Genomic DNA, 72,089 nt, shown 5'->3' on the forward strand with positions numbered 1-72,089 from the left:
GACATGAATGTAAAAGTAAAATTTTACTGTCACTATCAAAGTAAAATTTTACTATCACTATCAAAGTAAAATTTTACTGTCACCGCAAGTCCAAAAGTCAATTTGTGTTGATAAAATTTTACTGTGGTTTAGTGTAACATTGCACTATATTTTAGAGTTAATTTTTACTATTAGGTTTGCCAAAGATTGACAACTCATACAGTGTGTTACCAACACAACTTGAGACATGAATGTAAAAGTAAAATTTTACTCTGAAATAAGAATAAAATGTTACACTCTGAATTTAAGAGTAAAATGTTACACCCTGAATTTAAAAGTAAATTTTACTCTATATAAAAGTAAAATTTTACTCTGAATAAGAGTAAAATGTTACACTCTGAAACTAAAAGTAAAATTTTACTTTGTATAAAAGTAAAATTTTACTCGGAAAAACTATTAAAATGTTAGACTATGCATAAAAGTAGAATTTTATTATGTATAAAAGTAAAATTTTACTCTGAAAAACAAGTAAAATATTAGACTCTGAATCTAAAAGTAAAATGTTACTCTGCACAAAAGTAAAAAAGCGGAGGCAGTGTTTGTGGCGGCTGAAGTGTTTGGCAATGACCACCTCTTGACAGTAAAATTTTACTGTCATTGTAACACCAGAGTAAAATTTTACTCTAATTCTCTCAAACAAAAAACAGAGCAATAGAACCAAAGTAAAATTTTACTCTCATTATCTGAAACAAAAAACAGAGCAATAGAACCAGGGTAAAATTTTACTCTGGTTCTGTCAAATGAAATCAGATAAAAAACAACAAAAATAAATCCAAAAAAAAAAACCAAACAAAACAAATTAATCAACATATCTAATTGAGAAGAAAAACTTCTAAAACTCGATCAACAATCACAAATCTCAATGAAACTCTCATTTAATTGAGAGTGTTGATCGTCGGCGGCGAGATCGTCTATTGTTGATCAAGTGAGAGATCTTTGGTTGCGAGATCTTTAAATTTGGAGATCGTCTTCATCGATTTCGCTCCTGATTATGTTCCTGCGAGATCTTCAGCTCAGATTTCAAATATTTCAAATGTATGATACGCATATATAGAAGGGCAATATTGTGATAAAAAAAATAGAAATCATAAAATGTCCTTATTAAGGTAGGCATTTCCTACTCAAGGTCTTTTTGAAAGAAAATTGATTGGATTATCCTTTACCCTAATAAAAAGACCCAAAAGGGGGGTTTCACCAAAAATCCCTTTTATTATTTTTTCTTACAAATATAAGATCCAAACCTAATATTTGAAAGGATACACACTTGTGTACCTCGTCCCATATCAAAAGTTTACATGAATGATCTTAGGTATATAAAACATCATTAGATGGTTCCAAATTGAGTAAAAAAATGATTCCAAAATTTTGTTAATTATTATATTAGCTTGTAAAAAAAATCTTATTGAAATTTAAAGGGTTTCAACAAAATTCAGTTATAATTTAAAAGTAATAGATGGTTGATATGATAAATTATTTAAAAATAATAGATAGTTATTTTTTATCATAAGAAAACAAAAAACTTATCAATGATCTTAATTGTTTGAAATTATTAAACGGTTATTTTCTAAATGTATGGATTATATATAGAATACGATTAATTATATTGCTTGCAATTACTCTTTTCAAATTAAAGTTTATTAAATCTTATATTTACTCAACTATATCAAATGAAAGATTAAATGGATTAGCAATTTTATCTATTGAAAATAATTTAGCTTATAAATTGGATTATGCTAACCAGGTTAGTAATTTTACAGCTAAAAATGCCAAAAGAATGATGATTAAATAATTTTTATTACAATTTCTTTACTTTTTATTTGATACTTCAGTTTAGATTATTTTGGTAATTTTTCTTATTGTAAACTTTAATATATATTTAAGGAAATTTTTATAGATATATATATTGAAAGTAATCTTTTTACGAGTATTGTTAAATATCACAAAAAAAAAAGACAAATAATTCAGCTTGTTTGGTTCTGGTTTTCAGAAAATTCTACATTTTTATTTTCCGTATTTTAATGTTTTCAATGAATTTTTTTAATAATTTAAGCAATTTTTTTTAAAAAAAATTAGACACACCTAACATAAATACACTTAAAAAGTATAATATTTGTGAAAAAAATCTTTAAAAATACACTAAATACCAAAAAATATAAAAGAATAGGAAAATTCAGTACATTTTTCATATTTTGTGTATTTATTAATTTTTAAAATATTTTTTCACAAATATTTTACTATTTAGATACATTTAAGTAAAGTGCATCTAAAAAAGTAAAAAAATTATTTAAAATTTTAAAAATATTCACAAAAAACAAAAAACACATGAAAAAAAACTCAATTTTTAAAAAACTTAATTCAGAAAATTGAAATCAAACACACTAATTATTTTTTTTTTTTTAAATATGTATGAAGGCACTGTGTTGAAAGTTCACTTTGAACCTCAAAAAAGTCATAGCCGGCATCGCTACTAAGTAACTTACTTAAACTTTTGAATCATGTTGGTAGACCCACAAGTTATTTGGGCTAGTAGGTAATGGGGGCATTATAAATGGCATTAGAGTCGACCAATGCAGACTACGAACTTGTCATGGTATTTTGATGAACTTACCCTTTTAGGTACTTTTTAGTGGACTTACCCTTTTGGGTCATCTTAGTAGACCCACAAATTACTACTTGGGCTATTTCAGATAATATTGCCACTATGTTATTGATCCATGCAGGCCACGAGCTTGTCATGGTATTTTGGTAGACTTATCTTTTTTTGTCATATCTTGGTAGACCCACAAGTTACTACTTGAGCTATTCCAGATAATATTGGTACTAAGTAACTACCTAGTCATTAAAGGACTTCAAGGCCGGCCCTATAGATGAGACTTATTTGTCTATAGGTCTTACTTCTTTTTTCACCTATCAATATCCCTGAAAAACCTTCCTTTGCTTTCTTCATTCCTATTATCAACATTCTTCTTCTTCGGTAGCAACTACCACTGGTTACCATCGACCACCTCCAGCGATCATCTCCAACACCGATGACCATTTCCGGTTATATTTTCTGGCGACATTTTTTTGAATTGTTTCAACAAAAATAATATCTATCACTACTACATTACTACTGCCACCATCTTCACCACTCAATCACTTATTTATATTCACACACACACACATACACTCACTCACTGTAACATATTTTATATATTTATTTACTCACAAAAATACAACCACATAGACATATACAACAGAATAATCTAATAAATTTATTAGAAATACATTCAGTGATAAATTTATCACTAAAAAAATCATTAATAAATTCACTAATAATTCATCAGTGATGATCATTGATTGATTTCTAAAAAAATTACAAAATAAATTTGATTAACTCACTTTTACTCAAGTTCACTCACTTACAAGAATCCACCCTTCTCTCTCTTACACACACAAAGAAAACAATAAAGACTGATAAATTTATCACTGAGAAAAAAGATGAATTCATCATAGATCAATATAAATTCAACAAAAAATTAAAGAAACATCCCGTGATAATTTTTACTAAACATACAATTGATAAATTTATCATTGCTAATCATTTATCATTGATTATGATTAGCAGTGATAAATTTATCACTGACAGAATTCTTCAAATATTGGTTTATAAGAAGATAGATTTGTAAGGGACGAAGGGCGAGATCTGAAAAATTCAAAACAAAACAAAATAATAAAAAAATTACTAAAAATCAAACCAAATCCAAAAAAAAAAAACAAAAAATAAAATATCTCTGTGATTGAAAATATTTTTCAAATTCCGGCAAAATTCTCACAGTTGTTTTTGCTGATATTTGATGATGGAGTGTAGATCGGAGATGATAGGATGTAGATTGACAATTGTGAAATATAGATCGAGAAAATAGAGTCTAGGTTGGTGACGGTAGAGAATCTATTGTGGTGGAGTGTAGATCGAAAATGGTAGAGTATAGGCTGATGACGGTGGAGATGGTTGGTGAAGGTGGTGGACGATAGCAACGGTGGTAGTGCTATCACACCCCAAGCCTCGTGACAACGCCGCACACTCATCTAAGTGAGCATGCAAGGCTAAGAGTCCAATCAAATAAACCAACAATATAAAATACACAAATTAAATCTTAAATTATCAGAATGCCAAAATCCATAAATAATAAACCATCCTTGTCATATGAAATTATCTATCAAGTCCACTACTATAATCCACTAAAAAACTAGTAACCCAAAGTAAATTAAAATCGTAGTCCTACTCTCGGCACTCCCACAAGTAAAAAACCCCACGTAGCTCTACTCCTCAAAAATCTAAAAAAATAAAATAAGGGTAAGCTGAACAACCTAGCAAATAACTAACCATCACTGCTAGCTAGATCAAGTATACAAAAAAAAAAAAAAAATAGTCGATAACCAATAAATATATTTTTTCCATAATTTAATAAATAAACAATTATTTTGTAAGATGGTTTCATAGTTAAAAATAAACAGAGTAGCAATACATTCTAGTAAAAAAGACAATGAGATAATTCGAAAAAATTTCGTTGTTCAAATCGATGGTTCAATATTTAGATGGTTCAATGATGCGATTCACAAAACTCAAGTCTTGGCGATTACGGTCACTTAGCCCGTGACAAGGCCCAAAGCCACACATAGGCCGGTGGTAAAGCCCCAAAAGAAACTAGTTTTCGTGCCAATAAATAACCTCCATTGGCTAGGGTCCAAATCATAATTAGACTAGAGTGATATTCAAAATTCAAACAATACACAACTTTTAAATAAAATATTCGATATTTTCAGAATAAACATTTGGTACAATTTTCAGAATAGTTTCACAAAATATTCAAATAATTTTCATAATAATATTCAATGTTGTTTAATACTTGACTCCTATTTTATTTTAAGAGAACATAAAGGCTATAAATAAATATTTATAATTTCAAATGATTCAATAGGAATAAAAATGAATCAACAGTGATAGAGGGTTACTCACCTCAAATGCTTAAAAATAATGTTCCAACACCAACTCCAAACACCTAGCTCCATCACTTCAATCGTACAAACCCAATGAATAAAATCTCAAATAAATTAATATTTTTACGTGTTACATACACCCACAAAAGCCCCACCATATTAGATTAATGTATTGCTTTAATATCCAAGTAACCAAACCATTCAACCCAACTTTATAGGCAAACACACCCTTACCCATGATACAAAACTCTATTGTTTCTATTACCCACCCAAAGTTACACTTACACGTTGCACCCAATTCTCAAAACCTAAGTAGGCACCTACAGATCTTCCAAATCCCCGTAATGCATTGATTGTTTAATTCCTCAAAATAAACTTAATAATCAACAGTACAAGAAGATTTTTACCTCAACCAATAGGTGTCCCAATATCACCTAGCGTGCTTGTTGGCTGTATAATTTGTAAAAGCCAATCACAATTCAACACGTGACATGAAGAGGGCAATTTAGGGAGTTAATACAAGTTGTCAACCAAAGTCTGACACGTGTCTGCACGTATTGATAATAATGGATCTGTGTAACACTGGAACAATCAAGGGATACAAGGTGATGTGGCCTAATGGTTACTCACAAAGTTCAAATTCAAAATCAGGAGGGAAGCCTAACTGCAACAGTGGCGTAGTGGGACTTACTATGAGAGAACATGTTCAGCAATCATGAGAGGGCATTTCGACAGTTAGAAGCCCACATCGACGGTTATCATAGAAAAATATAAATAGTAGAGAAGACCCTAAAATAAAGGATCCGGACTCAGATTAAAAAACCAATTTACTTATTTCGTTTTTCCTTTCAGTTTTTATAATTCTTTACATTTCTGCACTTTAATTTCTGTACTGCACTTCATTCTTAGGAGTTGTTTCAAATAGCTTGTTGCTGTAAACCTCTACGAGGCTGGGTTAGATCATTGTAAGTTTTTCATTTTACTTAATGAAATTCAGATTCTGAAATTATTCTTCACTTCTTGTTATTTACTAAATTCTCCTAAATAAGCCGCCAGTAAAAGTCCTTTTGATTGAGGTTGAGAGAACTAAAACACAATCATTTGATAATTGGTTGGCAACTAATATTTGTAAGGACTGATTGATTGATCCTTGCTGGCATGCTTAAATTTACATTATTAACCTTCAAAAGCCAAAAAAGCCAACAGTGCTGCCTCCAATTCCTATTGCAGCCTCACTTAAACCTCTCTTTTCTTTTTTTTCTCAAACCCTTTGTCATGACCCGAACCCGCCCCCATGGGTTAAGGACATAACCGGCTAGTAATCGTGAGATTACCTACGACCTCAAACCAAACCAAACGTAATTTAACAGAGTTAACGGGGGCCAAACGGAAGCAATTAAAACGTTGTCCATAGAGCTGTGCTTACATGGCACATCATAACAAACCATACACATGCATATTAATAACTCACGGCAAAATATGTACTACATAAGGTTCTGTACATACAGGATCATAAGTCTAAGTCAACCCATCACGACTATATACAATGGATGCAAAGTCTTCGCCAACATGACAGAATATAAATACATAACAAAAGGGGGAAGACAGGTCTCGTGCGTGAGACACAAGGCTAACTCTCCCAAAACCTTTGTTGTTCCACTTAGGTTTCACTGGGGCTGGGTTTAGACTTCCCTTGGCTCACCTACAAATACATGAATGAGCGTAAGTGGTAGCCCAGTGAATAATATCAAATACAAAAGTTATACAAACGGTATGTACAACAACATGCTTCAAACGGCTTTGGGCCCAATTCATATTTCTATTTAACATATATACACAATTTAGGTCAAGTGACTGCGGTTCTGAACAAACTGGCCTTTGGCCCATTTAAACTTTCATTTGTGTCAAAACGGCCTTCGGCCCATTCATTCACGTCAAAACGGCCTCCGGCCCATTCATTCACGTCAAAACGGCCTCTGGCCCATTCATTCACGTCAAAACGGCCTCTGGTCCACTCATTTGGTATAGCAAACATTGTCCACCAATCAAATTGATGAACTTATAGAACTTACATAGAAGTAAGCAATTGGACAACAACATATTTCAGATGTCTTTGTTAAGATATTACTCACAGTGATCGGTTGGTTGGTTTGCTTTGGAGCTCGACCTTACACATTCCATGAACACAAAAGGGTCACAAACAATTCAATCCATTCCAAATTCACATTTTCCTCTTTAGGCTTCATTCTTATCTCTTTAACTCAATTACAATGCTCAATGCATGCCTAAGAGTACTTGGAAGTGAAAGAGAATAGAAAATGAAACACAGAATGTTTTTTCAAAATTTCAGAAAACAGGGTCCTTGCTCGAGCGGACCCTTGAGGCCTGCAAAAGTACTAGATGCGTCAAAATTACCCTCGAGCTTGAAGTCTAGCGCTCGAGCGGAAGGCCTCACTACATGGCTCCCCGCTCGAGCGTGAAATTTCCCCGCTCGAGCGGACACCATGTCTGCAAAATGTGCTGGATGCATCAAAATTACGCTCGAGCGTGAGGTCTGGCGCTCGAGCTGAAGGTCTGTCTAAATAGTTCCCTGCTCGAGCGTGAACTTACCCGCTCGAGCGGACATCCAAGTCTGCAAAAATATTGGGAGCACGAAATTTAAGCTCAAGCAGCGGTTTCCCCACTCGAGCGGACATCAAATTTTCTGGGTTTTCCAAAACATGTTCTTGAGCTCCAATTCGACATTCAACCAACATTTCTTGTATGCAATAGCTCAAACTTCAAATACACTTGTACCAACATGGTATAAACCCCAAATTACAACCCAATGAAGCTCAATTTCACAAATAAATCACATGCATGTCCCAATCTTTCATCAAACTCATTCTAACATAACAAATTCATGCATTCAAGCTCATATTCTCATGAATTATACATGCATGTGCTATATAACCCTTACTCTCAACTTAGATGATGAAGAGGTGATCAAAACATGAGCTTCAACTACAAACTTACATGGATCATACCCTTTGTGCTCAACATGCAATATTCAAAGCAATTACACACATACATGCATACATTGACCTTCAATTCAACATTATCAACTCAATTTCATTTCAATTCTTACTCTTGATCATTAATCAACTTGAATACACCAAATTATACATTAACTCATGAATTCAAAATCAATTGCTTACCTAGAAGCCTAATCTTCTCAATCTATAGCAAATTCTTGAGTTTAATCCTCCAATCTTCACAAACTTAAGCCAAACACCCAACTCTCCTTCTTCCTCTCTCTAGCCGACCCTTTTCCCTTTTCTTAGAGTTTATAATCAGCCAATGAAGCTAAGGAGAGAAATTGACTGTATAAAGGTCCCTTATAAGTTCCCACTCAACACATTATGTTATTATAAAACAATTGGGCACTAATTCCTTAATTAAATCAATTTAATCTGATCCGAATCAATTTCCAATTAAGTTTCACCGTAGGCTCTAAAAATTACGCTAATCACAAAGGCGCAATCGATTTCAGTTTCTGTGGCCGATATGGCCTTCAATTTAATTTCCAAAGCAGATAATCAAACAGATATTCCTACGATGAACAGATAGAAATTCAAAACCACATATTTTCACATAATGGCACACAAAATCATATTAAACACATAATCATGCTCATATTAAGAACCAATTAACATATTACGGAACAAGGATATCACACCCTTGCCGTCTCCAAAACCCTTCATAGCAATTCACCAGCCTCTGTTTTGTTTGTCGTTTTTTTTTCTTTTTTTTCTTTTAGGACTTAAAGCCACAACATGTGGGCTTATTAACCTAATTTCTCAAAATTACAAAATTACCTATCTAAGTAATAGAAATTATAATGCCATCTCATAACTAATTCTTTGATATTATTAAATGACCTATATAAATTAATTTAATTGCTAATCTACCCAATAAAATAATTCCACACACAACTCGGGTTTTACAAGTGCGCGGTGGTTGCGGTGGGAGTGCATAGTGGCAGCGGTGGTTGCTATAGTAGTGGCGTATGGTGGCTGCGCGGTACATGATGGAGTAAAGTTCTTAGATTGTAGAGAGATAAAGAAGTTCTTAGATTGTAGAAATAGATGGAGAAGAAGAGAGAAATAGAGAGAGAAAAATAGAGAAATCTAAAAAATTGTAGAAAGAGACATTAAAAGCATTTAATGATTTGATGGTACATATGAAAAGCCTATAAGACTTAATGGGTAATAAGTTGATAAAGTAGGACTAGCTGGTAAAAGGCCCTAACTTGTATGGGTATCATTGAAAAACAAAAATAATAAAATACACCTATATCCATAAAAATATCTATTTCATGCCATTTTAGTTTAGAATTTCTAAAATTTATCAATTTTGTGTTTAAAATTGTAATTTTCAGCCAACTGATCCAATTTCAAACTAGCCGTATAAATCATGTGTTTAATATCACTTTAATTATCAATTTAATTCAATTTATATTCAAGTAGTAATGTATACGAAATTAACTAACAACCCCTAGACATATTGTTTGGTAAAAAGTTGGAGAATATACAACTTCCAATGTTTCAGTTGGGATACCTAGTGGGGGTTTGACAAATATTATTTTATTTTATTTTATATAGATATATTTGTCTTCAATATCATTTTTTTGGTTAAATCCATAAGTTCATATATTGCTCAAAATTTTCACTTTCTTTTTTATGATTATACAAACATCAAAAATCTCGATCACCAAAATCACTTACCAAATTTTCCTTTTTTTTTTCTTTTGGTAAAATAAAATTTTATTAAGTGAAATTAAGAATACAGAGTTCTTTGATATTTCCACCCCTCTGGCATCATTCAAAATTTGAATAGAAATACATTAGGAAAAATTGTATAAAATGTGCAATCCTTTGGGCATAAGGTTCCTTGATTTGCTGAAAGGTCAGTGAAACTATTGCCCTCCTAGTATGTATCGCCCTCAAAATAACCATAAATCATACATTCATGATACAAGAAAGAGATATCATATTCCATTCATCCGAGTATTCTTACAAAAAGTATTACATGTTGACAACAAAAGTAAATGCCCTACGGGCTTACAACTTTCCAAGTCAACACTTGGGTCCAACAAAAGAAGAGTTCTAACTCTTTATAAAAAATAAGCCCTTAGCTTGAATTTACATGTAATACCAAAAAGATAACAACAAAAAGATCTTTCAGCCTCAAAGCCTCCCAAGCTATGTCCTTGGAGGTGGCATATCACCTGAACCTGAAAATGATGTCCCATATAGGGTGAGCCAAAGCCTAGCAGAGATATACTAAACCAAATACGAGCAATAACTAAAACATTAGCATTTAATAAATGTTTAACTCATATAAACAAACGTACATCTCTTTCATAACCAATCCGTTTTCATTTCATTATCCAAACCAATTCATAGATATGGTTCTCTATTCATCCAGACAGTTTATAGTGAGACTACAACTCACATTTATTAACAATTCAATAATTCAATTTATCTACGTTATGCAAACGTAATTGAGATTTCGGGACTTTCACCCAGGACACTCCGGCCAACTTAGTTATCAATGGAGTCCATTCCTTATCTCCTCCCAAACAGGTTTGAGAGTACGTCCCCTATCTCCTCTTAAACCATGGAGTATATCCCCTATCTCCTCCCAAACAAGATACTTATGCAATGTATTTAAACAACTCATCATATACAATGATCAATCCAGACACATATTCAATGTGCTAATTCACCCGTCATATTCAATGACATAACACATTTGATTAGTTTCAGTTTTCCCTAATCAACATACAGCTGTCTATAACAATCAAGACTATCCTCTACCGATAGCCCAAAGCAGTTATTTCTAAACAGATAATAAATTTATCAAACTGATAAAATCTCAACACTTTCATAGGTGAGTGATTTATTCATCCAACTACACCATTCAATTCCATGATTTTCCAACTCAACTTCATATTTCCCTAAATTAATCACACAAATTAATTCAAACATAATTAGGGCATTTTTCCCCTTTTTCGAATATCAACCCTAAGGCTCAATTTTATCAATTTAATCAACAATAATTTCATTTTCCAAGGTTTCATATACACATGGAGTTTAACAAATTAAAACCCTTTTTTTTATAACTTTAAAACAAACCCTAACATTCCCAAAATTTCCAAACAACACCATTTATCCAAAATACCCAACATTTATGTCAAAACTCATAGAGAGGAGTAGGTTATCTCTACCTCAAAAGAAGAGACTCAAAGGAGTTGAAGGTAAAAACCCAAGATGCTTCAAACACTAACTTTTTCGGATTGGAATGAGGCCCACACCAAGCTCCACACTTCTTACAAAGAGGCTAGGGTAGAAGACCACTAGAACTAGATGGATTTGTAGAGAGAATATGTGTGTAGAGAGAGAAGCAGCCGGGGCTAGGGTTTGAGTAAAAAAGATGATGAAAAAGTGAAGAAGAAGCTGTTGCTGCGATCTGATATATTCGAACCTTGCTCGAGCGACCAGACACAAAGAAACCTCGCTCGAGCGCAGAAAGCCTCGTTCGAGTCAACAACACGAAGCTTCAGGTTTGCAACCCAGAAGTACGCTCAAGCGCAAGAATGCTCGCTCGAGCGAAGAAACCCAAAACATAGTCCTCGCTCGCTCGAGCCAAGAAACACAACCTTCAGGTCCAAACTTAGACGCAGACGTACGCTCGAGCGAAGGAACCCTGGCTCAAGCGAAGGGACTAAAACACAGACCTCACTCGAGTGACAAAGGCCTCGCTCGAGCGAAGACACCAGAAACTGGGCAGCAACCATTTGTTTCAAAACACGCCCAACTTGTTACAAATCTGCCTAACACATCCTAAAACTCAAATACAAAGAATTAAATGACAGAGATACAACATATACAACAACAGACATCCACGGAACCGAGTCCAGAATACAATAACCAATGGAAGGAAAACCGGGATCGCTATAACCTCCCCCACTTAAGGAATTTCGTCCTCGAAATTAGTTATAAGTTTCAAAATTGTGATTTCTCAATTCTCAACAATATTACAATTCAATATTCAACATCCTGACCCATTACCGGTCATCCCATCTCTTTTAAAGAGGCAAATTACAATATGATACAATATGCATTCCTTTGAATTTCAACAAGTCTCAATACCTGTAGACGTCCCCGAACGCCCCAGGAGAGGAATGAGTCCACCCCGTTCCGTTCGATATTGGGCTCACTACAGCTCAGGACTCTCAAATTGTCACGGTTCGTAATCTGAACCAAAGAGTCCAAATCCGGCAAATCGTTTTGAGAAAACAGATTTTTGAAAGAAGTGCCAAACATGGACTGCTTTGCTGGATATAGAGTCGCCACCTAAATATTTTATTTTGGGAAATTTAGGAAACCCTGACTCGTTGCCTAAGGCCACGTGTCCGTCATCACCAAAGTTGCCTCGGCTCGGGAACTTGGGTACGATTGGGGAAGTTCACTTCGTGAGCACCCCCACTCGCCCGATCAAAGATCGGCCTCTACTAACCATGATATCAAGTTTTGAAAACATTGTGTGTTCTTATTCCGGTTATTAGCCTAGATTTACTATGTGATGCGCACAGCATACAAGTATAGACTGGATCGCCTGAATTGGAACAAAACATTTCATGTTTGTTTGTTTGAAAATGGTTTGATGGTGCTACCCGCAAGTAGGCTAAGACGTGAATTTGCCACCCTCGGGTGGGCTTAGAAAACATGATTTTGCCACTATCTAGTGGGCTTAAAACACACATTTGATGAATTGTTCCAATTCAAATAACCCAACCTTCACCCACAGGCATTCAGGCAGTTATATCACATAAGCATATAGCCTCATGGTAAGCATGCTATTCATGGCAGTCACTCACACGCATGCAAGGATGCTAAAGCATAAAACTTACCGAGTACTCCAAGCCAAAACAGAAGCTAATTAGAAATCCATGCATGATCCTAATTATACGGAAATGCCTAATGTAACACATGCAAAAATGCAACTATAGCAGGCTCGGCTATTCTAAACATGGCATATGAAATGCTACAGCTAACATGTATTCAACTTGGAATTGAAAATACAATGCAGTTAGTATGATGCGCCGAGCCCGATGCGTGCAAAACAGATGAATGAATGCAAACATGCGATCATACTGTATGCTAATTGAAACATGCCCTAATCTAACCATCATAAGCTGGTAAATAAAAGGAAGAAAGACGTGGGGTTGGAAGGCATACATCACACACACACACACACTTATTACAATTGTGCCATCGCGCAGAGGGTTCGAATAAATAATATACAGTCCCAAATAATTACAGTCCAAATAATTACAAAAATCCTAATTAATTATCAAATTAACTAAGAAAACAATAAACTGGCATGCAAGTCAGGGACTGCCTTGACTCTTCTTCAGATGATGGATGATGCATGTCCGAGTCGCCTTTGCACAGAAATCCACTATGATGCCCCAATTAGCCTCTGTTTCGCAATATTTTTTTGGAAAGCGCCCCAAGCCCCGGAAGACTGCTGATTCTTGATTTGCTGCAACAGAGAGCAGGAAAGGGGCATGGCAATGTATTTTCACAAATGTATGCATGCTTCGATCCTCGTGCCACCAATCACGCATCTCGATGCATGATGGCCGAGGAGTCGAATTGTGCAACTCAATATAGAATGAATGCACATATAAACACAACAAGACCTAACTCCATCATGGATAATCCGGAGTGTCGGTGACTTGGAATTGAGACATGTTCCGTCACTCAGAGTACGAAACGTACCTCGTTTCTCGTGCTCGGGCTAACTCCTATCCCAAGCACAATGCAATATGCATGACATGCATGAATGCAACTAATATACAACCTAGCATGCACAATGCTATGAAATGGCATACACGATGCACGAGATAACATGGCACACACAATGCGCTAACATACGGCCTAGCATACACAATGCTATGAAATGAAATGGCATACACAATGCAATATGGGCTTACACCAAAACAAGTGGACCTCAGCCACACTTACATAGGAGGCCATGAGATGAAAATGAGACTCTCGAGATGCGTGCACGCGTGCACGCAAACCGAGGACCAAACCTAAGGCACAAATGCCACTCTAACAAGACATGGCAAAACATGGAATATGGCATATTAGCATGCAAATTTCAGCGCTAAAATACGATGCAAAACAGCCCCGAATCATGGAAACATGGCACCCGATGCATGAAATAAGACCCGAAATGCAAAACTAGGCATACGCAATGACCTATAGCTATACAAAACATGCATTATTTGAACATGAAATGTAAAGATAGACTCAAGAAAGTCCCAAAAAAAGCATGTTTACAGTTTTAAGGAAGGCCAAACAGCGAACACAAATGGGGCTAAGCTAGCATGCAAAAATGGCCCCGAAAGCGAGATAATGAAGCAAGTGGCAGCTTCTGGCTCCAAACAGATGAGGGCCCTTCAACAATGTTGAAGAGGGGCCCAAAATATGACCTTTTACAGTTTATGATCAAACCCAAAACAGTGCAAAAGCATGCTCAAAATACTATGCAAAACAAGGCAAAAAAGAGAGCTATAACAGAGTATAAAAAGGATGCCTCAAACAGTAAAAGACACTTAATGAAACATGAATAGGGGGTCAAAATAAGGCCATTTACAGTTTGGACTAAAGTCCAGAAACACAAACACAAGGGGCTAACAAATCATGCAAAAATGAGGCCAAAAGAGGGATATAAAGGCAAGTGGCAAATGGAAGCCACAAACAGTGATGAGCCCTTCAACAATGTTGAAGAAGGGCTCAAAATAAGCTTCTTTACAGTTCTGACTAGAGCTCAAAACAGTTTACATATAGGCCTAAAATAATATGCAAGAAAAGGGCATACAAAGGAGGTAATGAAGCAAGTGCAAAAAGGGAGCCTCAAAAAGTGCGAGGCCCTTAAACAAATATGAAATAGAGCTCAAAAAAATGATATTTTTAGTTAGGGTCGGAGCCCCAACATGCAAGCACAAATAGCTAAGATGTGAACCAAGAAAAGGGTCAAAAAGGGGAGAAGAGGACTTACCCTTGAAGACTAATCTTTGACAGACTTTTGGACCAAGAAATGCTGCCTCCTAAGCTCTGAGAAGACCCTCCAAGCTGCTGGAATGGAGTGGTGGTGTGGTGCTAGGTGATGGTGAGGAAATGGTGTAAGAATCAAAGGGTTTTTTTAAGGCTTAGAGTAGAGAGAGAGAGAGAGAGATTTAATGTGAGAGCTCCAAACCAAGATTTTCTAACCCCTAAAACACAGCTGGGGGGTCTGTTATATAGACACAAGAGGGTGGAAAAGAGGGGAAAAAATGGGGGGGAAATGAAATTTAAATTTCCCTCTAAAATTGGCCTAAAAGGGAGATAAAGGGGCAAGTGATAGTAGGAGATCTCAAACAGAAGAGAGCTCTTCAATAAAGTTGAAGAGGGGCTCAAAATAAGACACTTTGTAGTTTATGACAAGCCACAAAAATAAATACAAGTAGGCCTAAACTATCATGCAAGAAAAGGCCTAAAAGAGGGGTAAAGAAGCAAGTGGCAGTAGGAGATCTCAAATAGCAAAAGGTCCTTAATCAAACATGAAAAGGACCTCAAAATATGACTATCTCAAGTTTGGGTCGGAGGCCAAAAATGCATAATGAAGGTTCGGAAGCCAAAACACACAGTTTGGGGCCCCGAAAGTGGGCTGCTATGCACCGGAAGTGGTGTCCGACCACGAAGTTGGTCTCTCGGACCGCAGTGTCCCTCAAAAGGGAGTAAATAAGATGCATGCCAAAAACTGGAGCAAACGGAGGTGGTTAAGCGGTCCCAAACCGAGGCACGCGGCCAACGGCTCCGAAAAACCGGAAACCGGACTCCAAGCGGGCAACCACGAAACGTAGCCTACGGCCACTGAGAGATGATCTACGAGACCTCTCCCTCCTTTCGGGAAGAGAAAACAGAGAAAACGGAGCCTGGTTCGCAAACTGAGGCAAAGCACAAAATAGTCTGGAAGTCCGGAGGCAAGGCTCGCAGCCGAGACTCTGAAACTTCTGAACGAGCACAATATGCAATATCACCGAGCGCTCAACTGGTGACGTCTGAGTCTCAAGGTCGGTCAAAAATGGGGTGTCTACAATACCATATTCCACAATTCCATAACATATTCAATGTTAATGACATACTTGCATTTCTACAACACATTCAACATATACAATGTTAAGTTAAACTTCCATTTCCGAAGTGAATTTAACAATTACCATACTTCCATAAACCAAAAAACATATAAAATGTTCTTAGAGTTTATCAACAAAAAAAGTTTCCAATACATGGTTAAACATTAACAAACAAGTTTGGATATTTCTCACGGACATCCAACTCTTGTTCCCAAGTGGCTTCCTCCACCCAGTGATGTTTCCGCAGTACTTTTACCAAGGGTATCGTCTTGTCTCGCAAGACTTGTTCCCGCCTATCCAAGACCCTTACCGGTCTCTCCTCATACGAGGCATCCTCGTCAACCTCTAAGTCGGTCTAATCCAATATATGCGATGGATCCGGCTCGTACTTCCGAAGCATGCTAACATGAAACACGTCATGCATTCCGGACAACTGCGGCGGCAAAGCTAAATGGTAAGCAACCTCGCCAATCCTCTCAAGGATTTCGAAAGGGCCAATAAACCGAAGGGACAACTTCCCACTCTTCCCAAATCTCATCAAAGGCCTAGGTGATATTTTCAAAAAGATGTGATCACCCGCCTCAAATGCCAAAGGCTTCTTTCTACGGTTGGCATAACTCTTGTGGCGACTCTGGGCGGTAATAAGCTTCTGACAGATAAGCTCAACTTTCTTCGTCGTCTCCCGAGCCAATTCCGGGCACAACAATGGTGCATCACCCACCTCGGCCCAACACACAGGAGACCTACACGGTCGGCCATACAAGGCCTCAAACGGTGCCATACCAATACTCGATTAGAAACTGTTGTTGTAGGTAAACTCCACTAAGGGTAAGTGCCTCTCCCACAACCCACTAAAGTCAAGGACACTGCCTCGAAGCATATCCTCAAGGATCTGAATAGTACACTCGGACTGCCCGTCAGTCTGAGGATGATAAGCCGTACTAAAGGTCAGTCTAGTGCCCAAGGCACTCTGCAAACTCTACCACAACCTAACAGTAAAACGCGAATCTCTATCTAAGATGATCGACACTGGGACCCCGTGTAACCTCACTATGTCCCGAATATACAAGTTGGCAAGATGATCTACCGAATCTCTCACGCGCATAGGGATAAAGTACGCCGACTTAGTCAACTGGTCTACGACCACCCAAATAGCATCACTACCCCATTGAGTCCTCGGAAGACCTACAACGAAGTCCATCGTGGCATGCTCCCACTTCCACTCGGCAATAGGCAAGGGTTGCAACAAACCCGCTGGCCTTTGATGCTCGGTCTTCACTTGTTAACAAGTAAGGCATTTAGACACAAAAACTGCCACATCTTTCTTCATACCCCGCCACCAAAACTGACAACCAAAATCACGGTACATTTTAGTGCCTCCCGGATGCACCGCAAGGCGTAAATGGTGAAACTTTCGGAGTACCTCCTCTCGGCAAGACTGCGGCACAAACAGACAGTCTCGGTACCTCACACTCAAGTCAGGATACACGGTCAAACCTTTCTCAACCTGCCCACTGGAGATTTTCTCCCGGAGGGATTCAACCTCAAGGTTACTCCTCTGTGCCTCTAACACTCGATTCACAAGTATAGGCTGCGCAACTAGAGAAAGCAAGGCCGCAGACTCAACAGATTCACCCAGAAGCAAATCAAACTCGCCAAGTGCATCCAACATTTCCCACTCCTGGATAGCTATGCAAGCAACCTCACTAATGGATTTCCTACTAAGGGCATCGGCCACAACATTGGCCTTTCCCAGATGGTAATGCAACTCGAAGTCGTAATCCTCAATAAACTCCATCCACCTTCTCTGCTTCAAGTTCAAGTCTTTCTGTGTAAACAGATATTTCAGACTCTTATGATCCGAGAACATCTCGAACCTCTCACCATACAGGTAATGCCTCCAAATCTTCAAGGAAAAAATCACAGCTGCTAACTCTAGGTCATGTGTAAGGTAATTCCTCTCGTGTGTTTTCAACTGCCGCGAGCCATAGACTACCACTTTCCCCTCTTGCATCAACACACAACCCAAACCTTCTCGTGAGGCATCACAATATACTGCATAACCCAAACCCCTCTCCGGAATAATCAAAACTGGAGCGGTGGTGAGTCTAACCTTAAGTTCTTGGAACAATTTTTCACTAGTCTTACTCCATACAAATTTGACCTCTTTCCGCGTCAATCTAGTCAATGGTGAAGCTAGCCTGGAGAAATCTTTCACAAACCGGCGATAATACCCAACTAATCCCAGAAAACTGCGGATCTCAAAAATACTCTTAGGCTGTGGTCAATCTTGCATTGCCTTTATCTTGGATGTATCAACAGACACCCCTTTCCCGAAGACTACATGGCCTAAGAACTTAACCTCTCTTAGCCAGAACTCACACTTCCCAAACTTAGCATATAGCTTATGGGCTCTAAGTAACTCAAGCACCACTCTCAAGTGTTCCTCGTGCTCCTCCTCAGAAGGTGAATAAATCAGAATGTCGTCCACGAAAACGACCACAAAACGATCTAAGAATTCCTGGAAGATCCGGTTCATCAAGTCCATAAACACTGTCGGTGCATTGGTGAGCCCAAAAGGCATCACCAGAAACTTATAATGGCCATACCGCGTACGAAATGCCGTCTTCGGGATATCTTCTTCCCTGACCCTCAACTGATAGTAACCCGATCTCAAGTCTATCTTGGAGAAACAACGGGACCTTTTCAACTGGTCAAACAGATCATCTATACGAGGCATAGGGTACTTGTTCTTAACCGTAGCCCGATTCAACTTTCGGTAATCGATACAAAGTCTCAAAGCCCCATCTTTCTTTTTAGCAAAGAGGGCTAGAGCTCCCCACGACGAAGTAGTAGGGCGAATAAATCCCTTATCTAGCAACTCTTGGAGTTGAATCTTCAACTCACTCAACTCGGCTGGGGCAAAACGATACGGTGCCATAGATATCGGTGCCGTGCCAGGCACTAAATCAATAGAGAACTCAATCTCTCGATGAGGTAGTAAACTAACAAAATCCTCGAGAAAGACGTCCGAGTACTCACGAACCACTCTTGGCAACTCAGCCTGGGTCTCATCACACTCACTACTCATATAGCTAGCGAGAAAGCAACTAAGCTCACTCTGCCCTCGCGGATCATATATCGGTGGCAAAACACTACCAACCCGATCTCCCAAGAAATGAAAACAATCCTCGCTCAAGGTACATACAGTAACCCGCTGGCAGTAACAGTCTATAACAGCCCGGTATGACGATAACCAGTCCATACCCAAAATCACATCAAAACCTGACATGACCATAACTACAAAAGGAAATGGAAGCCGCGGTCAGCGACCTCAATATCACAACCTCTACACCCTTGCTTCAAAATTAATTCACCCCCAATGGGTGACATAACACAAATAGGAGAAGCCAACTGCGCCAACTCCAACCCCGAAACAAATGCAAATGCAGTAGATATAAATGAATGGGATGCACCCGTATCAATTAACACATTAGCAATCGAGTTGCAAAACAAAAAGGTACCTCTCACAACAGATGGAGCCGGTACAAGATCCTGCGCGGTAACAGCATACACACGCCCTGAAGGTCTTTGATCCACCTGCTCACCTGTTGGAGCATAAGATTGCTGCACCGACTGAGTCGAAGAGGCTTCCTGATTGGCCCTCGAGGCCTGAACTGACTGAGCTGGCTGATGGCTCTAAGTCTACCTCGAGCCAGATGCACCAAATGTGCCACCCAACTGCGAGCAAAACCTCTTCAGGTGCCCTGCCTGACCACACTGGTAACAAGAGAGCGGCTGGCCTCTGCCCTGACTCTGGCTCTAAGGACGAGCCGAATACGAAGCTGCTCTCTGTCCTCCTTCCCTCTGCGAGCAAGCTGGAGACTTGTGGCCCAACTGACCACACTTGTAACAAGTGAAGTCTCCCTGTCTGCCTCTCCTAGAACCTGAGCCTGGTACTGGAAAGGTAGATCTAGAATATGCTCCCTGGGACTGCTGAGGGTCAAAGCCCTTCTGCCTCTTATCGTCCTCCTGACCTTCTTGACTCCTCTTGGAGCCCCTCATCCTCTCATTTTCCTCATACATAATAATCTCAATATGAGCCGCAACATCCACAAGGCGCCCATACTCCCGAGTCATGGACCAGCAACCTTAAGCTTGAGTTCGGTCCTTAATTTCTTTTCGAACTCAAGATAACGGCATTCCTTAGACGCCACTAGCTCATGAGCATATCTCGATAAGCTAGTAAATGCAGCCTCAAACTCGGCCACTGATGTATTCAGCTGCTTAAGCCGAAAGAACTGGTCCCTTAACTTCTCTCTGACAGTGGGAGACAAAAACTTCTCCTGAAAGGCATCAACGAAAGCCTCCCAAGTCTCCCCGATACGACCCCGCACGAACTTCCACCACTGACCCGCGTTTCCCTTCAACTGGAAAGACGCCAAGGTCACCTTCAAGGCCCTGTCTTCGATGCCAAGCATCTCAAACGTCTTCGTCATTTGCTCAAGCCACTCATCAGCCTTCAGTGGCTCCTTTGGATCACCCACAAACTCGTCCAGATTCGACCGGAAGAACTCCCTCTTCAAAAAGGACGACCCTACCTCAGTTACATGGGCCTGGACTTGATTCTCAGTCCTGAGAATGTCCATAGATTCCCTCAATGCTCCTACCATCTCATGGGCTAAGGTGCCCATGGCCTGCTGACCTACTGGCTCGACCATGTTGGCTTGACCAACCCCCTCCTGCTGCGCCGGAATTTCATTCGGTATAGGCATCTCCTACCTCCTAGGCCTACCACGCCTACCTCCATATTCTCGTCCTGACATCCTAATAAAGGTAATGAAGAACATTAGCACATTCACAAATATGCCGAAGCTATTTCACTCGTGTCCTAATGCATTGGACAACAGTAATTCATTCCACGTAAGCACATAATCATATAAGCACTTACGAATTTCATTTCCGGATAATGACAGCCCCGTGGCGTTGCTAGGGTTCCGGTTAGAAATAGTATTGATCAAGTGCTTTTCCAACAGGACTCCCAGAAACCCAAAGATCCAATCAACATCCTAGAAACCAAATCCCATACCCATATAGTCACTTAAGCATGTTATCAAATAAACACATAACATCATACATGAGTCTCTAATAAGCGAGACAAACCCATTGTGGTACTAACCACTTCCTACGTACCCAAAGTATTCAAACCCGGTACGCTCTGATACCAAGTTGTAACACCCTCAAAATAACCCATAATTCATATATTCATGATACAAGAAAGAGATATCATATTCCATTTATCAGAGTATTCTTACAAAAAGTATTACATGTTGACAACAAAAGTAAATGCCCTACGGGCTTACAACTTTCCAAGTCAACACTTGGGTCCAACAAAAGAAGAGTTCTAACTCTTTATACAAAATAAGCCATTGGCTTGAATTTATATGTAATACCAAAAAGATAACAACAAAAAGATCTTTCAGCCTCAAAGCCTCCCAAGCTACGTCCTTGGAGGTGGCATATCACCTGAACCTGAAAATGATGTCCCATATAAGGTGAGCCAAAGCCCAACAGAGATATACTAAACCAAATATGAGCAATAACTAAAACATTAGTATTTAATAAATGTTTAACTCATATAAACAAACGTACATCTCTTTCATAACCAATCCGTTTTCGTTTCATTATCCAAACCAATTCATAGATATGGTTCTCTATTCATCCAGACAGTTTATAATGAGACTACAACTCACATTTATTAACAATTCAATAATTCAATTTATCTAAGTTATGCAAACACAATTGAGATTTCGGGACTTTCACCCAGGACACTCCGGCCAACTTAGTTATCAATGGAGTCCATTCCCTATCTCCTCCCAAACAGGTTTGAGAGTACATCCCCTATCTCTTCTCAAACCATGGAGTACATCTCCTATCTCCTCTCAAACAAGATATATATGCAATGTATTTAAACAACTCATCATATACAATGATCAATCCAGATACATATTCAATGTGCTAATTCACCCGTCATATTCAATGACATAACACATTTGATTATTTTTAGTTTTCTCTAATCAACATACAGCTGTCTATAACAATCAAGACTATCTTCCACCGATAGCCGAAAACAGTTATTTCTAAACAGATAATAAATTTATCAAACAGATAAAATCTCAACACTTTCATAGGTGAGTGATTTATTCATCAAACTACACCATTCAATTCCATGATTTTCCAACTCAATTTCATATTCCCCAAACTAATCACTCAAATTAATTCAAACATAATTAGGGAATTTTTCCCCTTTTTCGAATATCAACCCTAAGGCTCAATTTCATCAATTTAATCAACAATAATTCCATTTTCCAAGGTTTCATATACACATGGAGTTTAACAAATGAAGGCCCATTTTTTATAACTTTAAAACAAACCCTAACATTCCCAAAATTTTCAAACAACACCATCTATCCAAAATACCCAACATTTATGTCAAAACTCATAGAGAGGAGTAGGTTATCCCTACCTCAAAAGAAGAGACTCAAAGGAGTTGAAGGTGAAAACCTAAGATGCTCCAAACACCAACTTTTTTGAATTGGAATGAGGCCCACACCAAGCTCCACACTTCTTACAAAGAGGCTAGGGTAGAAGGCCACTAGAACTAGATGGATTTGTAGAGAGAAGATGTGTGTAGAGAGAGAAACAGCCGGGGCTAGGGTTTGAGTAAAGAAGATGATGAAAAAGTGAAGAAGAAGCTGTTGCTACGATCTGATATATTCAAACCTCGCTCGAGCGAAGGAGTGGTCACTCGAGCGACCAGACACAAAGAAACCTTGCTCGAGCGCAGAAAGCCTCGCTCGAGCCAATAACACGAAGTTTCAGGTTTGCAACCCAGAAGCACGCTCGAGCGAAGAAACCCAAAACATAGCCCTCGCTCGCTTGAGCGAAGGAAAGCTCGCCCGAGCCAAGAAACACAACATTCAGGTCCAAACTTAGACGTAGACGCACGCTCGAGCGAAGGAACCCTAGCTCGAGCGAAGGGACTAGAACACAAAACTCGCTCGAGCAACAAAAGCCTCGCTCGAGCGAAGACACCAGAAACTGGGCAGCAACCATTTGTTTCAAAACACGCCCAACCTGTTACAAACCTGCCCAATACATCCTAAAACTCAAATACAAAGAATTAAAGGACGGAGATGCAACATATACAACAACAGACATTCACGGAACCGAGTTCGGAATACAATAACCAATGGAGGGAAAACCGGGATCGCTATACAGTAGATATGATTAACGGTTAGAAAGTTAAATGAAGTAGAAACTAGGTACAGTTCTATGGAAAATTTGTATTTGGCCTTGTATTTTGCAACAATCAAGTTGAGACATTACATATTGCTTTTAGAAGTTAATGTGATTGCTTAGACAGATGTGATAAAGTATATGTTGTCAATGCTAGTTTTGAGAGGAAGACAGGGGAAATGGATACTTGCCTTGATTGAATATTGTTTCAAGTATGTTCCTAAAAAAGCTATAAAGGGCCAAGCATTGGCAGACTTCTTGGCTGAATATTCTTGTAACCTTGTTGAAGTAGATTTGCATGCGGTATTTTCAGTCGAAATGAGACTATATAAATTAATGTTTGATGGCTCAAAGACTGAGGAATGTTTTGGTGCTGAGGTGGTGTTAGTGTTACCTCAAGAGCAAGTGTTTCAGTTTTCCTATCACTTAGATGAGTCTCATGTACAATCAAATAATCAAGTAAAGTGTGAAGCCTCGATTATTGGTTTAGAGTTGGCAAGAAGTCTTAAAATCCCATACCTAAAGGTGTTTGGAGATTCACAATTAGTGAAAAGGCAGGTTATAGGCTAGTACAACCTAGCTAGTGCAAGAGGTACATGCAATCAATAATGAGATTATCGAGTCGATGATTTTATTTTATTTTTTCTAAAATGAATTGTTTAACCAATAGGGCATTTGTTTCTTGTACGGGGAAGATTTAATTCTCCTCGTATAATCCTGTTGACCAAGTCCACGCTCCTCTGTACGACGTCGCTTTATCACCTAAAAACACAAACGTGAGCTAGCCGGCGGGTGTGTGCCGGAAACCTCTCCGATGCCTAAGTCAGTAAGCTTGACAAATGGACAAAGCTCTATGTTCTCAGAAAGCAAAATTGTGTTGTGTTCTGTTACCTCCTCCAAGGTGATGTTTGTGAGCTTTTATAGGTTTCGAGTCGCCCAATCCTAGTAGGACTTTTATTTCTCCATGCAGAGTCCTCCTAGGATTCACACTCCTAAAGGATAATGCTTATCCTTTTACACCCCTCCCACTGCTTAAACCAAGTGGGATGGTTTTCATCATGGCCGAACTTCCATACAACTGAAATAAACCTGGATATACCGAGCCACAGATTAAGCCGGACTATCATTGGTTCGATTCTCCCTTCATTCTTCCTTACCTCGGTTTTCTCCTGTTCAACCCATAGTACGTTCAAACCGAACCCACGATTCTGGACCGGTATAACTCCAAACTGTTTCCGGACCGAAGTACTCTATAACTCGTAAGCCGAAGTAACTTCTTCTTCTTTCGACCGGAGTAACTTTGTCCCTATTGGGCCGAAGTAATATTACAGTCTCTTTTACACAGTCCTTCGTACTTTGGGCCACAAAATCCATTTCATAGCTCGGCCCAATTTTCACCAAAAATTACCCTCTCAATTGCCCCTTAATTCCATCTGCACAGCATGATTGGGATTACCAGTCTACTAGCTGAGCTGGAGTTTTTTAAGCTTTTCCAGCCGAGCTAAAAAACTCCTAAGCCTTTCAGGCCGAGCTAATTTTTACTCCGGGCTCTGTTTTGTCCGGTCAAAACGTCTCTTCAATCACGACTGTAACGCTTCCCTTTCCCATGCCACGTGGCGGGCTCTGATAGGCTGGGGGCAGCTGTCACGCCGCCCTCGTACTACGAAATTTTTGAATAGTCCCGCCCTTTCTCTCTCGTCCTTTTTCACAAAACATTCCCTCTATTTCCTGAGTTCATTCACCTTTTCTGTTCATCTTCTTCTCTTTGTGCCTTTGCTTCTCCAACCCCTGAGATCCCTGAGCTTGGTGTTCTTTGCTGGTGCTGTTTCTTCTCTCTTCAGTTTTCTTCTTCCTCTGGTAAGTCCCTAAAAACTTATTTTTGCTTTTCTTCTTACTGCTTTCTACGTTTTTACGAAACATGTTTGCACATTTTAGTTTTTGCTTCTGTACTCTCATGAGAAAATCAATAGAACCCATGCGTGTATGGACTATGTTGTAGAAAATTAGTCTCTGATCCAAAATCTTGCCCCAACCGAACTAGGATACTGTTTTTGTGCTACCGCGGTAGATCACCTTAGACAATTAACCGAACTAGAACTAGAAAGATGACAACAGCTTTGAAAAATGAATTTCCGATTCAACTTAGCCGAAATAAGATCACCGAACGAAGTCTGAACTCAATAAACTAGGAACCTCAGTCATTAACCGTGCTAAGCCTTTGGGGCTAAGCCAGCTTTCTCAGTTTCTAAATCAAACTCCGAAAGCTGCCCTTAGAGGCTCAACCGAAGTAACAAAACACATAGTTCAACCGATTTAGGCCTTGGGGCTAAGCCAGCTCTCTTAGTTTTTTAGACCGAACTAAGAAAGCCGCCCCTAGATGGTGAACCGGTCTAATAAGCAACCTGCTCAACCCGAGCTTACCAAACCTTTTGCCAAACCGAGATATCACCTGCCCATAAAGCCGAAATAGGGCGTTTTTACCTTGTTTTTAATTTGTAGCACGGTCCAATGATCAGTGCTTAACCCCTTTGTTTTCTACTTTGCAGACTTAGGTTACACAGGCACTCCTGCGTGCGCTCAACCGAGCTACTGAGCACGATTTTTGCACTGATATAATTTATTCATAAATTATACACTGGATGGGTAAGTATAGATATTTGGTAGAGACCCCTGGTGGTATGGCCGAATTCCGAAGGGATTATGGTATTCCAGACGATGTACACCTTACCCTGGCCAAAAAGGACATCATACCATGGGGCGAAACAGGCTTTGTACCTTTTACCCTGCTTTCTATAATAGAGACCGGACTAAGGTTCCCAGTCCAGCCTTTAATTTGTGAATTCCTTAGGCAAACCAGACTATGCCCAACCCAGCTATCCACCAATACATACCGGATAATAATGGGTATAGCCGAGCTAAACCGCCAAGCAGGCCTGAACCTTGGTTTAGCCGAAATCTTCCACCAGTACTCCATAGGATCCAAGGACATGGCTGGGTTTATTACCTTAGGATACGCCGACGTAGAGAAAAGATAATAAAAGATACACCGGACAAAGACGTTAATGATGATGACTTCTTCTGGGTATCAGGCAATTTTGAAGATCAGCAAGCCCCAATCCCAGGCCGAAGTATAAACTGGAAGAAAGAAGAACCTGGTAGAGTTACTTCGGTTTCATACATGTTTTTCTGTAACTTCGGTTTCAGATTTCACAACCGGTCTGACAGTTTGAATCTTTTTTGCAGACTCAGCTCATCTTGCTTCCCATTATAGTTATCCAAATCTGAACACACTTCGAGCCGCACTACGGATTAAAGAAAGAAGTTGGTCAAAGCTTCTAAACTTCGAGCCGACCTATAGATATAGCGGTCGTCAAAAAGCCCGAGTGACCGATTTCCTTCTTGAAGAAGCACCTGAACCGGACCCAACCTTGCCCGAAATACGACTTGTCCCACTAACCGCTGAAGAAGAAATGGCAAAGAAAAGCAGAGTTAGGGCCCTTCTGACTGCCACAACCAGGGCCGAAGTAGAACCATCCGTACAAACGCAGCCTGCCGTTGTGGCCCTCCCTTCTCAGCAGCCCTCTTCATCTCGCCCTTCTAAACGCGCCCGATCTGCATCGACCGAACAACAACTTGTTGATGAGGTTGAATCCATCCCCCAAAGTCCTCAACTTACTCTTCAACCGGAGCAAACTGACCGAGCAGAATCTACAAAATGGGCTCCGAAGCTAACCTTCAACGATCGAGACATCAAAGCTTCTGATTCGGTTGTTGCTGAAAAGGATCATCAATTGGCCTTTAATCTGGCCAAATGTGTGTGCCTCCCCAAGGACATGGAGCACCACCTAAAGCAATTAAACACCGAAATAAAGTCAATCCGGTCTACATCGAAGTCCATGATTTTGGTAAGTAGCTCTGTCCGCTTTTTCTGTCTGATTTTTCCAAACTTTTACTTCGGCTCAAGAGATGTCTTTGTTTCGTCAGGCCTTACAAAAAAATAACATTACGTACAAGAAGGTCCAAGAGCTTAGAAAAACCACAAGGCAGGCAATGGTGGAAGCCGAGGCAAAGGTGGCCGAGCTAGAAGAAGCTGAAAAGAAAATGGCCGAGATGCAAGCAGAGAACGGCCGACTTGCCGATCTGGTTAATTCGGCTGAAGCAGAGAAGCAGAAAGCCGCCATCGCTATGAAAGACAAGTATCTGCGGGAGTTGGTGAAGCTTGAGAAGAGAAAAGACACCGAAATAACTCAACTAAAAAAGAGCGCGGAGGAAGCCGAAAAGGAGGGGTACAAGCAGGGTTACAAGAAGGCAGAAGACGCCTATGTCAAACAGTGCGACGCTGCCAAGGAGCTGTTCTTCAAGTGCGGCTGGAGGGCGGCTGTTGAGAAGCTCGGTCATGATCAACAGACCGAGGTCTTCAACCCTCCAGCTTACTTTATACCGAAGTCCCTTGCGGAGTATGCGGATGCCTTGCAACAAGAGTTTCTGGAAGACTCAGATTCTGATGACTCCTCTGCTTCTGAAGACATTCCGGTTGTTAGTGCAGACCCATCACTTCGGTTGGAGCCCATGGTAGAGGACCCACCTATTGATCAGCCAAGTGACACCGTGGTTTCAATAGGTGGGTCCTCTACCATCCTGGCAACCGAGAGCGAACTTCCTCTTGAAACCGGTCTCCAAGTTGATGGTGATGCGGCTTTTGACGCCGAAATTGAAGAACTTTTTTCCTGATTTTTTCTCCTTTTTTGTTACCTTTTCTTTGTAACCGGGCTATGTTCCTCTTGTACTTGCTTTTCAATGAATGAAAATTTTGTTGGACTCTTATTCCGGTTCTGATATGTATGCCTGTACTTCGTAATGCCTTCTAATACTCCAACTTCTATTTCGGTTTTTACTTGTTAAACTATGCTTACCAGCCAACCACTCCTTAGCCGACATAATTACTGCGGCTGAGGAGCACACAGATTTTTGGTTAATCTAGCCAACCACTTCTTCAGTCATACCCTTACTTCGGCTGAAGAGTAATAAGAGCTGGTTTTATTCTAGCCAACCATTCTTCAGCCGTAACCTTACTTCGGCTGAAGGGCAACAAGTGTTGGTTTATTCCAGCCAACCACTCTTCAGCCATACCCTTACTTCGGCTGGAGAGTAAAAAGAGTTGGTTTATTCCAGCCAACCATTCTTCAGCCATTCCCTTACTTCGGCTGAAGAGTAACAAGTGTTGGTTTATTCCAGCCAACCATTCTTCAGCCGTACCCTTACTTCGGCTGAAGGGTAACAAGTGTTGGTTTATTCCAGCCAACCACTCTGCAGCCATACCCTTACTTCGGCTGGAGAGTGAAAAGAGTTGGTTTATTCCAGCCAACCATTCTTCAGCGATTCCCTTACCTCGGCTGAAGAGTAACAAGTGTTGGTTTATTCCAACCAACCACTCTTCAGCCATACCCTTACTTCGGTTGAAGAGTAACAAGTGTTGGTTTATTCCAGCCAACCTCTAAGTTAGTTTTTCCAGCTAACTTAGAACAATGTTTGGTTATTCCGACCAAAAAGTCCTGCAGCCTGGATCCTTATCCTGGGCTTAGGAAGGGTGTTGGTTTAATTCAGCCAACCTCTAAGTTAGTTTTTCCAGCTAACTTAGAATAATGTTTGGTTATTCCGACCAAAACGTCCTGCAGCCTGGATCCTTATCCTGAGCTTAGGAAGGGTGTTGGTTTAATCCAGCCAACCTCTAAGTTAGTTTTTCCAGCTAACTCAGAATAGAATGCCTGCGATATACCTAATCTTTACTAAAGCTAACTTTTACAAAGGACAACTTGTGCTAAAAAGAATTGCTTGTTTTATTGAAGAAAGAAAGAAAAAATTACATATGTTTGAAAAAGAAAAGTTAAAAGTAAAATAACTTAAGATTGGCCGTATTCCATGGCCTAGGGATTGCCTTGCCATCCTTGTCTTCTAGGTGGTATGCCCCTTTGCCTGCTAACCCAACCACCTTGTAAGGACCTTCCCAGTTTGGCCCTAACTTTCCATCTCCTCGGATCAAAGTGTTTCCCATTACTTTGCGCAGTACCCAATCGCCGATCTTGAATTGTCTTGGATGCACCTTTTTGTTGTATTTTCTGATTAACTCTCGTTGGTATGCGGCGATGTGAACCAGTGCTCTTTCCCTTCTTTCTTCTGCGAGTTCGAGTTCTAAAGTTATGGCTTCTCTATTTAAGTCTGGATCAAAATTTTCGCTTCGAATTGTGGGGAGGCCAACTTCTAGTGGGATTACTGCTTCCATTCCGTAAGCTAAGGAGAATGGTGTTTCTCCTGTTGATCGCCGAGGTGTGGTGCGGTATGCCCATAAAACATGAGGAAGTTCGTCTGCCCACTTGCCTTTTGCCTTCTCTAGTCTTTTCTTTAGTCCATCCAAGACGACTTTATTTGATGCTTCTGCTTGGCCATTCGCTTGAGGATATGCTGGTGTAGAATTGTAGAACTCTATCTTGTACTCTTCACAAAAGCTTCTGAAGATTCTGCCGTCGAATTGAGTGCCATTGTCTGAGATTAGGGCCTTTGGTATGCCAAATCGAGTGATGATGTTTTTCCAGACGAACTTCTTTACATCTTTTTCCTTGATTGATGCCAATGCTTCTGCTTCAACCCACTTTGTGAAGTAGTCTGTTGCCGCGAGAAAGAACTTTCTGCCGCCGGGTGCTGTTGGGAGTGGTCCTACGATGTCCAAACCCCACATTGCGAAAGGCCATGGGCTAGTCAATGGTAGGAGTTCTCTGGCTGGTTGATGTATTTGATGTGCGAATTTCTGGCATTTTTCACATTTCTTCACATATTTCTCTGAATCTGCCTGCATGTATGGCCACCAATAACCTTGCGAAATGGCCCTGTAAGCTAGCGACCTTCCCCCTTGATGGCTTCCGCATACTCCTTCGTGTATTTCAAACAAGAATGCTTCTACTTTGCTGGGATGAACGCACTTTAGGTAAGGCCCTGAGAATGACTTCTTGTATAATGCCAAAGATGGAGATAGCCAAAATTGCTGCGACTTTGCCCTTATTCTGTTGGCCTCTTTTTTCTCTTCTGGTAGGATGCCGTCTTTTAGGAACAGGATGATGGGATCCATCCAAGAGGGGCCGAGTTCTGCGCAACATACCTCTTCTGCTTTGGGGTCTTCTATGCTTGGTCTTGGTAAGTAGTCGATGAGCAATGGATGAGGGGTAGATGCATCTGCCATCGAGGCAAAGCCTGCTAGTTCGTCTGCTCTGCTGTTTTCCTCCCTGCCAATTTGTTCTATCCTTACTACATCGAACTTTTTGATCTCTGTTCTGACCAGCTCTTGGTATTTGGCCATTCTGTCATCCTTTGCTTCGTAATCGCCAGAAATTTGGTTTACCACCAGTTGTGAGTCGCTGTAAACCATTAGTTCGGTGGCCTTCATGTAGTGTGCTGACTTGAGTCCTGCGAGAAGCGCCTCATACTCCGCTTCATTGTTGGATGCTGGGAAGCCAAGGTTGATTGCTTGCTCTATAACCAGGCCGTCTGGGGAGATGAGGACTATGCCAAGTCCTGCACCATGCCGGTTGGATGCTCCATCCACAAAGAGCTTCCACATCTCTCCAACGAATAACTTCCAGCAAGTGTAGGGGTCAGATGATGTCGTGGGGTCAAGGATGGTGTTTTCTTCAAGGTCCATGTTTGCTGTCTGCCCTTCGTCCTCTGATTGAACTGTTGGTGAGCCTTTGTTTGTCTCTTCCTTGTTGTCCTTAGTATGGTCTGCCTTGGTGCTTGATTGACTACCCTCTACTAGGGGTTGCGCTATTCCGGCATCAACTTTCGTCCCTAGTTCGGTTGTGTCAGTTAGGTCGACTGGGCAGATATGATGACTTCCAGGAGTAAACTCTGCGACGAAGTCTGCCAAAGATTGGGCTTTTATTACGGTCTTGGGTTGGAACTTGATGTCGAATTGTCCCAACTCTACTGCCCACTTTAAGATTCGCCCAGAAAAGTTCGCCCTTTCAAACAAAACTTTTAGTGGAAAAGCTGTGAGGACGACTATGGTGTGGGCATGAAAGTAGTGTGCCAATTTTCTGGATGCCATCATTAATGCTAACGCTAGTTTCTCTAAGGGTAAGTACCTTGTTTCGGCTCCCAATAATGTCTTGCTGACATAAAAGATGGGCAAGTGTTGTATTCCTTCTGCACGAACCAACACTGCGCTAACTGCGTGCTGAGAGACTGCCAGGTACAAAAAGAGTTCTTCACCAGGTACTGGAGTAACAAGTAGTGGTGGGGAAGACATGTACTCCTTCAAGCTTTCCAGAGCTTGGTCGCATTCTTCATCCCACTCAAACTTGGCTTTTAAAGCTTGGAAGAATGGTCGTAGTCTGTCTGATGACCTGCTTATGAACCGGTTGAGCGCAGCTGGCATACCAGTGAGATGCTGCACTTCTTTGACTGAGTTTGGTCTTTCCAACTCCTGGATTGCTTTAATCTGAGAAGGGTCTGCTTCTATACCCCGGTTGGTCACAAGGAAGCCCAAGAATTTGCCAGATCCAACTCCGAATGCGCATTTGGACGCATTGAGGCGCAACTTGTGTTTCTTCAAGATCTGGAACATCTCGCCTAGGTCTTTAAGATGGTCATTCTCATCCTTGCTTTTGACCACCATGTCGTCGATGTAAGCCTCCATTGTTCTGCCTAACAATGGTTCGAACATCTTGGTGACCATCCGTTGGAATGTCGCCCCTGCGTTCTTTAGGCCAAAGGGCATGACCTTGTAGCAATATAATCCCCTTGGTGTTGTGAAGGATGTGACCTCCTGGTTTGGTTCATGCATGGCGATCTGGTGGTAGCCTCTGTATGCATCCAGAAAGCTGAGTCGGTTATGCCCTGCCGTTAGGTCCACCAGTTGATCTATCCTTGGTAGAGGAAAGCTATCTTTTGGGCAGGCCTTGTTGACCGTTTTGTAGTCGACGCAGACACGCCATTTACCATTCTTTTTTGGCACTACGACTATGTTGGAGATCCATCTTGGGTAGTGCACTTCTCTAATTACTCCTGCCTCCAGTAGGTTGCCTACTTCTTCTGCCACTATTTCGGCGTAGTGGAGTGCCGATTTGCGTGTGCGTTGTATGACTGGTCTGGCGGATGGGTGGATATTGAGTTGGTGGCTGATGAAGTTTGGATCAATGCCTGGCATGTCGTAGGGCGTCCAGGCAAACACTTCGATGTTAGAGGTCAAGAATTCCAAGACCTCTAATCTCTCAGCGCTGGACAACGATGAGCCAAGCAAGAAGAACTTATCCGGGTTCTTCTCATCTATTTTTACCTCCACCAAGTCCTCCACCGCTTTCTGATCAGCCTCTTTATCGACGTCCGCGAATAGTTCATTACTTTCTGGTTCTTCCACCGAACGAACATATCCTTTTGCAGCGCGGCTGCCATTCACCGTGGCGAAACATTGCTTTGACATGATCTGATCTCCATAGACTTCTTCAATTATACCGGTGTCGTTGGGGAACCTCATTACTTGGTGGTAAGATGACGCCACCGATCGCATGGCATGCAGCCATGTTTTGCCCAGGATGATGTTGTAAGTGGAGGGGACCTTCAATACCCAGAACTCCACTTGTTTTGTTACGCTTCCTGCTCTGACTGGAAGGATTATTTTGCCGACGGGCCACTATGGCATGGAGTTAAATCCAATTAGGGGAGAAACTGCAGGCGCCAAGTCTTTGTCTTGTAGCTTCAACTGTTTGAATGTTTCGTAGTACATGATCTCACATGAACTACCCTGGTCAATCAGAATCCGCTTGACGTCAAAATCTTTGACTCGGAGAGTAACAACCAGAGCATCATTGTGAGGACAGTATATTCGATCCAGGTCTTTATCCGAAAAAGACATGACGTTTGTTGCCTCTGTCTTCCCTTTCTTCGTGGCTGGTTGGGCACCTAGCACTTCTCTAAAGTGCTCAGCCTTTTTAATTGATCCTCTGAGCTCGTATACGCGCTCAGGTTCAAAAACTCCATGTATGACATTGATAATACCTTGAGGTGGTGCGTCGATTGGCATTCTGTTGGGATGGTTATTATGATCTTGGGGGGCCGGTTGCGTCCCTCCTTCAATATATTTGTCCAAGTGGCCTGCTGCCACCAACTCTTCCAAGTGTTGTCTTAACGGTGTGCAATTCTCAGTTCGGTGCCCCTTTTCTTTGTGGAAGGTGCACCGTGATCTGTCGTCGTAGTCTTTCTGAGCTTCCCCTAGCTTTGCTGGCCACTTGACAAAAGGCTCATCTCTTATTTCGCTCAGAATCCGATATATTGGTTTTTTGAACACCGTTGTTATGGCAGTGCGGATTCTCAACCATCTTTTGTCTGGGTCTTCTCCGTTATTTCGTCTGCCACGCCCGTTTTTATTCTGCCGATCTACTGCATTGACCTTTGCTGGGGTCTTCTTTTCTGGTACCGTGGTTGCACTAGATTTTGCTTTGGCACGTGCGTCATCCTCTTCTACCCTGATGTGCTGATGCACTCTTTCCATCAGGGCCTCCATGGTGAGAGGTGGCGTCATGGTGATCGAATCCCTTAGTCTGTTCCCTACTGGAAGGCCTCTTTTATACTGCGCAATGGCAAGATTGGTGGGGCAGTCCCCAATCTGATTGAATGTTTCCCAGTAGCGACTGTTGTAGGATCTAAGGGTCTCTTTATCCCCCATGTCGATGGAGAGTAACTGGTCTATCTCCACCGGCGTCTTAGTGTTTGTTCGAAACCTTGTTATAAATGCTTCAGCCAGTTGAGCCCAGGAGGCTATGCTGCCCTCTGGGAGCTTTTCAAACCAAGTCAAGCCTAGGTCGCCAAGACTTGATGGGAAGAGTATGCACATTAAGGCCTCGTTTCGTCTGTATACAGCCATGACTTGGCGGAAGTGGCTCAAGTGTGAGTACGGGTTCGTCTTCCCTTCATATGTGGTGAATTTCGGCTGAAGGAAGCCTGATGGTAGGGGTGCGTTCTCGATTGCTGGAACAAACGGCGAAGTCTGTAGTCTTGCTAAGGCTTTGTCCGTTGGTTCATAGGCAGGGCGCGGTATTGGCATTCCAACCTTGACGCTTCCATGTGTCTGAGGAGCCAACCGCTGTAAGGCAGAAACTCGGTGTGGATCCCTTGCCCTGGCATCCTCCTTGCATCGTGCTTTTTCTTCAAGCACGGTTCGTAAGTCGGATAACCTGGGCAGCTCTGTCTGTCTAGATCTAGTTTGGTGTGCATGTAAAGGCCAATACGTGCTTCCTTCAGTGTATGATCTCTCAAATCTCGTCCTCTCAGACCTAGAGTGACGAGTTCTAGAAGACAAGGATTGAGTGTCGCCTGTCCTGAGGCTTCTGCTCTCTCCTTGTGAGGGTGTAGTGTTCCTGCTACGATTTTCTGAGTGGCGAGGGGGTGTCTTGTTTTTGCGCCCCTCTCCTGTCGCCACTTTTTTTTTCTTCATCTGGCGTTTCAAGGCCTCCATGTCCGCCGCCATCTTTCTTATTAATTCGTCTTGCTCTTTTACGCGGTCTTCCAGAGCTTGAGGGTCAATCCTTCGTCTTTGCCGGTCGGGACTCTAAGAGTGACGAGGACTGTTATTCCGCCTTCCCCTGCCACCCCTCCTGGAGTTATGTTGTTGGGGCTCCAAATCTGCCATAGGAGGGACAGAGGGTAATCCTTCTCGCCTTGCGCCCCCATCTGGAGTTAGCCCGTCGACGGCGGACTGCGGTAGTTCTTCAATGTGTGCCATTGATTGAGAAAATGAGAAGCTTAGTCAAGAGGTTTTTTGTTCTTGTCTGTTCTTCCCACAGACGGCGCCAATTGTACGGGGAAGATTTAATTCTCCTCGTATAATCCTGTTGACCAAGTCCACGCTCCTCCGTACGACGTCGCTTTATCACCTGAAAACACAAACGTGAGCTAGCCGGCGGGTGTGTGCCGGAAACCTCTCCGATGCCTAAGTCAGTAAGCTTGACAAATGGACAAAGCTCTATGTTCTCAGAAAGCAAAATTGTGTTGTGTTCTGTTACCTCCTCCAAGGTGATGTTTGTGAGCTTTTATAGGTTTCGAGTCGCCCAATCCTAGTAGGACTTTTATTTCTCCATGCAGAGTCTTCCTAGGATTCACATTCCTAAAGGATAATGCTTATCCTTTTACACCCCCCCACTGCTTAAACCAAGTGGGATGGTTTTCATCATGGCCGAACTTCCATACAACTGAAATAAAACTGGATATGCCGAGCCACAGATTAAGCCGGACTATCATTGGTTCGGTTCTCCCTTCATTCTTCCTTACCTCGGTTTTCTCCTGTTCAACCCATAGTACGTTCAAACCGAACCCACGATTCTGGACCGGTATAACTCCAAACTGTTTCCGGACCGAAGTACTTTATAACTCGTAAGCCGAAGTAACTTCTTCTTCTTTCGACCGGAGTAACTTTGTCCCTATTGGGCCGAAGTAATATTACAGTCTCTTTTACACAGTCCTTCGTACTTTGGGCCACAAAATCCATTTCATAGCTCGGCTTAATTTTCACCAAAAATTACCCTCTCATTTCTATTCAACATTTATCAGGTGTTTGTCAAGAGTCAATTTAAGCTCGTCACGATAAGACTTGCTTCTATTAAATTAAGGAGATTTGTGGAGCTATCACAATTCAAATTTGAGTGATTTAAATAATTTATTTTATATGATAAAATTAATTAACTTGATAATTGTTATAACACAATTTTATTAAATATATATATATTTTTTAAAAATCTATAATTTATTTTTTCATATGTTATGTACATAAAAATATTACAAAATTGAACAACTAAAATCTTGCGAGTCAGAGTAGTAAAAAGACTTCTTTTAGGTTTTTGTGAGGAAAAGAGTAGTAAAAAACTTGATAGATGATCCATCTGGACTGAAGTAGACTGCACTTCTTTACTAATATAAAGTGTCACTATAGATACGTAGTAATACGACACTTACAACTGGCATTTGGAGTGTTCTCCATCATTACTCTTTAATTGTTTACTTTACTCTCTCCTTAATTGTTTACTCTCTCCACTATGGAAAATAATCGGTTGGTTCAGGCTCACTGTGGTTTTATTTTTGATTAATCATAAATTACTATATTTTTAATAATTAAATAAAAATTATAAATTTCAATTCCTCTATTTTAAAACGAAAATAAATTCTTTTGGCGTTTATATTTTCAATAAATAAACTTTTAAATCAAAATGCCAATAAATTAATGTTATGTTTGGTTGGGGGATTTGGAGAGGGATTTGGAAAGGGAAAGGGAAAAAGTGTGTGAAACTAGGTGAAATGTAGGTGTATTTTATTTACATTTCACCTAATTTTTCCCTTTCTTTTTCTAAATCCCTCCTCAAATCCCTTAACCAAACACAGCGTAAATTGTAATCAGGATTGCAAGCGATTATGAAGGTGGAGTGATCTGTTTGGTTTATGCCTTTGTCAATAAACATAGGAATGAGACATATATTTTGATATGGACGCGCTGGTAATAAGGTAAAATAGTTTAAAAATCATTATAAAAAAAAAATTATTCTTTTTATTTGTTTAAATATTTTTTAATTAAAATAATTAATTTAAAAAAAAAACTAAATTCCAAATGTTTTCTCCTCTCAAGTGTCGGCCTATTTTGGTAACTAGTTAAAAATTAAATTTTTGACCTATTAATTTTTTTTAGATCATATTATCTCTTTATTTTTTTTGTATAATATGTTTTTTCAAAAAATAAAAAATAAAAAAAAAATCTAAAAAACTAACTTTTAACATATTTCTCAATATGCCAAAGTTAGTAAAATTGCAAGCCGAAACGTAGGTATGCTTGAGAAGTTAGGTTTAGGTTAAAGTAATCAATAAAAATAAAATAATTCAAAATAATTAATAAGATAAAATATCACATGCAAATCATAATCATTTTATTTTTTCTTTCACGATTATTAAATTAACTACAATAAAAAAAAATTACTAACCTAAACACAAATTTTAAAACTAAACTAAAATAACTAAAAAACTAATTAAAATAGTCTATTTGTGGCCTATTTTGATAATTAGATTAAAAATCAATTTATTAATTTAAAATTTTTTAAATTACATTATCTCTATAATTTTTTATATATTTAAAAAAAAAAAACTGACTTCTAATATAAAATAGTTAGGAGGAGTTGCATTGCTTCATTACATGGCAGCGAGGGAGAGGAGAGGAGCGGAGAGGAGAGAGAAGGAGGGGGCAACTGTCGCACAGCTAGCAGGCACAGCGCTGATGGTGGACTGTTGTCTGTTTATTACTTTATTTAATAGTAAAGCCCCTCTTTCTCCTTTTATTTTCCTTTTACCCCCCAAACTACTTTATTTAATAGTAAAGCCCCTCTTTCTCCTTTTATTTTCCTTTTAGCCCCCCACCACAAAAGTAGCCCGTTTTGCGAGTTTGGCGGTGTGTGATTGAGTGAGGGATACATTAACATACATACAGACACAGTGGGAGACACTCTGGCCTGTTGTATGCGAGAAGAAGATTCTCTCTTCTCCCAAAGGATTCTAGTTCTAAAAGCTTAAGGAATCCCTCAACAAATCTATGGCTGGTTCTTTCTGATCCTTTCTTCAATATCAAACGAATATAGGTAACAATCATTATTCTTTTTTATTTTTTGCCTTATAGGTATCTAAAGATTTTGATTTCTTCCTTGGATTAGACTCTTTCAAAATTGTTTTGACTCTCTCTATATTTGAGTCTGTGTTACTTCTACTAGTTGCTCCTGTTTTCAATTTTACTTCATCATCATCATCATCATCATCATCATCATCATCATCATCATCAATATATATATATATATATATCTAATGCTTTCATTAGATTTCGATCTCGTGACTCTGAGGTTTTCAATTTGATCCCTGAGTTTTAAATGTCTGTTTCAGGTAAGTAATTGCAGAAATCTGCAGTTTTGAGAGAGAGAGAGAGAGAGAGAGAGAGAGAGAGAGAGCAAGATGAGTGGAGCAGTTCTGGTGGCTGTTGCTGCAGCAATGGGTAACTTACTACAAGGATGGGATAATGCTACTATTGCTGGTAATTTATTCTTTCGTTTATTTTTACTCTTTTTTATTGTATTGTTATATTTTGGATCACAACTAATAAATTTTGTGCTTTTGAATCCCCAGGCGTTTTATTTCTTTACAGTAGGAATTCAAAATTCGTTTTTATCTTCGATATTTTCAGAAACAAAAACAATAAAAAAACACCCATTCATCAACTTATCTTTTTTATTTTACGGTTTTCTGTAGGATTTTGGAGTTTCCTCAATACTTTTTTTTCCTTCTTTTTCATTCTTTTGATTTTCTTGTGTGATTGTACTCAGGTTGTGCCCCCTCTCTACTTTATCTATTACAATCTTCTTTGTTGCTTATCAGAAAAAATAATAAAGTGTTTCCAAAAGAAGTGTTTCAGCAAATCAATTTGTCAAACAAAATTTTCATTTTCCCAATTTTTGAGAATAGAATATGAAAACAAAAATGATACCAAACACACCCTGAATTTTACCAGTACTATAGAAATTCACACCTATAAATATCTATCACCTATTTCCAACAAGTCCAGAAACTTTAATGTCTCAAATCATAAATAAATTGTTTTAACAAAAAAGCCACTCAAGTAGATGAAGTTTTAGAATTGATAAGATGAGATTTTTTTATTGTAGCCTTGGACTCAATCTACTCCTCCTTTTAAACCCTTATTCAGTGAGGACTAAACTAGGCATGCTTTCCTTGGATCTCATAGAAGATTGTTCATGTCAACACAACTTAGCTGAAAATAATTTTCTATGCGACTATCACCCCACATTTCTTGGGTAGAAGATGAATCTTGCACTACAATTGATGTTCTTTTAGAAATTTTGATCATATAAAAGATTTAAAATAAACAACATAGTCAATTTGACGCATCAATTTGCACGTAGTAAAAAACAAAAAATTGACTTCAAATTACAATTCCATCTAGTTTAGGTCCTAATTTGAATAAATTACATCAATTTTCAAAATGATTTATACTAAATACATACACAAACAAATGATTTTCTTGCATGGACTTTGTAGAGTAGAGTAGAGTAGACCCAATGGAGGATTGGGATGTTTTGGGATGTTTAGAATTGGACTAAGTGGGCAGTGTGTTCAAACTCCTTTTCCAGTGGTGACAACTATTTTAAGGTTTTCATCAAACGAACAATTATATGTAGTAAATAAAAATTTAATTCCACTCATACCTGTGTGGAGTTGCCCCTGCTTCTATAGGAATCAAATTTGCTCCACAGAAGTGCAGGTTTTTTGGTGGAATTCCTCCTCATTATCTGTTTACTTTTTGTAGGGTTTTGATTACTTAATCATTTGTTGCATAACCTTCTCTTTCAATTCCCCAAAACATTATCTTCTTTTACAACAGGGGCTGTTTTATACATAAAGAAGGAATTCAACTTGGAAAGCAACCCAACTGTAGAGGGGCTTATTGTGGCCATGTCACTCATTGGTGCCACTTTAATTACTACATGCTCCGGTGGAATGGCAGATTGGCTTGGCAGGCGGCCCATGCTTATAATGTCATCTGTCCTCTATTTTGTTAGCGGTCTTGTAATGTTGTGGTCCCCGAATGTTTACATTCTACTGGTGGCAAGGCTTCTAGATGGGTTTGGAATTGGTTTGGCAGTTACGCTCATTCCAATCTATATATCGGAGACAGCACCGCCCGAGATAAGGGGTTTATTGAATACTTTGCCTCAGTTTACTGGTTCAGGTGGAATGTTTTTGTCATATTGCATGGTTTTTGGAATGTCATTGATGGATTCCCCGAGCTGGAGGTTGATGCTTGGGGTTCTCTCTATTCCCTCCCTCATTTATTTTGTATTAACAATATTTTACCTGCCTGAGTCTCCAAGGTGGCTTGTGAGCAAAGGACGCATGCTTGAGGCGAAGCAGGTATTGCAGAGATTGCGTGGCAGGGAAGATGTCTCTGGTCAGTCTTCTGTTCCTTACTGAATGCTTCATTTTGTTTTTTTTTTTTTTTTTGCATGGGCCTGCAAGTAAATGGTCCAATTATTATATGTTGCATTGTAAAACTCCAGTTAATACGACTCTGACGAATCGAACTCTGCCAAATTAGTTTCTACATTATTTATTGAAAAGATTCTCTGCATGAACTTTAATGTTGCTTTTATTTTACCTTTTTATTTGTTTAAACCTTGCGCATAAATACATGAACTTTATTCCTTTTTTGGTTTTTTCTTGTATTGATATTGTTAAATTAAGTTTATAAGTTAAGCATTGGAAACTCATTGCTTAATTAAATTTTTCTTGATAGGTTTGTTATGCAAAGCTGGAGACGTGTAGTTGCAGACTCTGCCTTGTTTGTTGACACTTTGTTAAATTATTGTTGGGACTCCAGCGTACACATTGCAGAGATGTGTTGATGGCATTATTGAGCATATTTTTGTAATTAAATGAAATGAATACTAAAATGTATTGTAAGGTTGTAACCCATGCAACTCCCATACTTACATAGAAAAGAAGAGGAATGAAACTAAAAGAATGAAGAAAATGAAAACCTATGCTCCAATTTTACCTAAAAAGTCAACCAAAGATTCAAAATGAAAGAATTGGTTGCATGAGAACTAGAAGTACAGGAAGCTCAAACAGCATCTTTAACTCAAACACCGGCCCTTGCGACCTCAACTTCCTTGCCACCAAACCATACATCAAGTGGTTTGCCATTTCCTCTGCTGCTTTAAACAACACCGAATAGGCACATGCATGCCCAATTATTGTTGGAAATTATGTTAACATCTTTTTGACAAGCCTAACTTTTTTTAGTAACTTATCTAGCTTACTGAGCAAAATTACTAAGCATATAGCCCACGACAGAATAGGATGGAGAAAAATAATTCATATAACCAACCCCACTTGATTGGGAGACCGGGCTTGGTTTGGTATGATTTGGTATCTAGCTTACAATTGATTTAACTTTACACAATCTTAAGATATGTTTCTCTCACGAGTATAGCAAAGTCAGAAAACTGTTGATTGCCATACTTTTTTTTGCTATTTTGATCTTTTCTTTTTTATAATTATTATTTTTGCATCATCTGGATAATTTTGAATTCCCTTTTATCTACAGGAGAGATGGCTTTGCTAGTTGAAGGTCTTGGAGTTGGGGGTGAAACATCTATAGAAGAATACATAATGTGCCCAGACAATGAAATCACTGATGACCAGGAACCAACTGCTGAAAGAGATAAAATCAGGTTGTATGGGCCTCAAGAAGGTCTCTCCTGGGTTGCTCGACCTGTCACTGGGCAGAGTAGTCTTGGTTTTGCATCACGCCAGGGAAGCATTGCAAACCAGAATGTACCCCTTATGGATCCTCTTGTCACCCTCTTTGGCAGTGTCCATGAAAAGCTTCCTGAGACAGGAAGCATGCGAAGCATGCTTTTTCCACACTTTGGTAGCATGTTCAGCATGGCAGGGCAGCAACCTAAAAATGAAGAGTGGGATGAAGAGAGCCTTGCCGGAGAGGGGGAGGATTATACGTCCGATGCTGGTGCTGCTGATTCTGACAACAATTTGAACAGTCCACTAATTTCGCGCCAGACAACAAGCTTGGAGAAAGACATTGTCCCTCCAGCTGCCCATGGAAGCATTTTAAGCATGAGGCACGATAGTCTCACGCAAGGAAATACTGGGGAACCTCTCAGTAGCATGGGCATTGGTGGGGGTTGGCAGCTGGCATGGCAATGGACTGAGAGAGAAGGTCAAGATGGAAAGAAGGAAGGTGGATTTAAAAGAATTTATTTGCATGAGGAGGGTGTCTCTGCATCTCGGCGTGGATCTATAGTTTCTCTTCCTGGTGGTGATGTCCCTGCAGAAGGCGAGTTCATCCAGGCTGCTGCTTTGGTGAGTCAACCAGCTCTTTATTCTAAGGAGCTTGTGAATCAGCATGCAGTTGGACCAGCTATGTTACACCCATCTGAAACTGCTGTGAAAGGGCCAAGTTGGAATGATCTTTTTGAACCAGGAGTCAAGCATGCTTTGGTTGTTGGGGTGGGGATTCAAATACTTCAGCAGGTAACCAATAGAATCTGTTGAAATTTTTTGTGGCATTTTTTCGCTTTGGAAAGTTAAATTCTAAGCAATAGCAATTGGTGTCCTTTCTGTTTGTAGCATGCAACAAGTAATGCATTTACCATTTTCCTTTCTTTATATCGTACCATGAGTTGGCTCCTTTCTCGTTTCCTGTTATAAACAGGATTCCAGTTTCCATGACTGTTAGACAAGATAAAGCCAAAAGGGTTTGGTGCATTGTATTTTCTTACCCTTATATAGATAAACTTGACCCATTGAATTGGGACACTAGGCTTCTTTGCGTAATTAAGAAGATATGTCCAATTTTACTGAGTGGAAAATGTTTCCTATATAGGACACACAGGTGACAGATCCTGCTCGTTTGACAAATACTTCATTTGGGATCATATTACGATTATTAGCATTTTAGGGTTGAAGAGTAATGAACGAAACACGATGAGGATTTTAGGGATATCTTTAGGGTTGAATTCTCCAAACTTGATTAGTATTACTGGGAATGGTTTCGGCAATAAATTTTTTACCTTTTCTAATCCTAATTTTTTTTTTAAAATATTGCGTGATAAAATTTTTTAAAGATAAGATTATGTTATTAAAGATATTAGAAGATATGAAAAATACTAGAATATATGAAAATTTCATGATTTATGTTTATCATGATTTTTTGTTTCTTTAATTTATTTCAATCCCTTAACTAAAGAAATTTGATTGTTGCTCTCACTCTATATGTATGATGTATCATGTAAATAAGAGTATGAAGTTGAGTGAATGAAAGATGTAGCCCATAGGGCTTTGTGTGTGTGTGGATGTAGGTCATTATTGGCTGAACCACGTTAAACCTTTGTGTCCTTTCTTTTATCTTTAATGTCTCTATTATCTCAACCTTATTGCCTTGTTACAAAATTCACCTAAAAAACTATCATGGCAATTCTAGGTCTTTTGTTAGAAGTGTTCCAAATTTACAATAATCCATTTGGTTTTCGCCCAATGTTCACTTTGATGTCAACGTCAACTTGGATTGTAATAGATATTTGCAAAGTTTCTGCAAATTAAGGAGAAGCTTGCATTAGATATCTCTTTTTCAGTGACCAGGTTGAGTTGGAAAAATGTTTTTTACCTGTCCATTTATTTAAAGTCTTCCTTTTAAAAATGAAAATTTTGAAAGCAATGTTTTCCATTTTCTCTTGCCTTATTCAATTACCATCTCATGTATATCTAATGTGAAAATGTCTTCCAAATCAAGGAGCTTGCACTTTCAATCAAAAAATTGCTTTTGCAATACTAGTTCAGTGGCACACATAATAATCTGTTATTGTTGTTGTTGATGATGATGATGCTATGTTGTTGTTAAGTTATGGTTATTGTTATTGTGTGATATAACAATAAATTCAAACTGATAGATGTGATGCACACACCAAAGTAATTTTTCATCGTCACACAGCTCTTCCTATGGTGCAGTATACCTTATCAATGGGTTGCTTAATTTCACTTTCAATTTTTTATTTTTATTTTTCTATGTATAACTAATTTGCTCTATATGGTGTGTCTTCTTCTTTATGCAGTTCTCTGGTATAAACGGAGTTCTTTACTACACTCCTCAAATTCTGGAGCAGGCAGGTGTTGGAGTTCTTCTGTCAAATTTGGGCATCAGTTCAGCTTCTTCTTCACTGCTTATTAGTACCATCACGACCTTGTTGATGCTTCCTTGTATAGCTGTTGCTATGAGGCTAATGGATATATCTGGGAGAAGGTAGCTTTCTTTCTCTTATCCTTTTATTCTCTTGGCATAATTGCAGTTCTTGTATGAAATTGGAAGATCACTAAATTCTGTTGATTTAGGAAATGTCTGTGGTGCAAAAAGGGAATATTTGACTTCCTTTTAGAGACCGTAAAGTCAGTAGCCTACCTTTCTCCATGCCGTTGTTACTCAGGGTGGCTCTAGGAGTGACAATAGTTTCTTTTTGGGGTGAATGTTTTGTGTTTGTTTAGTTATTGAACATGAGACAATTGAAAACATTTATGGTTGAGTTGGTCTAGGGGTGAGGTTGATCATTGACCCCACTAGGTTAGGTGGTATGGATGACCCCGTCCGCTAGCCATTACGTTGTCATCCCTACTTACTTGATGTCCTTTTATATGTCCTATAGACCTCTTCTCTCCAACCCAAAGGTGAGTAAACCAAACTAAGCCTTTTGTCCCTATTGAGGTTTGCTACAAGAATCCTTTCTCCATTCAGCTCTATCAAGGGCTATATGTTCAGTTAAATTAAATAAATTATACTACCTCTATCCCAAATTGTTTGTCCAACACAAAAAGCGAGAACTTAAGAAATACTATATTTTTGTGCCAAGATTTTTTTTTTTTTACATAAATTAAATGTACTCAATGAGATCTTTCAATTGGTGAAAATTTTTGAAAATTTTAGTATGAGAATACATTATTTTTATGTTCTCGTTTTTGCGTACTGGACAAACAATATGGGATGGAGGGAGTATATTTTTTCACTAACGTATTAAATGTCAACTTAGGTCTTCCCTACCCTTAACATCTCTATATATGGTGATCATATATATCACCCTTCCTTATTGTTGCATCTATAAGTCTTTATTGTACATGACTAAACGATCTGAACTTGTTTTCTTTCAACTAATCTTCAATAGGTGCTACTCCCACCATTTCATAAAAAAATTCATTTCTATTTCTTTCTTAGTCTTACCACAAATCCATTTAAGCATTCTCATCTTAAGGTTTATAATGCATGCAATGGGTGTGGAGAGAAATTAAGTGGGCGTATTTAGGATCTCCCTTTAGATATTTGATGGACAAGAGATGAATGTTATGTACTATTCCTTGTTGGCCCTGTAGGATAGAGGAGGGTAGGTTTTCATGGGCATTAGCTGACCCTACTTTTTTAGCGTAAGAAGGGTAGAAGAAAATACCTTGAACTCAGTGTTGCGATGCTATCGAAAGTAATCCTTACTATGCTTCTAAGAAAAAGCTTGACCAACTTTCAACAAAAGTGTGTTTGTACCCAAAATCGATGTAGGTGGTTAGTATAGACAACTTAGTGGTGTGATACAGGTTGTGGATAGCCGATGAGTGAGCTGCCTGAGGGATGCCTTTTGGGATTATGGTAGGATTGGAGATGGCCGAAGACCACCGTAGCTGAGAGAGGAGAAAGCCAAGCCAGCTTAGGAAAGAGATCGTGGCAGTGGATAGCTCTGTATGCCTGAGGAGCAAGGTGGTGATCTGCATGAATGAAGCCATTCTATATGGGGTGCGAGCTCTACTGAGACAGCTGGCTCAACCCTCTTGACTAGGCAAAATGGAGGGAGCTTCAGGAAATTTTGCAACGATAGCATGACCTTGGGGGATGTATCGTGTGTTGACAGTTGGTAAATATGATATGTCCCTTTTCTTTGTGTTAATGGCTTAGAGGTAGGTATGATACAATTGTCGACGAATTACATGTCGTGATCAAGTTCCCTCTCTCGAAGATTGGTCCAAGCGCACCTTGCTATTGAGGGGGAGCTCAGCGAGTGCTTGGACGAAGCCTTGAACTCTAACTTCTAATCCACAAGTCCTTTGGTGGTCGCATTCAAGGTACATAGGCCCTACTCCCAATGTAGGTAGTGCGAGCAGCATACTTTAGTCTTGGAAGTCGAGGCATGCTCAGTGGGGTGACCAGTGAGCAGGGTAAACCATGCGAGCTCGAGGTCTTGGGTGAGCGAGGTCATTAGCGGCACATGAGCTGCTTGAGGCACTGGGTGAAGCGAGGTTGTTAGTAATTACACTCATGGCATGAGGTGTTTGTTGATGCATGAGCGGTCTACGTGTTATCCACAGAAGTCACCCAAGGGATGTCGTGGCAATACCACGTTGTGGGGCTGGACCTATGTAACTACATTATGGTCTCTTCATGTGAGCTCTCATGAACCATTAGCCGGTTTAACACTCACTTGTGGGGTTTAAGTGATTGTTGGCATTTGTCAAGCCGGGAGACGTTTTGGAAAAAAAGTTACGATGGCAAAGATTGGACGTTGCGCTTCTGTGGTCTAGTGGTCGTCTCATTTTTCCAAGTGATGCTTCATATTTCAAAGATGCCCTAGACATATTTAAGGGGGCCTTATTTCATTTTTCTTCTTCATTGGTTGGAGAGCTTTGAGATCATGTGCCTCTGCCCTTGAGATTCTTTTCCTCCTTCGGTTTTCTCTTCCCTTGTTGATTTCTTTGTTTAGAATCCCAAACTCTTGTAGAAATGTTGAGGGTGTGAGGGGCATTGAATGTGGTTATTCGCTCGGGTTTGTTGAGTCAACCCATAGCACTGAGGCCAGAGAGTACATGGAGGGCCAAAGGCATCTCGGGGTCTGGCACCACCGAAACTGCCTGGTGAGGACTAGTGGTACATAGCCTTTTTTTGGAGGAAGACTGGTTCTAGACCACGGTCTTCGACGAGGAGGTTGGCTCGTTGGTACCAGTACCAATTTTACTGTCAGCTGAGATGGCCATAGAGGATGTAGAATTTATTATTCTATACTCTGTGCTGCAGTTTCGCAGTGAGGGAATTTTCCTTTCTCGTTCATTGATTACAAAAATACACCTCCCTGAGCGATGAGATGGATACATTACACAAACCACATAGTTATGGTAGATGTATCTTGGCACACCCTGCCAACACACATACATAAAATTTTCCTTTCAGGTACTTTTTTTTGGGTATAATATTGGCAATGTACTAGTCATGTGCATTCCTTCATGTTGCATCATGTATTGGTCAAGTCTCCAAATTGTTATGTACTAAAAGGTGGTAGTTTTTGTAGAAAACTAGTAATACATTTCAACATGTGACTGCCACATTTAGGGATGGATGTGACCATGTTTCATATTATTATTATTATTTTTATTTGGCAAAATTGGTTGTGACTGAGTCCCATTTTCAAGAAAAAAAATTTCCCCCCTTTTATTTTGAAGTCCTCCCACTTAATATTAGTTCTCCCACAAAAATGTATCCTCTCTCTTTTTTTTTTTATTTTTTTTCAGGGTTGATATTGTGCACCCGTCCATCTCCACCCCTCCATAAAAAATGCAAAACAATAAAGAAGAAAAAAACCTTCAGTAGCACAAAAACCAAAGGAAAGTAGGGCAGATTGTAGGACTCTCTAATTACAATGAACAACTGGAAAACACCCTGCTAAGTCAACTTTTCTAATTCTGTATGATTGTATTTTTCTTGCGATAAGAGGGGGGAAAACTACATAAAGGAAAATTTGAGCCTACATTGCAGTCCTCAAATTATTCTAAGAATTTAGCCAGACTAACATGTAAAATCTTATCTTCCAACTCTTTGAAGTGTTTAGCTAACCTTAAAAAAATGCTTAGAGCTGAAGCAGGTCCTCCTTTTTGTGGTTGTGTTGACCAGACTTCAACAATGGAAGGCAATAATTGGCCTTTTATATTCATGTAAAATAGACATATATATATCATGTGCATGCCATTTTAGGTTGGGTTGGTTAACTTCATGGTACTTTGTTCTCGACATTCTTTACCTAGTAAAAGATAATGACTTGAGCATTTTGTGGTTCAAAACCTTTGGGTATCAACTGTTAATTGGTTTGTTAACCCATTCTTGCATTGCAGGACCTTGCTGCTTAGCACAATCCCTTTGTTGATAGGAACCCTGGTCATTCTTGTCATCGGAGGTCTTGTTAACCTTGGAGATGTTGCAAATGCGGCCATCTCAACTGTTAGTGTGGTGGTCTACTTCTGTTGCTTCGTGATGGGATTTGGGCCAATCCCAAACATTCTTTGTGCAGAGATATTCCCCACAAGGGTTCGTGGCCTCTGCATTGCCATATGTGCCCTCACATTTTGGATTGGAGACATCATTGTTACATACACACTCCCAGTGATGCTCAACTCCGTTGGCCTTACTGGTGTTTTTGGTATGTATGCTGTTGTGTGCACCATATCATGGTTTTTCGTTTTCCTCAAGGTTCCCGAAACCAAGGGCATGCCCCTTGAAGTGATTACGGAGTTCTTTTCTGTTGGTGCCAAGCAGGCAGCGGCTTCTAAAATCAATTGATGACAGTGTCTGTGATTTAAAAAAGATAAAAGTTTTGATTTGTGTTTTAAATGCTGGATTTGGTTTCCTTTTTCTTTATATATAAATTTTTGTGAGTAGTTTGATAGTTTTGATATCTTTGGGAAAATTTTCTTGTATGTGTTCTTTTCCACCTATCATGCTTCACCGACTTTTTTCGTCTATTTTTCTTTTTCCTCGGTTCCCCTGAAAACTTAATAAGAAACACGTAGAGCATCTATAAGAAACATGAGCTAAAAGAAAAGCATGTTCGTAAGGGAACACACAGCTCTAATCAATGTTGCTGGGAAATCACATAATAAATCCATTTAAATAATAATAATAACTCTTCTAAGCATTTTTTTTTTTGAAACAATTCTATACCTTTACATTGATGGAGAATCTTGTGTATTTTTTGTGGGAAGGGTTGGAGGGATACATTCGGAATACATGTCACGGTTTTGATAGTCAATTAGAGCATCTGCATGCAGCTGGTGGTGAAACCAATCTGTCATAATTTAAAAATGTTGTTCTAATCGTGTAAATGTCATTTTTTTTATTTTCTTTATAAAATGTCAAATATAATGGGTGCTACTAGCAAAGATGTTGTGCCTTGCATAGTATCCACAAGTGCTCTTGATGTATAAAGTTAAAGATTTAAAAATAAAAATAAAAATTAAAGAACCCAAGATGCCTTTTATTAAATTTAATGTAATTTTATTCAAATTAATATACTTTTTAATATTTTTATATATTTTAAAGCATTTTTTACATATTTTTAACATTAAACAATGCTTAAAACACACTTGTTAGCATTTACTAAGAAGAAATTAGGATGTTAATAGCAACCCAATGTAAATAACAATCCCATCATCATGAATGTGAAGGAAAGAACCAGTCTCGTTAAATTTTGGCATCTTGCAAAAGTTGGTGGCAAATTCTGTACGAAATTTAATTGTTACAATTTGACATGAGTTATGCTAGAGATTTAAATAATTTACTAAATTTTTTATCAAACTTTTTGCATGGGTGTAAAATCCACACATACGTGGGTCACGTGAGAAGTTTGATAAAAAATTTAGTAGATTATTTGGAGCAAGGATCCTCTAGAGTTTTTTTTCCCTAAAGTTTCCTAGAGTGGTGTGTTGTATGGTTGAGATTTAATGACAAGTCACATCAATTTTTTAGCATTAAATCTCACCCATACAACACACCACTTTAGGAAACTTTAGGAAAAAAAAACTCTAGAGAATCCTTGGTAGATTATTTGGGTCTATAGCATTTTCCATTTGACATATAAAAAAAATAAAAAATAAAAACACAATTGAAGGTGAGCTTAGAAGAGTTGTAAATCAAATTCAGTCAGTAAAACAGTCATTTGTGATGTAAATGCAAATGCAACCATTTGGGGATGTAAATCACAAGAAACAACACAAGGGCATGATCGATCACATATGGCTGGCTGGGTGGCTGGCTCATTTTTATTTTTATTCCCCTTCCCTCCCCTTACAAATCAATGAGATGGACAACCCAACCACCATTGATACAGTACAGCAATCACTGCCAATGTTTTTTGGTTCAAAACACACACACACAGAGCACCCACCATGCACTGAATGGGGGTCCTTTCCTTTGTTGTTTGTTATTCATGATGATCAAAATCATCTAGGAATGCTAGTTACAAGTCTAGCACCCACCCTGTCAAGCCTGTTCACCATTGCTGATGCCTTCAAGTTCCCTTCCTTGATAAACGCTTCAATCATCCTATCCCCAATCTCCCTCCCCCTCTCCTCATCATCAATCACCGCCACTGCTGTAGGCCCTGCTCCACTGATGGTGCATCCAAAAGCCCCAGCCTCCATGGCCGCCTTCTTCACCGCTTCCATCCCTGGAATCAATGGTGCCCTCCTCGGCTCCACAATCTTATCCGACGACAATGCCCTCCCCAATCCCTTCAAATCTCCCTGCAACACCGACGCCACCAGTGCCCCAGCCTGACTGCAATTCCACACATGATGCGACATCGTAATCTCTGTTGGCAATGCTGCTCTCATCTTCTTTGTTGGAGCTTCGAATTCCGGAGTCACCAACACAAAGAACAAGTCTTTTTCGTTCGGGAAATTCAATCGAATCAATTCCAGTGGATCGTAACTCCGAATCAACACGAACCCTCCCATGATCGCCGGCGCCACATTATCGGCATGGTAGCCGGAAACTTTCGATTCCGATTCGAGTCCGGCGAGGACTAGATCAGACACCGATAACGGACCGCCGAACATCTCGTTCACCGCAACTGCGGCTGCGGCGGCACTGGCGGCGCTGGATCCGAGGCCGCTGCCCAAAGGCAAACCTTTGTGGAGGGAGAGGGAGAGGCCGACCGATCGGATGCTGAGCATCTTCATGACGGCGATGGCGGCGATTCCAGCGCAGTTCCAGAGAGGGTTTTTGCTGAGTTTGGTGGAGGAATTGCCATTGATGTCGGAGATGGAGATCTCGCCAGCGTGGACCTGAGGGTCGAGTCGGAGGGTGACGAAGTCGCCGATTCCGTCGACGGCGCATCCCAGGAAGTCGAAGCCAGGGCCGAGGTTAGCCACCGTTGCGGGTGCGAAGGACTTGACGGAGGTGAAGAGGGGTTGGGGTTCTGTAACGAGGGTTTTGGAAGGGAGTGAGAGGTTGCATCTCAATCTCAAGGTTTGGGATACAGAGAAGAAACAAGTGTTGGGTTTGGAGGGATTGGTCGGAGGGGATGTGGAGATGGAGATGAGCTTCGAAGCAGCAGATTCATAGCAGCAAATCGCCATTATTACAGACTCACAGTACACGCACACGAACGCGCACGCGGTCGGAGACAGAGAGAGAGTGTGTGTGGATTCGGTGACTAGAATTTTAAATTTAACTTTAGGGTTTCTTAGACTACGTAAGAGGCGAAATCTTTAGGGGCAAGGATCATCTACAGTTTTTTTTTTAAAAAAATTTTTTTGTATGGTTGAGATTTAATGACAAGTCACATCAATTTTTTAGCATTAAATCTCATCCATACAACACACCACTTTAAGAAACTTTAGAAAAAAAAACTCTAGAAGATCCTTAGTGAATCTTTAGACTCGTAATTTTGAAACTTTGAATTGATTGAATTTTTTAGTTGAGCTAGTAAGATTAAGGGGTTATTTGGGATGATCTAAATAAGTAAGTGTATTTTTTATCTTTTTACGAAAAATGTGCAATGATTTAAATAAGTGTGTTTTTTATCTTTTTATAAAAAAATATATAAAAAAGTAAAGAGATGATACGATGAAAAAAAAATAAAAAAATAAATTATTTTTGAATGGCAAAACTTGGCCTAACGCTCAACCACATAAAATATTTTATTCACCAAGTGATGTAGTGTTTGATTCTGTTAATACATATATATGATTCATTCCGATCATTGTATATCATAACTTTTGGACCTTGATTATGAGTTTCATTGTTTGTTCTAACATGACTTTTTTAGAAATTTTTGAACATGCTTGTTTGGTGCTAGAGCACCTGATTTTCTACAAGGCCTCTCATTGTTTTATGTTTGAGCACTTGCTTTACTGTGAGACTTGCTCACTTAGTGCTAATAACATAGAAATTGAGAGGGTAATTTTTGGGAAAAATTGGGCCGAGCTGCGAGTTGGGCTTTGAGGCCCAAAACGCGAAGGACTAAGTAAAAAGGCTGCAATGTTACTCCAGCCCAGGAGAAGTGTAGTTACTCCGGCTCAAGAAGGGATAGTTGCTTTGGCCCAAGAAAGAGTAAAGCTACTCCGGTCCGGAGACAACTTGGAGTTAGGCCGGTCTAAGAGTTAGTCCGGTCGCAGTATGTTCTGGGTAGGCCGGTTTCAAAATTAGTCCGGTGGCAGTTTGAAGTAAGTCCGACCTTGCATTTAGTTCGGTCGTGACATACTATGGTTAGGTCGGTCAGAACTTGCTACTTGGAAGTTTGATCTAAACACACCAAGGTTGAACAGGGGCAGCCGAGGTAAGAAGTTAAAGGAGAAGACCGAGCTAAGGACAGTTCGGCCCTTTGTGGCTCGGCATAGCCAATTTTACTTCGGTCACATGGAAGTTCGGCCATGGAGAAAACCATCCCACTTGGTTTAAGCAGTGGGGGAGGGTGTAAAAGGATAAGCATTATCCTTTGGAGTATGAATCCTAGGAGGACTTTGCATGGAGAAATACAAGTCCTATTAGGATTGTGCCACGGGAAACTTATAAAAGCCCACAAACATCACCTTGGAGGAGGTAATTTGAACATAATTCTTTCTGAGAGCATAAAACTTTGTCTATTTGTCAAGCTTACTGACTTAGGCATCGGAGAGGTTTCCGGCACGCACCCGCCGGCTAGCTCACGTTTGTGTTTTCAGGTAACAAAGCGACGTCGTACGGAGGAGCGTGGACTGAGTCAACAGGATTATACGAGGAGAATTATTTCCTCCCCGTACAATTGGCGCCGTCTGTGGGAATAACAGACAAGAACAAAAACCTCTTGACTAAGCTTCTCCTTTTTGACAAATCAATGGCACACATTGAAGACCTACCGCAGTCCGCCGTCGACGGGCTAACTCCAGACGGGGGCGCGAGGCGTGAAGGATTACCCTCTGTCCCTCCTATGGCAGATCTGGAGCCCCAACAACATAACTCCAGGAGGAGTGGCAGGGGAAGGCGGAATAACAGCCCTCGTCACTCTCAAAGTCCTGACAGGCAAATGAGGAGGATTGATCCTCAAGCCCTGGAAGATCGCGTGAAGGAACAAGATGAACTAATTCCGAAGATGGCGGCGGACATGGAAGCATTAAAACGCCAGATGAAGACTAAAGATGTGGCGACAGGAGAGGGGCACAAGCACAAGACGCCCCCTCGCCACTCAGAGAATCGTAGTAGGAATACTACACCCTCCCAAGGAGAGAGCAGAAGCCTCAGGACAGGCGACACTCATTCCTTATCCTCCAGGACTCGTCACTCCAGGTCTGAGAGGACGAGATCCGAAAGATCATATACTGAAGGAAGCACGTATTGGCATTCACATTCACACCAAACCAGATCCAGACAAACAGAGCTGCCCAGGTCATCCGACTTACGAACCGTGCTAGAAGAAAAAGCACGATGCAAGGAGGATGCCAGGGCAAGAGATCCACACCGAGTTTCGGCCTTACAACGGTTGGCTCCTCGGACGCATGGAAGCGTCAAGGTTGGAATGCCAATTCCGCGACCGGCCTACGAACCAACGGACAAGGCATTGGCAAGACTACAGACTTCGCCGTTTGTCCCAGCGATCGAAAACGCGCCCCTACCATCAGGCTTCCTTCAGCCGAAATTCAATACATATGAAGGGAAGACGGACCCGTATTCACACCTGAGCCACTTTCGCCAAGTCATGGCTGTGTATAGGCGAAACAAGGCTTTAATGTGCATACTCTTCCCATCAAGCCTTGGCGACCTCGGCTTGACTTGGTTCGAGAAGCTCCCAGAGGGCAGCATAGCCTCCTGGGCCCAATTGGCAGAAGCATTCGTAACAAGGTTTCGAACAAACACTAAAACGCCGGTGGAAATAGACCAGTTACTCTCCATCGACATGGGTGAAAAAGAGACCCTCAGATCTTACAACAGTAGCTACTGGGAGACATTCAACCAGATTGGAGACTGCCCCACCAATCCAGCCATTGCGCAATATAAAAAAGGCCTACCAGTAGGGAACAGACTAAGGGATTCGATTACCATGACGCCACCTCTCACTATGGAGGCCCTGATGGAAAGAGTGCATCAGCACATCAGGGTAGAAGAGGATGGCGCACGTGCAAAAGCAAAATCCAGTGCAACCGCACTACCAGAAAAGAAGACCTCAGCAAAGGTCAATACAGTAGATCGGCAGAATAAAAACGGGCGTGGCAGACGAGATAACGGAGAAGACCCAGACAAAAGATGGTTGAGAATCCGCACTGCCATAACAACGGTGTTCAAAAAACCAATATACCGGATTCTGAGCGAAATAAAAGATGAGCCTTTTGTCAAGTGGCCAGCCAAACTAGGGGAAGCTCAGAAAAACTACGACGACAGATCACGGTGCACCTTCCACAAAGAAAAGGGGCACCGAACTGAGAATTGCACGCCACTGAGACAACACTTGGAAGAATTGGTGGCAGCAGGCCACTTGGACAAATACATTGAAGGAGGAGCGCAATCGGCCCCCCAAGATCATAATGACCATCCCAACAGAATGCCAATCGATGCACCACCTCAAGGCATTATCAATGTAATTCATGGAGTTTTTGAACCTGAGCACGTATGCGAGCTCAGAGGTTCAATCAAGAAGGCTGAGCACTTTAGGGAAGTATTAAGTGCCCAACCTGCCATCAAGAAGGGGAGGACAGAGGCAACAAACGTCATGTCCTTTTCGGATAAGGACTTGGAACGAATTTACTGCCCCCATAATGATGCCCTGGTTGTCACTCTCCGAGTCAAGGATTTTGACGTCAAGCGGATTCTGACTGACCAGGGTAGTTCATGTGAGATCATGTATTACGACAAATTCAAGCAACTAAAGCTGCTAGACAAAGACTTGGCGCCTGCAGTTTCTCCCCTGATTGGATTCAACTCCATGCCAGAGTGGCCTGTCGGCAAAATAATCCTTCCAGTCAGAGCAGGGAGTGTAACAAAACAAGTGGAGTTCTGGGTATTGAAGGTCCCCTCCACAAACAACATCATCTTGGGCAGAACATGGCTGCATGCCATGCGTTCGGTAGCGTCGTCATACCATCAGGTAATGAGGTTCCCTAACGACACCGGTATAATTGAAGAAGTCTATGGCGATCAGATCATGTTAAAGCAATGCTTCGCCACAGCGAATGGAAGCCGAGCTGCCAAAGAATACGTTCACTCGGTGGAAGAACCAGAGAGTAATGAACTATTCGCGGACGTCGGCAAAGAGGCTGATCAGAAAGCGGTGGAGGACTTGGTGGAGGTAAAAATAGATGAGAAAAACCCGGATAAGTTCTTCTTGCTTGGCTCATCGTTGTCCAGCACTGAGAGATTAGAGGTCTTGGAATTCTTGACCTCTAATATCGAAGTGTTTGCCTGGACACCTTACGACATGCCAGGCATTGATCCAAACTTCATCAGTCACCAACTCAATGTCCACCCATCCGCCAGACCTGTCATTCAACGCACACGCAGATCGGCACTCCACCACGCCGAAATAGTGGCAGAAGAAGTAGGCAACCTGCTGGAGGCAGGAGCAATAAGGGAAGTGCACTACCCAAGATGGATCTCCAACACAGTCGTAGTGCCAAAAAAGAATGGTAAATGGCGTGTCTGCGTCGACTACAAAACCGTCAACAAGGCGTGCCCAAAAGATAGCTTTCCTCTACCAAGGATAGATCAACTGGTGGACCTAACGGCAGGGCATAACCGACTTAGCTTTCTGGATGCATACAGAGGCTACCACCAGATCGCCATGCATGAACCAGACCAGGAGGTCACATCCTTCACAACACCAAGGGGGTTATATTGCTACAAGGTAATGCCCTTTGGCCTAAAGAACGCAGGGGCGACATTCCAAAGGATGGTCACCAAGATGTTCGAACCATTGTTAGGCAGAACAATGGAGGCTTACATCGACGACATGGTGGTCAAAAGCAAGGATGAGAATGACCATCTTAAAGACCTAGACGAGATGTTCCAGATCCTGAAGAAACACAAGTTGCGCCTCAATGCGTCCAAATGCGCGTTCGGAGTTGGGTCTGGCAAATTCTTGGGCTTCCTGGTGACCAACCGAGGTATAGAAGCAGACCCCTCTCAGATCAAAGCAATCCAGGAGTTGGAGAGACCAAACTCAGTCAAAGAAGTGCAGCATCTCACTGGTATGGCAGCTGCGCTCAACCGGTTCATAAGCAGGTCATCAGACAGACTACGACCATTCTTCCAAGCTTTAAAGGCCAAGTTTGAGTGGGATGAAGAATGCGACCGAGCTCTGGAAAGCTTGAAGGAGTACATGTCTTCCCCACCACTACTTGTTACACCAGTACCTAGTGAAGAACTCTTTTTGTACCTGGCAGTTTCTCAGCACGCAGTTAGCGCAGTGTTGGTTCGTGCAGAAGGAATACAACACTTGCCCATCTTTTATGTCAGTAAGACATTGTTGGGAGCCGAAACAAGGTACTTGCCCTTGGAGAAACTAGCATTAGCATTAATGATGGCATCCAGAAAATTGGCACACTACTTTCACGCCCACACCATAGTCGTCCTCACAGCCTTTCCACTAAAAGCTCTATTTGAAAGGGCGAACTTTAGTGGGCGAATCTTAAAGTGGGCAGTGGAGTTGGGACAATTCGACATTAAGTTCCAACCCAAGACCGCAATAAAAGCCCAATCTTTGGCAGACTTCGTCGCAGAGTTTACTCCTGGAAGTCATCATATCTGCCCAGTCGACCTAACTGACACAACCGAACTAGGGACGGAAGTTGACGCTGGAATAGCGCAACCCCTAGTGGAAGGTAGTCAATCAAGCACCAAGGCAGACCATACTAAGGACAACAAGGAAGAGACAAACAAAGGCTCACCAGCAGTTCAAACAGAGGACAAAGGACAGACAGCCAACATGAACCTTGAAGAAAACACCATTCTTGACCTCACGACATCATCTGATCCTTCCACTTGCTGGAAACTATTCGTCGGAGAGATGTGGAAGCTCTTTGTGGATGGAGCATCCAACCGACATGGTGCAGGGCTTGGCATAGTCCTCATCTCTCCAGACGGCCTGGTTATAGAGCAAGCAATCAACCTTGGCTTCCCAGCCTCCAACAATGAAGCGGAGTATGAGGCGCTTCTCGCAGGACTCAAGTCAGCACACTTCATGAAAGCAACCGAACTAATGGTATACAGTGACTCTCTGCTGGTGGTAAACCAAATTTCTGGCGAATACGAAGCAAAGGACGACAGAATAGCCAAGTACCAAGAGTTAAGTCAGAACAGAGATCAAGAAGTTTGATGCGGTAAGGATAGAACAAATTGGCAGGGAGGAAAACAGCCGAGCGGATGAGCTAGCAGGCCTTGCCTCAATGGCAGATACGTCAATCCCTCATCCATTACTCATCGACTTCTTACCAAGACCAAGCATAGAAGACCCCGAAGCAGAAGAAGTATGTTGCACAGAATTAGGCCCTTCTTGGATGGATCCCATCATCCTATTCCTAAAAGACGGCATCCTACCAGAAGAGAAAAAAGAAGCCAACAGAATAAGGGCAAAGTCGCAGCGATTTTGGCTATCTCCATCTTTGGCATTATACAAGAAGTCGTTCTCTGAGCCTTACCTCAAGTGCGTTCATCCCAGCAAAGTAGAAGCATTCCTGTTCGAAATACACGAAGGGGTGTGTGGAAGTCATCAAGGGGGAAGGTCGCTCACTTACAGGGCTATTTCGCAAGGATATTGGTGGCCATATATGCAAGCAGACTCAGAGAAATATGTGAAGAAGTGTGAAAAATGCCAGAAATTCGCACACCAAATACATCAACCAGCAAGAGAACTCCTACCCTTAACTAGCCCATGGCCTTTCGCAATGTGGGGCTTGGACATAATAGGACCACTTCCAACAGCGCCCGGGGGCAGAAAGTTCTTTCTCGCAGCAACAGACTACTTCACAAAGTGGATGGAAGCAGAAGCATTGGCATCAATCAAAGAAAAAGATGTGAAGAAGTTTGTTTGGCAGAACATTATCACTCGGTTTGGCATTCCAAAAGCCCTAATTTCAGACAATGGCACTCAGTTCGACGGCAGAATTTTTAGAAGCTTTTGTGAAGAGTACAAGATAGAGTTCTACAATTCTACACCGGCATATCCTCAAGCAAATGAGCAAGCTGAAGCATCAAATAAAGTCGTCTTGGATGGACTAAAGAAAAGGCTAGAGAAAGCAAAAGGCAAATGGGCAGATGAACTTCCTCACGTTTTATGGGCTTACCGCACCACGCCCCGGCGATCAACTGGAGAAACACCATTCTCCTTAGCCTATGGAATGGAAGCAGTAATCCCACTAGAAATTGGCCTCCCCACAATTCGAAGCGAAAATTTTGATCCAAACTTAAATGGAGAAGCCATAGCCTTAGAACTCGACCTTGCAGAAGAAAGAAGAGAAAGAGCACTAGTCCACATCGCCTCATACCAACGAGAGTTAATCAGAAAATACAGCAAAAAGGTTCATCCAAGACAATTCAAGATTGGGGATTGGGTACTACGCAAAGTAATGGGAAACACCTTGATCCCAGGAGACGGCAAGTTAGGCCCAAATTGGGAAGGTCCTTATAAGGTGGTTGGGTTAGCAGGCAAAGGGGCATACCACCTAGAAGACAAGGATGGCAAGGCAATCCCTAGGCCATGGAATACGGCCAATCTCAAGTTCTTTTACTTTTAGCTTTTCTCTTTCCAACATATGTAATTTTTTCTTCCTTCAATAAAACAAACAATTCTTTTTCAGCACAAGTTATTCTTTGTAAAGAGTTAGCCTTGGTTTAGATTAGGTTTAATACAGGCATTTTATTCTAAGTTAGCTGGAAAAACTAACTTAGAGGTTGGCTGGAATAAACCAACACTTGTTACTCTTCAGCCGAAGTAAGGGTATGGCTGAAGAGTGGTTGGCTGGAATAAACCAACTCTTGTTACTCTTCAGCCGAAGTAAGGGTATGGCTGAAGAGTGGTTGGCTGGAATAAACCAACACTTGTTACTCTTCAGCCGAAGTAAGGGTATGGCTGAAGAGTGGTTGGCTGGAATAAACCAACTCTTGTTACTCTTCAGCCGAAGTAAGTGCATGGCTGAAGAGTGGTTGGCTGGAATAAACCAACACTTGTTACTCTTCAGCCGAAGTAAGGGTATGGCTGAAGAGTGGTTGGCTGGAATAAACCAACTCTTGTTACTCTTCAGCCGAAGTAAGTGCATGGCTGAAGAGTGGTTGGCTGGAATAAACCAACACTTTGTACTCCTCAGCCGAAGTAAGCATATCGGCTAAGGAGTGGTTGGCTGGCAAGTATAGTTTAACCATCCAAAACCGAAATAACAGTTGGAGTAATAGAAGACATTATAAAGCACAGGCATACATATCACAACCGGAATAAGAGTTGAAGCAAATTTTTCATTCACTAAAAAGTCATTACAGAAGGGCACAGCCCGGTTACAAAGACAAGGTAACAAAAAAAAATAGAGAAAAAAGTACAAAGTCAAGAAAAAAGATCTTCGATCTCGGCGTCGAAGGCAGCATCGGCGTCAACCTGAAGACCGGTTTCGGGCGCAAGGACGTTTTCAGAAAGAAGAATGGTTTCGGCCGGAGCCACGGTTTCACTAGGTTGATCAATAGTTAGATCTTCCACCATAGGTTCCGACCGAACTACCTGATCTGCATTCACAACCGAAGTATCCTCATGGGCAGAGTCTTTATCAGAGTCTTCATCGTCTGAGCCCTCAAGGAACTGCTGTTGCATGGCTTTGGCATATTCCATCAGGGAGTTCGGTATAAAGTAGGCTGGAGGGTTGAAAACCTCGGTCTAAGGATCATGACCGAGCTTTTCAACGGCTCCCCTCCAGCCGCACTTAAAGAACAGCTCCTTGGCAGCATTGCATTGTTGGGCATAAGCATCCTCTGCCCTCTTGAAGCCTTGTTTGTCAGCTTCCTTTACCTTCTCCTTTATTTCGGCATCTTTCTTTCTTTCGAGCTTCACCAGCTCGCTCAGGTATTTGTCCTTAAGAGCTATGGCAGTCTTCTGCCTTTCTGCCTCAGCCGAACTAACTAGTCCGGTCAGCCTGCTGTTCTCAGCTTGAAGCTCGGCCATTTGCTTCTTGATTTCTTCTACTTCGGCCGACTTCACTTCGGCTTCTGCAACAGCATCCCTTGCAGTTTTTCTGAGTTCCAGCACCTTCTTGTGAGTATTGTAGTTTTTTTGAATTGCCTGGCAAAAAAACGAGGACTTCCCATGAGCCGAGATAAAAGTTAACAAAATTAGACAGAAAAATGGACAGAGCGGCATACCAGGATCATGGACTTCGTTGCAGACCGAATGGACTTTAATTCGGTGTTTAGCTGCCTTCTGTGGTGCTCCATATCCTTAGGGAGGCACACTCCCTTAGCCAGATTAAAGGCCAACTCGTGATCTTTTTCGGCAACAACCGAATCAGCATCCTCGACATCTTGGTTTTTAAAAGTCAATTTTGGTACCCAAGTGGTGGTAGTTCGGTCGGTAGGTTCCGGTTGGGGGCTCGGTGGCAAGATTGGTGGAGTAACAGTCTCATCTTCATCAACCAAACTTGGTTCGGACTCGCTGGTTCGGGCGCGCTTGGTTCGGCGCGATGAAGACGGTTGTTGAGAGGGGAGGGCTACAACGGCAGGCTGCATTTGGTTTGGTGACGGTACTTCGACCCTGCTTGTTTCGGTCAGAAGCGCCCTTACTCTGCTCTTCTTGGCCATTTCCTCTTCGGCAGTTAAAGGAATTAATCTTATTTGCGGCAAGTTTGGATCCGGCTCTGGGGCTTCCTCAAGAAGAAAGTCAGTTACTCTTGCTTTTCGGCGACCGCTGTACCGGTAGGTCGGCTCAAAGTTCAGAAGCTTAGCCCAACTTCTTTCTTTAATCCGTAGCGCGGCTCGCAAAATTGCAAGGTTTGGATAACTATATAAGGAATGAAGATGGGCGAAATCTGCGAAAAAAAAAAGAAGTGTTAGTTCGGTCAATAGACTAAAAAACCGAGATAACATTCAAGAAAGTAGACCGAAGTTAAATTACCAGGCTCTCCCTTCTTCCAGTTTATAGGTCGGCCAGGAATTTGGGCTTGAAAATCCTCAAAATTCCCAGAGACCCAGAAGAAGTCATCATCATTAAGGTCTTTGTTCGGTGTGTGCTTAACTGTCTTCTCTCGGCGACGGCGGATCCTAAGGTAATAGACCCACCCAGCATCTTTCGAGCCGATGGAATATTGATGGAATATTTCGGCAAGGCCAAGGTTTAAACCGGTTTGGTGGTTTAGTGCGGCTATTCCCATAATAATACGGTATGTATTGGTGGACAGTTGGGTGGGGCATAACCTAGTCTGCCTAAGGAACTCACAGATCAATGGTTGGACAGGAAACCGTAGTCCGGTTTCTATTATGGATTGAAGTGTAAAAGGGACGAAACCTTCATTTTCCCACGGAATAACATCTTTTTTGGCCAACGTCAGATGGACGTCATCTGGAATTTGGTAGTCCTTCCTAAATTCGGCCATGCCACCTGGGGTCTCAACTAGATACCTATACTTACCCATCTGATGTATAATTTACTTATACGTTATATCGGTGCAAAAATCGTGCTCAGTAGCTCGGTTGAGCGCACACAGGAGTGCCTGGGTAACCTAAGTCTGCAAAGTAAAAAAAAAACAGAGGGGGGTTAAAGCACTGATCAACGGACCGTGCTACAATTTAAAAGCAAGGTATAAAAGCCCTACTTCGACCTCAAAAAACTGGTTCTATCTCGGTTCATCAAAAGGTTGGGTAGCTCGGTTTGAGCAGTTTGCTCGGTAGACCGGTTTAACGTCTAGGGGCAGCTTTCTGAGTTCGGTCTAAAAAACTAAGAAAGCTGGTTTAGCCCCAAGGTCTAAATCGGTTGTAGTATGAATAGAGTTACTTCGGTTAAGCCTCTAGGGGCGGCTTTCTGAGATCGGTTTAGGAACCAAGAAAGCCGGCTTAGCCCCAAAAGCTTAGTTCAGTTGACAACCGAGGTTACTAGTTTGCTATATTCAAAACTCGGTGATCTTACTTCGGCTAAAGTGAGTCAGGCTCTGGTAACCCTTTGAAACTTTCAAGCTCTAGTTCAGCTATTGACTACAGAGATCTACGTATTTGGGGCAAACAGGATCCTAGTTCGGTTGCTATGTGATTTTGGATCTAAGACTGGTTTTTCTACATAACAGTTCATACACGTACAAGTTCTACGGTTTTTTTTCATGAAAATACAGAAGCAAACCAGAAATGGACAAAATGTTTGCAAAAAACACACGAAACAAGATATACAGATGCATAAAACAAATGTGAAAGCAAAAATACATGAAGGGAAAGTGGATTTGCTTACCAGGTTAAAGAAGAAGGGACTGAAGTTGAAAATCTGTTGCAGTAAAAAGAAGAACACGAACAGCAAGAGAGCGGAGAGAGAAGATGAAGAAATGGCAAAAGTGAAAAGACCTAGCCTCAGGGATGGTTTTTGCCCAAAATTTGGGCGGGACTGTTCAAAATTCGCGAAGTACGAAAGACGGCGTGACAGCCGTCCTCAACCTATCAGAATCTACCACGTGTCATTGGAAGGGGAAGCGTTACAGTCGTTGTGATTGAAGAGACGTTTTGACCGGACATAGTGAAGTCCGAAGTAAAATTAGCTCGGTTGGAGAGCCCGAGGGTTTTTTGCTCGGCTGGAGAGGCTAAAGGGTTTTTAACTCGGCTAGAAAGGCTTAATAAACTCTAGCTCGGCCAGTAGATTGGTAATCCCAATCATGTTGCGCAGATGGAATTAAGGGGCAATTGAGAGGGTAATTTTTGGGAAAAATTGGGCCGAGCTGCGAGTTGGGCTTTGAGGCCCAAAACGCGAAGGACTAAGTAAAAAGGCTGCAATGTTACTCCAGCCCAGGAGAAGTGTAGTTACTCCGGCTCAAGAAGGGATAGTTGCTTTGGCCCAAGGAAGAGTAAAGCTACTCCGGTCCGGAGGCAACTTGGAGTTAGGCCGGTCTAAGAGTTAGTCCGGTCGCAGTATGTTCTGGGTAGGCCGGTTTCAGAATTAGTCCGGTGGCAGTTTGAAGTAAGTCCGACCTTGCATTTAGTCCGGTCGTGACATACTATGGTTAGGTCGGTCAGAACTTGCTACTTGGAAGTTTGATCTAAACACACCAAGGTTGAACAGGGGCAGCCGAGGTAAGAAGTTAGAGGAGAAGACCGAGCTAAGGACAGTTCGGCCCTTTGTGGCTCGGCATAGCCAATTTTACTTCGGTCACATGGAAGTTCGGCCATGGAGAAAACCATCCCACTTGGTTTAAGCAGTGGGGGAGGGTGTAAAAGGATAAGCATTATCCTTTGGAGTATGAATCCTAGGAGGACTTTGCATGGAGAAATACAAGTCCTATTAGGATTGTGCCACGGGAAACTTATAAAAGCCCACAAACATCACCTTGGAGGAGGTAATTTGAACATAATTCTTTCTGAGAGCATAAAACTTTGTCTATTTGTCAAGCTTACTGACTTAGGCATCGGAGAGGTTTCCGGCACGCACCCGCTGGCTAGCTCACGTTTGTGTTTTCAGGTAACAAAGCGACGTCGTACGGAGGAGCGTGGACTGGGTCAACAGGATTATACGAGGAGAATTATTTCCTCCCCGTACAGAAATACATATTGATAATTAGAAATACCAAAGTGCGAATGATTTTGTTATCTAAGATTAGATTATTAATACGTATGTAGACGTTTAAGATGGTGAAATTCATAAAATTAAAATACATTGGCTCAAGTGTATATGTGCTTTTGACATATTATGTAATCAACTAATTTTAATGAGTTTGTTGAGATAATGTTATTATAACATTTACAAAATGTTGAGTAATTAAGAAACTAACATATTACTTAAATGAGTGTACTAAGATAAGGATGTGAAAAATGAATACATTTTTTAGAATGGTACAGGTAGGAGTAGCATTAATTAAATACAAGTTGAGCAATATTATTTGGGGATCTAATACATATTCATTCATAATTTGGTAATCTAACTATACATATTCTACCCTGGAAGTTGTCATAGTAGTTGTGTAGCCGGCCCTAGGATGCGGCGTGATCTGAGATTCCACCTGATGGAGCAATGATGAATACTCTTTAGTATAATCCAACTTTCCTACTAACATCTAACATTCTACCTTGTGAAAAAAAAAATATATATATATATATATACATATTCATCTAATTGTTTGTTAATTACCTTATGGTTTACCATATACTTCATATATATTATTACACTAAATACAATGCCAGCAACTTCTTGTGAAGTGTCTTTGGAATAAAATTTGAGAGAAACAAGTATAGGTCTTGCTACGACACTTGTTAATGAAGCCAGGTGGTATCTGCTCCATAATCCCTCTCACGCTCCTCTGAATTGCCGATTTCTCCTCTCTCTGAATTGCCAATTTCTGTTCTTTCTGATCCATTTACTGATTCAAGTTCCCTCCCACTAGCACTATTAGATGACACATCTGTCCGTTTTCTCTTCAACTTGCTTTTTGATGCCGATTCCTTCTCATCCACAAATGATAAGAATCTCTGGACTTTTGCAGAACGAGAACTGCCACTTCTAGAACTAGAAGAAGGTTCATCGTCTGATTCTGGGAAGTATCGGCTGAATTTGTGCAGCATCGAGCAGAAATATACTAGCAGAGAAATAGAGCATGCGATCCCACATATGACAAACAGTCCCCAGAAGCTTTGTAAATTACGCTGATTGTTTGATTCAAGCTGAGAGGTCTGCGAACCACAAACTTTCTTGTTCAGCCACTTGTCGTGGATTTTTTGAAGTTCACCGGTCTCTGACAGTGTGAGAATCGCATTTGACATGTCGATGGCTAAGGGAGAGTCTCTTGGAAATGCCTAACAAGAATTTGAAACAATTAGGAACATGATCAATTATGATCAAATTAATACAAGTTGTCCTCTCCACAAAATAAGAGAAATTCTACTCGATCAATTTCCCATTACATGATAAAAGGATTCTTTTTGGAAGATGACGTGCGTGTTTAGGAACATGTACTTTGATTACTGAGAAAAAAATTAATATCAATCAACTCCTGGTAGTCTGTTACTGATCGGGTTCTAGTGCAATGAAGTTTGCCACTTGAAACTTATGATTACTAAGCGATATTTATATGCTGATTAAAAAAAAAAAAAAAAAACAAGTGATATTTATACCAATTAATAAATAGAAAAGACTTGAAATTGTTTGCCAAGTATTGAGAGATACTTACGAATCCCCATCCACTTTTAGTGAACTCTTGACCAACAATGGAGAACTTGCAATAGGTGGAGAGGAAGATATCTATATATGGCCGTTCATCAACCACAGCAGCAACAGTTCTGTTCTGCAGGGCCATAGCATACTCTTCTGGCGATCTAAGCGCAACAAGCCTAGATTTGGCGATGTTGAGTTCGTCACTTAAATAGTTTTGAGCAAAAGACCCTACCTGGAATCCTATCCGGTCAGTGCTAGTTATCAAGCTTTCAATTCCTTGGATGGATGTGGATAGCTGTTGCACTGTGAGTATTGATGTCAAGCTTGCAGTATAACTCGAGATAATAATCAAAACCACAAATAGCCAGATGATTAAAACCATGCGACCAAGCGTGCTCATTGTGTTTTCTCCTGAAAATTTGAAGCACTATATCAGTCAGTAACCATTTCACTAAATTCCTTGAAAGGATACAGTCTAAATCTCCAAGGTTGCTACTTACGGTGGGAAAAAAACATAGTTGAGAAGCTAAACCTGCATGATAAGAAAACAAAGGAAGAAGAGGAGTTAAGAATGATATATGAGTTCTCCTAAACATGCTTATAATCCACAATATAGTGTTGTTATTCACCTAATGATTCTGATCGTGTCAATAAAATAATGTTATAGGCTTATGGCCTTCTAGTAGTAAGCAGAGTTTCGGTCATTATCTGATTTAATTTAGATGATCTATAGACATTTATACCAAAATAACATAATTATTTATAGATCAAATATGTTAAGAGATCAAATGAGGTAGGTACCAAAGTACTCACCACAAAATTGTGACTAGCTGTTTCTTAGGTGGCCCCCGGAATTCATCGTTTATCCTATGTTCAAGAATCCACACCACAGCTCCTACTATAAGGAAGAAGGATGCCGTGACTACCCACATTAATGGAGTGAATGGCTTCAAGAATGCCCAAGCACTCGATTTCCACTTCCTGATTGGTGCCACTATGATGAGCCCCGATTTTATGTAAGGCTGAGTAAAGTCCGCGCTCCTTGTCCGGTTTGTGACAATTGCAACATCACCAACAACAGCGTCAAAGGCCTACAATTGAAAAAAAAGTTAAAAGAGTAGAGTCAGCAGAAATGAAATACAAAAAAACTTTATATTCATAAAGGAAACATTAGTAATTTTTCTACTCACATTCGATGTGATCATATTCACAAGCTCATTATAGTTTGGGTTCTTGTGACCATCTCCAAATGGAATGAACTTATAAGGTACCCCATATGGAAGCAACTTTATAGCAGCAAGGAAAATATCTATGCAATATCCTTGGACTGTATCAGTACCTTTGCCTAGTGAAACAATATCTTGATAACTAACACGGTTTGGAACGCCAATTCTCAACTGCCTCCCATTGTTTGGAAACACCCAACCACGAGGTTGAGTTGTTGCATCTCCAGGCCATACCACACTATAAAGCTGTTGGTTGGAACTTGAGCGGTTAGGTGATTTGGTGTAAAGCACCTCCGGTGACACGACAGATAGCCCAGAATAGTTAGACCAGTATCCTATCTGCCGGAACCCAGTTCCAATAACATTAATGACATCATAGGAGGGATGCATTTTAGACCTGTCTGGATTAAAACCAATAGGACCGGTTAGACCTGTCATGTTGGTCTGCAATATGTTGTTAAGTAACTGCTTCCCTCCATCAAAAATGCTCAATGCACTAAGATTCAGGGCCCCTCCCCCTATTAGACCACTTAAATTGGAATCATTGGAGAATGAAATGGTGCCACCATGATCCAAAAACGCTCTAACTGCTTTAGCAATCATCCAAACAGTATCATAAGCGTATAGACCATAGGCATTCAAGTCAACAGAGCCGTTACTCAACTGATTCCACCGAGATGAGAAATTCCTTTTCCTTTCTGAATCGGGGGTATGGAGACGAAATGTGAGAACTCCTTGGATGGATTTGGCAATCTTTGGAGAAACTGGCGACTTAGAATCCAAAACACTAGATAACCAAGTAGTAGCAATCCAAACATACCCGCTATCCATCATTCCAAGAGACTGAGCCACATCAAAAACCAAAAGGCCTGTTATCGTGTAAGTGTGTAGAACAATTACTCGAGATTCCATCAGTCTAACCTTGACTAATTCATTCTTAACATCGTCTCGAGTTGCTAAGGGATCAGGGGGAAGTGTTGCTTTATAAGAAATTTTACAGCGTCTGTCTGCGAGTTGATCACCCAGTGCACTTATGCCATTTCGGCTTTGATCATCGTCAGAGAAAATGACAGTGACCTCTTTGTAACGAAAATAACTAACCATATCTGCAATGGCAGTCATCAAATATAGATCGTTGGGTGCTGTTTGGATGAAGTAGGGATACTGGAGAGGCGAGAGGGTTGGGTCCAATGCGGTGAATGACAAGAGGGGGACTTGGAGTTCATTTGCCAGATGTGAGAGTACGGGAGCCATCACGGATGATTGTGGACCAATAATAGCTACTGTGTCAGTCGCCATGTACTGTAATGCTGTGAACAATGTAGGAATTGGAAAATCACAAGAACAAGATAAGCCAGCCAACCATGACAAATTGACAATAAACATTGAAACATATAAAAGAGGAGAAGATTAAAGATCCCAAAAGTTGAATTAAGAAGGGTTTAAAAAGAAAAAAAATTACCCCCAATAATGCCGAGAAATCCACTGAAGTTTGAATCATGCATCGAAATAGCCAGTTTCTTTCCGCCAAGAATACTGGAATCAGAATTAATATCTTCAACAGCAGCATTCATGGCAATCCTTGCAACTTTTCCATTGATGGTTTTAAATGTGAATATTGCTCCAATATTCACAACATCAGGAGGTTTTGAAACTGCCTCAGAGAATGTTCTTACGTTGAAGAGAATAGGCATATGCAGCATCAACAGCAGCAGCAGCAGCCAGGCCAAACTCATGATGATGACAAAAATAAATGAACCTAACCACAAAGGGCTATCAAAATGAAGAGAATAACTAACTTGAAACTCAAAATCACAAATAGAAATTTGGGTTGGCTGCTGGAACACTCAATCAATGGGCCAATACCTGCCAGACCAGGGAAAAAAAAACAAAGGGAATCACAGAAATTAAGCCACTATATACATCCAGTCCAGTCAGAATTCTAATTAAAACAAAATGAAAAACCTCAGTAAACTCAATGTGAAAGCAGAGAAAAGTTTAAAAACAGAAACAGTTCATTCATGTGCTAACGGGCTGCGGAAAGAAGAAAAATTAAAATTCGGGTCAAATTTCTGAAAAACAAAAGCAAGAGGAAGTAAACAACTAACATAAGGTGCTTATAAGGATATGCTTGAAATTTCCAATTACCCAAAAGATTAAAGAAGAAGAAGAAGAAGAAGAAGGGTGGTGCATAATTAGAAGCTTTAATTAAGATAGCAAACACAGGTAGACCAGAAAAGAGAAATCTGTCCAACCAACACAGCATCTTTGGATATGCTAGAAATACCCATTCAAGTTTGTGCAAGGAGAGAGAGAGAGAGAGTTTTTAGCTTAATCTGTTTGAGGAAGACTTACCCTCCAAAGGATGAAGAAGATTATAAGGGAATTCAGTGGTAGAGCAGCAAACAAACCACTTGAGGAGAAGGGGAGGAATAATATTAATAAATGTGTTAGTTAAGCTGAATTTGTTTGAGGAAGACTTACCCTCCAAAGGATGGAGAAGATTATAAGGGAATTCAGTGGTAGAGCAGCAAACAAACCACTTGAGGAGGAGAAGGGGAGGAATAATATTTATAAATGTGTTAGTTAGGAAATATAAATAAATGAAAGAATGGAAAGAAAACAAAGAGAGCATTGGCTTGGCTAGTAACTGTGAGATGAAAAATGAAAAAGGAAGGGAAGAGGCACTAGGCTCTGCAGTGGTGCCACTTTTCCCATTTATTTATTTATTTTGTGGTTAAAAGAGAGACTTTTCCCAATTTTCAATTTTGAAGAAGAATATACTCTCTCTTTTTTTGTCTTTTTTTTTGTCTTTTTTTTTTTTTTTTTTTGTCTTTTTTTTTGTCTTTTTTTTTTGTCTTTTTTTTTTTGTCTTTTTTTTTGTCTTCTTTTTTTTTTTTGAAGATAGAGAAAGAGCACAACTATTGCAATTGGTAAGTTGGGGCATCCCACTACTAGTCTTTGTGTTGCGCCTTGTGTATAGTGGGGAGTTGGATTGCTTTTTGAGAATAGTCCCACCCACCATGATAGAAGCTTGGTTCACATACTGGATGGAGATGATAGAAGACAACCCTCACACAATGCAATTAATAAAAAATAAATAAATAATAAAAATAGATGCAATTACTTAGTGGTGGGTACGAACACAATATATTTGTAATTTTATATTTAAATTATGTGTTTGTAATTTTTTTTTTTTTTTTTTTTTTTTGGGTTGAATTAGAAAGATGAGTTGAATTTTAAAATTATTAACAATTATGAGCTTTTAATAATATGAACATTTTTAGAGGAAAAAAAGTAAAACATGTTAAAATTTTAAAAACTGTTCTAAATTGTGTGTATATGTATTACCACATTTGTGTTTACTCTTGAAGTGGTAAAAAATGAAATGGAAAATGATTGGTGTGGCTGTGAGATGATGAGAATGAAGATAAATGAGAGAAGACAAGTAATGGTGGTGTAAATTAATGATGATGGCTTTGTGGGCTTTCTGTTTTCATTATTCATATAGCGGTAATTATTCAGTAATTTTATAATATAAACACATAATATTTTATAATATTATAATTGATGAAGAAAGTAGATAAGTGAGGTATTGTATTGGGTGATTGAAAAATATGAGGAGGCAGAATAAATTATGATTGATTAGGAATACAAACACGTGATATTCCAGAATAATTTGTGTTTGGTTGTGTTTTGGAATCATAGTTCTACACCTACATTCTAGTATGATATTTAGTTTAAGTTTTGAAAAATTAATTCCACCCCTCATTTTGAAAACTCGTTTCACTCAAGCTTTTAAATTTTGAAATTTGGCCTACTGGTCGTTCCCTTGGACGTCCGACTAGTTGTTTGGTCGGTTGACTAGCTGGTTGACCTAAATAGTGTGATTTTTTTATTTTTTTTTTGGCAATTGGCACTTTTTTTTATTTATATTTTTAATAAAACAATATTTTTGAAATTTTTAATGAATTTTTGAATTGTGTATTTAGTTATGAATTGTAAGTTTTTGTATCAGATATGTTATATTAAAAATTTCTCACTCAATTCAAAATTCTCTTCAAAACTCATTCATCAAACAAATTTTCTACACTCAAATCATAATTTCAAAACTCACAAACTCAAAATACAACTCATATTTTCAAATCATATTTAAAAAATTCTACCAAACAGTATCTATAATTTTCCGTGCCTATGGACAGATCATGATAGCCTTTGTGAGTGATGATGATAATGAATTGATGATGATTATAGTGACAATCAACGATAATGAATTGATGATATAATTTTGTTTACATCTTAAAATGAATTTGTAAATATGACAAAGGCTATTCCTTGCACTAAAAAAATTGCGTATGTGATGTATATATTTTGCACAAAAAAAAGTATAATTTTTACTATAAAAATATAATTTTAACCATAATTTAAAGATTTATGTGCTAACAATTTGAAACCCTTATAGCATCTCCAACGGTGAATCAAATTTTTCACTAAATTTAAGTAAAAAATGACCAATTTTACCAAATTTGATACCACTCGCTCTAACGGTGTACTTTCATCAAATTTGTGCTGGGGACAACCGGTTGGTCGACTGGTTGGTTGACCGGTTAAGCGAAATTTTTTTTTTTTTTTTTTGATTTTTTTTTTGAACTTTTTGAACCTTTTAATGGTCAACCGGCTGGTCGACCGGTTAGGCAAAATTTTTTTTTTTTTTTTTTTACTGTTTGAACCTTTTCTTCGAACCGTTTGAACCTTTAGGCGGTCGACCGGTTGGTCTCTCCCAACGGTTAGAAACAGTGATTTGGTGAAATGCTTCGCCTGTTCTCGTTTTGGTAAAAGATTTACTGAATTCTCGATTTGATATCGATTTAATGAAACTGTTAGAACTCAAAAAAATAACTTTTTTATCAAATTTTAAATTTGATATCAGATTTGATGAATGTTGGAGATGGCCTTACCCACATATATTAAGACCGAAGTTAAAATCGTACCACATGTCTATAATGGAAGAAATGAATAGGATGGTCTTGGTGGGAGTCTGATTGGTTGGAGTGAGGTGTTGTTTTCTCTCCCATTTATGTT

General features: G+C 40.3%; 3 protein-coding genes across 5 annotated transcripts; 1 reads left to right on the forward strand and 2 right to left on the reverse strand.

Annotated features, from left to right (window-relative positions):
- Positions 1–37,769: 37,769 nt before the first annotated feature.
- Positions 37,770–48,891, forward strand: LOC114292482 (monosaccharide-sensing protein 2). The gene is made up of 6 exons (XM_028236462.2): positions 37,770–38,208; positions 38,504–38,651; positions 40,017–40,583; positions 41,742–42,688; positions 44,266–44,453; positions 48,341–48,891. Exons 2-6 carry the CDS (start codon positions 38,573–38,575, stop codon positions 48,783–48,785), a joined length of 2,226 nt encoding a protein of 741 aa, XP_028092263.1. The 5' UTR covers positions 37,770–38,208; positions 38,504–38,572; the 3' UTR covers positions 48,786–48,891.
- A 1,248-nt stretch (positions 48,892–50,139) lies between these two features.
- LOC114270800 (homoserine kinase) lies at positions 50,140–51,714 on the reverse strand. Its single transcript, XM_028212389.2, has one exon. It carries the CDS (start codon positions 51,581–51,583, stop codon positions 50,444–50,446), a length of 1,140 nt encoding a protein of 379 aa, XP_028068190.2. The 5' UTR covers positions 51,584–51,714; the 3' UTR covers positions 50,140–50,443.
- A 12,723-nt stretch (positions 51,715–64,437) lies between these two features.
- Positions 64,438–69,723, reverse strand: LOC114270798 (glutamate receptor 3.2). 3 transcript variants are annotated; one of them, XM_028212385.2, is made up of 7 exons: positions 69,363–69,723; positions 68,470–68,873; positions 66,972–68,317; positions 66,595–66,872; positions 66,282–66,313; positions 65,798–66,192; positions 64,438–65,423 (listed from the first exon to the last, which is right to left on the reverse strand). In XM_028212385.2, exons 2-7 carry the CDS (start codon positions 68,741–68,743, stop codon positions 64,884–64,886), a joined length of 2,865 nt encoding a protein of 954 aa, XP_028068186.1. In that variant the 5' UTR covers positions 68,744–68,873; positions 69,363–69,723; the 3' UTR covers positions 64,438–64,883. The 3 variants fall into 3 exon arrangements, with proteins under 3 accessions (XP_028068186.1, XP_028068187.1, XP_028068189.1); XM_028212386.2 differs by having other exon boundaries at positions 69,492–69,666; XM_028212388.2 differs by having other exon boundaries at positions 64,701–65,591; positions 69,363–69,717.
- Positions 69,724–72,089: the final 2,366 nt, after the last annotated feature.

This window comes from Camellia sinensis, chromosome 5 (assembly GCF_055761805.1).
Source record: "Camellia sinensis isolate YWXY chromosome 5, ASM5576180v1, whole genome shotgun sequence".
Classification (NCBI taxonomy): domain Eukaryota; kingdom Viridiplantae; phylum Streptophyta; class Magnoliopsida; order Ericales; family Theaceae; genus Camellia; species Camellia sinensis.

Bases quoted from the DNA above. Each gene is read 5' to 3' on its own strand.
- LOC114270798 (XM_028212385.2), bottom strand. From the start codon at position 68,743: ATGAGTTTGGCCTGGCTGCTGCTGCTGCTGTTGATGCTGCATATGCCT. The intron at 68,318-68,469 runs GTAATTTTTTTT...CATTGTTCACAG, and splicing joins ATTTCTCGGCATTATTGGGG to CATTACAGTACATGGCGACT. The intron at 66,873-66,971 runs GTGAGTAGAAAA...TTTCAATTGTAG, and splicing joins TGAATATGATCACATCGAAT to GCCTTTGACGCTGTTGTTGG.
- LOC114292482 (XM_028236462.2), top strand. From the start codon at position 38,573: ATGAGTGGAGCAGTTCTGGTGGCTGTTGCTGCAGCAATGGGTAACTTA. The intron at 42,689-44,265 runs GTAACCAATAGA...TTCTTTATGCAG, and splicing joins GGATTCAAATACTTCAGCAG to TTCTCTGGTATAAACGGAGT. The intron at 44,454-48,340 runs GTAGCTTTCTTT...CTTGCATTGCAG, and splicing joins ATGGATATATCTGGGAGAAG to GACCTTGCTGCTTAGCACAA.
- LOC114270800 (XM_028212389.2), bottom strand. From the start codon at position 51,583: ATGGCGATTTGCTGCTATGAATCTGCTGCTTCGAAGCTCATCTCCATC.